The following is a 60,948-nucleotide window of genomic DNA, read 5'->3' as shown; positions in this document are numbered from 1 at the left end:
GGTTAATGAGGGCAAAACAAAGTACATGCTGTCGTCTAGAAAGGACATACAACACCGACGTTTTGGACAAAACGTCACAATCGACAGACGTACCTTTGAGGTAGTCAAGGACTTTGTCTACCTAGGCTCCGCTGTAAACGCAGAAAACAACACCAGCGCTGAGATCAAACGCAGAATAACTCTTGCTAACCGCTGTTTCTTTGGACTAAGAAAGCAATTGAGTGGTAAAGTCTTCTCTCGAGGGACCAAAGTGTTGCTATATAAGACCCTTATCATCCCCGTCCTGCTATACGGTGCAGAAGCATGGACCATGACAAAAGCGGATGAAAGCACCTTGGGTCGCTTCGAGAGAAAAGTTCTTCGTGTGATCTACGGTCCCGTATGCATCGAAGGGGAGTGGAGGAGAAGATGGAACGACGAACTGTACGGGCTGTACAGCGACGTAGACTTAGCAAGAAGAGTAAAAGTCCAACGACTAAGATGGCTGGGTCACGTAGAGCGCATGGAAACCAATGCTCCGGCCCGGAAAGTCTTCGAATCCGCACCCACAGGACAGCGCAGTAGAGGAAGGCCGCGGATCAGGTGGCGCGCACAAGTGGAAGGTGACCTCACCCAACTTGGAGCGCGAAACTGGAGACATCTAGCTAGGGACCGAGCTAGATGGAGAAGTTTGTTGGGTGAGGCCCTAGTTCACACAGGACTGTAGCGCCACCTTAAGTAAGTAAGTAAGTAAGTAATTTACAATACTTTCAAGCTAGTAGTATCAGATACAAATTCAAAAATGGGAATATAATTAAAACGGATAACCAAAACTATAAAGTGATATCATCGAAAAAAATCAAAATTTATGGTTTCCGATGTACAGTGCTCCACCCACTTCTTACCAGTTCGATTCCTACCATTTCAGTATCATTTGAATAAATTAAATGCTAATTTCAAAAACCAGCTGTTGCGAAAAAAGGCAACTTTTGAAGTTATATTACTTTGATCTATTAATAAGTATAATAATCGTCTACCCTTCCTCTTTTATTTTTTTCTTGAACCAAGCTAATCTAAATTTCGAAAACAAATCCTCTGTCTACACGGTTCATCCAAATATTTGCAATTACATTATACCTCCTCAAATATCAACATAAGAACAGTATTTACACGGATTTTCATTATCCTATCTAACTATCTTTTATCTGCAATATACATAGATACGGCGGCGGCAGCGGTTGGTGTGATTACAATTTGTAATAATAAAAACAAAATACATACTTGCGCACATCGTCGTCATCCTCAACTACCATATAATGTAATGTTGGTCTTACTGTCCTTTATAAAAGTCTATTAAAGTGGGTGTCAGACATCAGACACAGAACGGTTGAGAATGTCTTCACTTCAAATAAAAAGAACATTCACTGGCTTATATTAATCAGTTTAGTTTGAATTAGACCTAGAAACGGTTATCGGTCATGGTCTTCTAGGAATAGATATTTTTGTATCCTTGTTTATTTTTTCCGTAAAAGTGAAACTTTAACATGTGTTTTCGAAATGTGGTCGTTTTTATGGTATCAATATTGTTGATCTCCTTAATTGATGGATTTAAATTAAATGCTCCGCTGGATAAATATTTCTTAGTTGCACTCAAGGATTATTCTAGTTTTGTGGATGCGTTGCAAGTTGCAAGACACAATCATTATAAATTCGTTAAAAAAGTATGTATTCAAGACGAACAATATTGAAAATTAAAAAGTATCTAAGTGTTTTTTGATCGTGGTCTTGTCGGATCATCTTAAATTAACAGATCATTTTATACAAAAGAAAGTTTAAAACCGAAGATGGTGGGAGATAAATAAAATTTTGTTTTTCATTTAAAAAAATAGTTTCGTCAAAATAAATAAGTTTAGTTTTGATTCAAAATAATATTTCTTAGATGAAATTAAATCTTGCACGAGTTTATAGATAGTTGAAAAAAAAACTGTTCAGTTGTTGAAAAATGCGCCAACTCTCTGAAAAATCCTTAGGAATTTTTTTAGCTACAAGTCTAAAGTCAGCTTAAACCGATTTATAAACAAATAATTGTGATTTTACAATATAATAAGTTAAAATCTTCTTAAACTTTGCAAAATCGAATTCGTTTTGTGGTTTTTTTAGTCCAAATTTGTGTAAATCTCACGCATTGTTCACCGAAATTAATGGAAACTGCTGGTCAATTCTCAACCTGTGAAATAATGAACTGATAAAAAAATATCATTTCAATTTTTAAAGGAATTTTTATTTTGTTTTTGTTTGTGAACTCTTTTCTCAAACACATTTGTAATTATAGTCTGTACTAAAAAGTACTAATTGATACAATCTCAGTTTTTTGTCGGTATTTAATTTACTTGTTTGAAAAGGAAAACTAAATAATATCAGGACAAAATCCATTCCGGTAATTTCAACGAGCCAAGATGCACTATTATCGTTTTTTTTTTAGAGTTCGGTTAATCGTTGTGTAAATCAGAAAACCGCACAGCTCTGAAGAAGATTGGATTTGTGAAATTTCCTGAAAATTATGAATTTCCAACAAATCAAATCAAATGGGGTGGCGCAACAGTCCGTTGTGAACCAGGGCTTAGTGACTTACAACTCTCAACCATTCCTGTGTGCGAGTAATGTTGTCAGGAATGGAGGGGACCTACAATTTTATGCCGAATCCGAACGGCTATTTTGAGAAAGCACTTTTTCATGACAAGAATTGAAGGATTTGTCAATTCCTCGCAAGAGGCAGTACCCGCGGAAATTAATTTTTTTAAATTAAGGAGGCACGGGCCGGGATTGAACCCAAGACCCCTTGCATGACAGTCCAACGCACAAACCATCATGCCACGTTTGGTAACGAAGGTCTTAAGTTAAGACAACGTTAAATGAAATAAAAGAAACTTTTAGATAACTGTGAGAAAGTATTTTTTTTGTAGATGTAACGGTATATTAAGATAACTGTTTAATCAATTTATCTCAACTAAAACTCTCATTTACTTAAATTTACAAGTTCCATTTTTGTATATCAACTTATCGGCGGCATACATTTTAAAACTGTTTGCTAATTAAACAACAGCAGTTTCTGATCTTCAAAAAGAACTATCTACTCTTAACACAAATTGCTTAAAACTGAAAATCTTCTAGTGCACTATCCTTTCGTACAGGAGAAACTTTCAGTGTAAAAACAATCGCAAAAAAAGCCCAAAAGTGCATCGTGATGTTGGCGAACACTCGTTTAATCTTCCGATTAATGCATAAAAAAAAACACGAGGCACACAATTAGCTGCTGTGCCCAACTAACATCTTTTTTTACATTGAACTCGTTAATGAATATAAGTTCCTTTCGAGTTTCTTATACTCTAGTATAATATTAGGCAGCGCAACTAGGGCCTAGTGACTTACAGTTACAACACTCAACCATTTCTGTATGAGAGTAATGGTGTCAGGGATGGAGGGGACCAACAGTTTTAAGCTGATTTCGAACGGCTTATTTGAAAATGCACTTCTTCATGACAAGAATTACCTTTGGAGGATTTGTCAATTCTTCGGAAGAGGCAGTAACCGAACCCAAGACCTCTGGAATGACACTCCAACGTACTTTTTTTTAATTCATTTTTATTAACTCAATCTTAAACTTATCTTAAAGCTTGACAAAAATTCATAAAACAAGCCTAATTAACCATAACTTACAACTGACTAATTGGTCCCATACGGACACTCTAAGTTAAACTGTAACACTTAATACTAATGCCTTTCGGCCCTAAGATCTATTTTACTTCAATTCAATTTTATTTATTTTTGTACTCATTAATATCAATATCCTTTTTTTATTTTTATTTAAAAACTACTTAAAATTAGGTTCTTAAATAAAACTTAAAGCCAACTTAAACTACCTATTCTACCTATAAACTATAAGACTAGAACAAGCACAGCAGAAAATCTAGTTATCTAACATTTGTTGGTTTTCATTTTGTATTTTCCTTTTTTTTTCTTATTCCATGTTTTTTTAACTATTTTTTTTTTTATTTTTTTTTGTGAAACCATGCCTATTCTACTTAAAACTAAACCCTTAAACTATAAAACAAGTATGTAAGCAAGCCAAGGCTTAAAACCCCATCCCGACTACCCAATATCAAGTGCTGATTGAAGCCACCAAAACTGGCTCTCCTTCAACGAGTTTTATCACGAAATTGTCAATTCTGTTGATTCGAGACCCGTTGTTTAGAACCTTGTTGGAATAGTAATGCACGTAAAAAGATTCGGCTGTTGGATATAAACTGGTACAGCGTGTTAAACACTGGCGCTCGAACACCCGAAACTTCTCCATCTGAGAAGGGGCAACGTTGAACCACACAGGACAACCATAAACGATCATCGGCCGTATGAGGACCATGTAGAAAATTACCTTCAATATAGGTTCAAGTCGACTGCTGTTAAACACCCGTTTCGTCAGAGCGAAGGCTACTCTGGCCCTGTTCAGAGCAGTATTTATATGTCTGCCGAAATATAAATACTAATCTAACCAGATACCGAGGTACTTTACTACACTTTTGCTCGCTAATGGCTGCCCGTGAAGATCAACGATGACCTCATGGACCTAGCCAACAGTGCAACGCATTAAAAGAGAATTATAAAAAGAGGCTGGGATGCGACCCACACGGATAACTTCCCATCCCGTCTGTCGATTTGTCTTGCTTAAAAGTTTGTCTATATGCACTCGTATCAATTTTTATCAAATTTGCGTACTATTTTTTGTAGATTTTATTTTTTATGCAAAAACGGACTGTTGGATTCTTTTACAAAAATTACTGCATATCGGAAACAATATTTTTTGTGAAATAAAAAAAGTTTAAAGACAATATTTTTAATTTTTGAAAAGCTATTTGAGTCGTATATGTAAATTTTTACCAAGTTTTAGTATGGTTTTTTTTTTAGAGTATCGTCAATTCGATTTTTTAAAAAATTTTAATAAATGTTGAAAACAATATTTCTTATAAGATAAAATTAGTTTGAAGCCAATATTTAAAATTTTTGAAGTGATATTTGAGTCGAAAATCATTTTTTACCAACTTTTGTCAATTTGTTTTCGGTTTTTATTTTTTTGTAAAAAAACTGTCAGTTCGATTTTTTTCAAACTTTAACTGAATGTTGACAATAATATTTTTTGAAAGACAAAAGTAAATTAAAGCCAATATCTCAAAGTTTTGAAAAGATATTTGAGTCGAAAATCAATTTTTACCAACTTTTATACATTTTTTTTAGGTTTTTTATTTTTCTCAATATTTTTCAAAATGTTGAAAACAGTATGTCTTATAAAATAAAATAAGATAGAAGCCCAAACTTTAAGTTTTTGAAAAGATATTTGAATCGATATTCAATTTTTACGAACTTTAAGTAATGTTTTTGTTTAGATTTTTATTTTTTATAAAAAAAACCGTCAATTAGATTTTTCTATCAGATGTCAAAAACATTATTCTTCGTTGCACAAAATTGTTTTAGAGATGAAATCGTATATTTCAGTCGTAAAATTTTAGAGGTGACAATTTTTTTTTTCAGTTTTATTGATTTATAAAAAAAAACGTTATATTGATTTTTTTTTTAAAAAATATACCTGTTTTGTATCACGTTACAATATATTATATAAAATTTAATTCAAGTTTCTAGCGTTTTTGGTTCGTAAGATATTTAGGGTTAACCAAAAATTTCACCTTTTTTTCAAACTGCTATGGTAAAAAAACCACCCACGCAATTTTCTTGAGAGACCTTTCTGCATCTTTCTGACTTATTATCTGTATAACAAAATTTATTTGAAGTCGATATCTTTTCTGGTTCTTGAGCTATGGAGGACGAAAAAAACGTCGAGAACGTACGGACTTACGGACGTACAAACGTAGGTACTTACACACGCACGCACAGACATCTTTCTAAAAATCTTTTATTTCGACTCTAGTGACCTTGAAACGTCGAGAAATGTCAAAATTTTCAATTTGACAAATCGGACCCATTACAATAACTTCCTATGAGAAGTTAAAAATAGTCATATCAATGTTCTACAGAGTACGGTTTTAGATCTTCTGTCCAAATGATGATTGCTCCACGACCGTTCCCGATGGTATTCCCTCGATAGTATAAAAAGTTTATAGAAATTCTTTTGTTGAACCCCTTATGTTCATATTCCAACTTTCACTTAAAATAGGCAAATTTCTCAGTACTGGAAGAAGTTATTTTTTACACACTGACACTGACTTTTCTAATCTTTTTGACTAACTTAGATACGGACTTATTTTATTTAAACTTAGAGCTTTTGCTTTTCCAAGATTTTTCTTAGCTTGGATCAAATCTTACCGTGAAAAAAGATCTTATGATGCAAAATCTACAAATTGTCATTCAGAAATTTGTTTGTTTATAAAACTGGGCAAAATTATTTTAATGTTGGGAACGGTCTTTTAAAAGGCCGTTTCTGAACCCAGTGGACAAATTGTGAGCCACGCCTGGCATCTTGAAATGAACCTCAAAAAAACTTGAACGAGTCCTAAATACTTAGCAGCACTTACATTACACTGGCACTGGTTTGAACTGAAAGCTATTAAGTCTCCTCGAAGCAATCATCACCCATGGACATTAACTTTGGGAAGGTTTAATTTATTTCGACTGTAGATAGCATTAAGCTTTCGAAGCATTTAATTCTACTCGCAGGTTTTGATTCCCCATTGGACAATGCTGCCATGATCAAAAAGAAAGGTAGTTTCTAATCCAACGAAGAAGATATTCATCACTTCCAAAAGCACGCATTTTTGATAAAAGTGCTTGGTGCAAACTTTATGAAATGCTTTTGAAATAGCAAGTGCAATAATCTTACTTTCTTCAAAGAGATGTGGGCTAAGATCGAATTTTCTGTCTGTATACACCCACATTAATTCTAACAGACCAGCTGTTTTGGCATTGAGTGAAACCCAAGTAAGTGAAGATTCCGATTCTGCTGAATTTTTTATTCATGGGTATTGCTTAGTGCCATTATTCTTCTCACACCATGGTCTCGCCATATATATTAGGAATGATGTTGCATATCAACTTTTACCAGAATACGGTCATTGTACCAATTCCCTTTTTAATTTCATGTTGTTAAAACTTTCTGTGAATAAGCACATCATTCACTTTATCGGAGCCCAAACCTGGACAGAGTTTCAACTTCTCAGGAATTTGATGCTCTGTCTGACTCCATACAAAGAATTGTCTCCCTGTATCCTCACACTGAAATCGTTATTACGGGCGATTTCAATGTTCACAATCCTTCGTGGCTTCGCCATTCGTGCCAGACAACGCCCGAAGGAATGTTTGCTGAGATTTTTGCTGAGTTTAACCATCTTACTCAGCTTATCAATGAGCCTACTCGTATATCAGACGTTAACGGCCGAGCAGAAAATACCCTTGACTTGTTTCTCACTTCTGATCCTGATAAGTACACAATCAGTGTATTGACGCCTCTAGGCACATCGGACCATAGTGTTATATCTGATAATTTCTCGTGTCAAACAAATCCAGTTAAAGAAAGAGCTCCAAAGAGAACCGTTTGGCAGTACGAGAAAGCCAACTGGGACGGTCTCAATAATTTCTTCAGGATCTTTAACTGGTCGCTATGCTTCCTCGGTAGCGACGTAGACTCCAGTGCAGATATGATTTCTATATGATTCATTTGGGAATGGAAACGTTTATCCAGAATAGGGTTAAAAGTATTAAACCCAAGGTTAAATCATGGTTCGATTCGAGCTGCAAGGAGGTTATCAAGGACAAAGTGGTGAGCTTCCAGTGTTTTAAAGCCAACCCAACTGAGGAAAACCGGAAAAAGTTTAAGCAAGCCAGGAAGGCCTGCAACGCCGTTATTCGAAGGACCAAATTTTTACATGACCAAAAATATATACAGCGAAAAATACTGCAATGTCCCAAAGGCAGTAAGAATTTTTCGTCATTTGTAAAAAACATGAGGAATTCTTCCTCTTCCTCGGTTCCTACGCTTGTTGTCAATGACACTCCTTTAGTTAGCTCTATTGACAAAGCCAACTTATTTGCAAGGCAGTTCGCCGAAAATTCCACCTTACCAGATAGTGGCGTGACTCCCCCAGTTCTTGAACGTGTAAATGATTCAATGGGACCAATCTTTTTTCGTACTCGAACTGTGGCGAGAGTTCTTAAAGATCTCAACATTCATAAGTCCGCTGGCCCAGATGGTATCCCCGCTATTATTCTGAAGAGGTGTTCTTCCACGCCAGCAAAACCACTGCGTAAGCTTTTCCATCTATCCTATTCTTCTGGGCTCGTTCCGAGTAGTTCAAAAACTGCATTTGTTCAGCTAATCCCAAAAAAGGCGATTTTTCTTCTTCTACGAATTACTGACCGATAGCACTAACGTCCCTTCTTTCTTAGGTCATGGATACGCTGATTAATTATCAGCTTAAGAAATATCTTGAGGAACGGAAGCTTCTTAATGACCGGCAGTACGGCTTTCGTAGCAATAGGTCCACTCTTTCATGGTTCATCTCACCGAACAGTGGAATAAATCTTTACATCGTTTTGGAGAAAGTAAGATTATTGCACTTGATATTTCAAAGGCATTTGATAAAGTTTGGCATCTTGCTCTCTTATCGAAAATGCGTGCTTTCGGTATCGACGAATCTCTTCTTCGTTGGATTAGAAATGTTCTTTCCAACCGTTCAATACAAGTTGTTTTGGACGGATTCAAGTCTGAAACTCATAAAATAAACGCTGGTGTGCCCCAGGGCTCCGTTTTGTCTACGACCTTCTTCCTCATATTTATAAATGATCTCCTGTCTGATACTTCTAATCCAATACATTGTTTCGCTGACGATAGCACTCTTAGCTTTTCATATTCGTTTCCAGACTTACAACCCTCCTCTTCGGAAGTGGAACTGCAACGGCAAAATATGATTAGCTCATTAAATTCCGACCTACACAGCATTGTACAATGGGGAATAAAAAATCGTGTGGAATTTAATGCTTCGAAAACGCCATGCTGTCGTGCATCGTTAAAGTGAGATAAACCGTCTTTGCCACTATCTATGAGTGTCACTTGCATCACAAAACGGAAAATCTTGACATCCTCGGAATGTGCATCAGCACCACCTTTTGTGGAGCGATCACATATGCGATGTTGCCAAAAATGCCGCAAAATGTCTAGGTTTTTTGAGATGTTGCAAGAAATTTTTCTCTCCGTCTGATCTGGCTACAATCTACAAAACCTATATACGTCCGAAACTTGAATAAAACTCTCATCTCTGGGCTGGTGCTCTAGTAACTTATTTAAACCTCTTGGATAGTATTCAAAAAAAGAGCTTTTAAAATGATTGGTGACATTAACATCATCAACTCGTTTACATAACTCGAACATCGACGCAAGGTTTCTTGCCTCACCCTTTTTTACCGTTATTTTAACGGACTATGCTCTAGTGAAATAGCCAGTTGCATTCCTCCCCTTAAACAATTTAACCGTAATACCCGCGCTTCTAGGAATGCCCATCAGTTTACCCTTCAGCCCAACTTCAGCCGTACTATGAAGTACAGAGATTCTTTTTTTAACCGTACTACGCGAATGTGAAACGCCTTGCCACGCTCTATCTTTCGCTGTCATTGCAATGTTCAGAAATTTAAAACCAATGTACACCGACACCTCCTATCCAACCCTTCCCTCTTTTCCTAATGCTCACACTGTGTCTTAAGGTATAAAAACCATTTTAGTGTTTGCTAATTATAAAAAAAAAATACCCTTTTTCTATCTGGCGAAAACTCATTTTTCTGAACAGACTATTCTTTTTTTCATATTTTCATAGATTAACTATTTAAGAATATGTCAACGAGAGGATTTTCCCAAATTCAAATTATTTTCGGAGAAACAAGTATTTTGCTGAGCAGCCATCCAAATCGGTTGGGCTGCAACTAATCGAACAAAAGATATAATGGGGTACTTTAAACGCGTTTTTCTCAGAACTGTCTTTTTGAATCTGATACCCACGATTTCTCAGGTTCTGCCGAACCGATTTACTTGAAATTTTAAGAGAGTCTTCTTTAGGGACTTGTCTATGTCCGGAACTACAGCCATCCCCAAATTTTCATTTTTACTATTTTTAACAAATCGAAGAATGTTCAAAAGAGTGGTAATTTTTTTTAGGCAGTCGCCATTTTGTAAAAAAAGGAGGCTGGGATGCGACCCACACTGATAACTTCCCATCGCGTCTGTCGATTTGTCTTGCTTCAAAGTTTGTCTATATGTAAACGTATCAATTTTAACAAATTTGTGTAGGTACTATTTTTTGTAGATTTTGTTTTTTATGAAAAAACGGACTGTTGGATTTTTATATAAAAATCACTGAATATCGAAAACAATATTTTCTGTAAAATAAAATAATTTTGTAGACAGAATTTTTTTTTTATACAAAAACTATCAATTCGAATTTTTTCAAAATTTTACTTAATGTTAACAACAATATTTTTTGAAAGATAAAAGTAGTTAAAAGCCAATATCTACAATTTTTGAAAAGACATTTGAGTCGAAAATCAATTTTTACCAACTTTTGTTAATTTTTTTCGGTTTTTAATTTTTTGTAAAAAAAACTGTCATTTCGATTTTTTTCAAAATTGTATCGAATGTTGCAAACAATATTTCTTATAAGATAAAATTAGTTTAAAGCCAATATTTCAAAGTTTTGAAAAGATATTTGAGTCGAAAATCAATTTTTACCAACTTTTGTTAATTTTTTTCGGTTTTTAATTTTTTGTGAAAAAAACTGTCAATTCGATTTTGTTCAAAATTTTACTGAATGTTGATAACAAAGTGTTTTGAAAGATGAAAGTAAATTAAAGCCAATATCTCAAAGTTTCGAAAAGTTATTTGAGTAGAAAATGAATTTTTACCAACTTTTATACATTTTTTTAAGGTTTTTATTTTTTGTAAAAACACTGTCAATTCGATTTTTCTCAATATTTTTCAGAATGTTGAAAACAATATTTTTTATTAGATAAAATAAGTTTGAAGCCTAAATTTCAAGTTTTTAAAAAGATATTTGAATCGATATTCAATTTTTACCAACTTCGAGTAATGCTTTTTTAGATTTTTATTTGTTATAAAAAAAACTGTCAATTCGATTTTTCTCAAAATTTTATCAGATGTCAAAAACATTATTCTTCGTTGCAAAAAATTGTTTTGGAGATGAAATCATATTTTAGTCGTTAAATTTTGGAGGTGACAAATTTTTTTTTCAGTTTTTTTGATTTATAAAAAAACCGTTAGATAGATTTGTTTCAAAAAATATACTTCTTTGATATCACGTTACAGTTTGTTATATAAAATTTAATTCAAGTCTCAAGCGTTTTTGGTTCGTAAGATATTTGGGGTTAACCAAAATTTGCACCTTTTTTTCAAACTGCTATGGTAAAAAAACCATCTCAATTTTCTTGAAAGCCCATTCTGCCTTATTATCTGTATAACAAAATTTATTTGAAATCGATATCTCTTCTGGTTCTTCAGCTATGGAGGACGAAAATACGTCGCGAACACAGACATCTTTTATTTCGACTCTAGGGACTTTAAAACGTCGAGAAATGTCAAAATTTTCAATTTGACAAATCGCACCCATTACAATAACTTCCTATGGGAAGTTAATAAAATTAATAATAGAAAAGCGCCACAACATTATATTTAAATGTTTCTCTGCTTTTTGTGAACAGCTGAAAGTTGTTTTTCTTTTTTGACAGCTATCTAACTCGTTAAACAAGGTATCTAAAAATCCACTTATCCAAGATACCCTATCCAACGCGAGATTAAACGCAGCCAATCACACAATTGAAATGTCAATAATGACATAAGACCAAGTGTCTCCTATTTGTACCAGCAATGTATGAATTGATGTGTTTGGAGCGTAATATTCTTATCGAACTTATCTAATTTTCTAAGAAACATAATCTCTTGCAAATCCAACACTGACAAATGTTCAACGAATTGAATAATACAAACAATGGCGCAAAATTTTACTTATTTAAATTTTATTTATTATGCTAAAAAGGTGATTTAGATAATTTTAAACGTTTTTAACATCTTACTATCTCTTAACAATATGTCATCTGTATAATTATTCCAGTCCAGTCAATAGTTGGGAATTCCAATTAATAGGTCCGTTTAAGCGTAGTTGCTTTGTTTATTTTCACGAACTGTCACTTTTTTGACATGTTTGAAAGCTCGTTTCTTAATAAAAGGCAATTAACAATCTACTGTGTAAAATTTTGGATGGCCTTAGTAAATTGCTTAATATTTAACAAATTGCTAACAAGTAAAATTTTAAGCCCTTTACAATTGGTCGTTTAAAATTTTGCGCTAAGAGATTCAAATGGAGACAAAAATATAGCTAAAGCATTAGTTGTCATTGCCACTAAGTTCACGAAAGTATTTCAGAAGCACTCAATAACGATAAAGGGCGTATTAAACGAACCCAAACATTTAAAAGTTGCCGTCGCCTCCATTATGGCTGAAACACAAACACGCTTCGGCTTCGCCTGACGTTTAAGAGTTCAGCCATAGGAATTCAATGCATGCTGCCACAACGAAGCTTTGACCTCACGTTTCGTTGAACTTGATTGAAATCAAGCATGTCCTCATTAAAATCAAGCATTTGAGGTTAGGGAGCAATTGTAACGCTCTCAGAGGAATGACAATGTTCCAAAATGTATTGAAAACTATTCAGCTATACATTGAAAACCTATTTACCATTGAAAAACCAAATTAAAAATTATTTGTATTTTTTTAGTAAAACTAATTCTTAAACTTCATTTTAATACCAATATTATACTCGTAAATATGACACTCTTATATTCACTTTTGAACCCCGAATCAAAATGTTCAATGATGAAAACCAATGATAGTTATAATAACTTGCCCTTAACTTTTATTTAAAAATTAATCGATTGTATTAAATTCCAAGCGTTTTCCTTTAAGAACAGAAACAAATTGAAGAAAGGGGCCCTTCTATTGTCTACAAACTGTTTAATCATAACCTTTATACCCTTAAGATTAAAGAAGCAATAATTAGAGAACTATTTTATACCACCGCCAATACCAAAATCATTGTTTTCCCCTCATTTAAATTCTCAAGAATGTAATAGCATTATTATTGATTTTTTGTTTTCAAATAGGATAACTTCTGAAAATCTTCGATAACCCTTAAATTCTTAGATACCCATTCCCATGGACTTCTGCACACAAAAACGATACTAAAATAATGCTCTATAATTGCCATCCGGTCCAGATCCATTGACCCTTAACATTCCATCAGTTCGGAGTATAGAGAATGCCTCCAGACGAACTCAGATCCAGCCATAACACAACAAGTTGCGTCTGGTTTCGTCCCCACGCCATCACAGATTAGATAAAATAATATAAATAATGTTCTCCTTGGTGATTGATTAGGATTATCGATGTTATTTTCGTATGTTTATGGTTTGCCAAGAAGTCGATAAGTCCCACAATTTTGATCTACCCACAGCCTTAAATAAGGGTCTAATTATTATATATCAACCATAGCCTACTGTTTTATTTTGTTTTGCGGTTAAATGCGTCATTAAACTTTTTGTTTATTTATCACTTGAATTGTTTTCGATTATTTTTAGTTCCAGTTAAAAGGCAGTAAATTGTGTTTATTTATCTACGAGCAAACATTGTTGACAGTGACATCTGTCGGTAGTGTAGTTTACATTGGAAAGGGATAAAGGCGGATAATAAAATACATACGTACCACTCAAACGGAATAATGGAATGAATCAATTTGGTTTGGTGATTCTAATACGTTCTTTGCTTTTCAGATCGACGGTTTTCAAAATATATTTCTCTTCGAAAAGCTTCCTGAATGGAAAATTGGATACGGCAACAAACGGTCTGGTCACAAGCCCCTTCAGGAAGATAGCCGAGTTTTATGGGCCTCGCAACAGAAAATTCTTCAACGTGATAAGAGGGATCTGATAAACTACGACGAGGACGACTACAATGAGATCGAAGACCACAATTCAAACTATAAACAAACCCATCAACCGACTTTTAATGACGAACTTTGGGAACATCAATGGTATATGGTATAATAAAGCTAATTTTGAACAGTTTAAATATTTGTTTTTGAAAAACAGTCTACAAATTCTAGTTTGCCAAAAGCCCTAAATTTAAATGTCTTACCGGTTTATGCTAAGGGTATCACTGGGAGGAACGTTCGAGTGGCAGTTCTGGACGATGGAATCGAGTATGACCATGAGGACCTTATACAGAATTATGTAAGATTAAAGCTTTATTATACATCATCGAATATAGATTTTGTGGGGTTTACTGTTGTAGGATCCTCAAATAAGTTGGAATTATAACGAAGACAATGCTGATCCTTATCCAAAGCCTGACGATGACGACAGTTCTCATGGGACAAGATGTGCTGGTGAAATAGCCATGATGGCTAATAACAAGAAATGTGGAGTTGGAATAGCCTTTAATAGTCGTATTGGATGTATAAAAATGCTCGGAGGCTTGGTGTACGATTTATTAGAGGGTTCTTCTTTGGGATTTGGTTTGGATAAAGTCGATATCTATAGTTCGTCGTGGGGTCCAATGGATAATGGCCAAACGATGGAAGCACCAGGAATATTTGCTAAAGAAGCTCTAGAAAGAGGTGTTGCATTGGTAATAGAATTAAGTCAAACGTGTTTCATTTTTATTAATAGGACGATTATTATTTCTGCAAAAAGGGACGAAGAGGACTTGGAAGTATTTATGTTTGGGCTTCAGGAAATGGACGAAAAAAAGGTGATAATTGCAATTGTGATGGCTATGCAGCAAGCATATATACAATAACAGTTGGTAGTGCTGACGATAAGGGTCGTGGTGCTTGGTATAGTGAAAAGTGTGCTTCGGTTATGACGGTAACATATTCTTCGGGAAATGATTCAGACCAAATGATTGTAGGTTTAATCTTTCGAAAGGTTGAATTTTTATAAATCGTTTGTTTTGTAAACTTATCGACTTACAGACAACAACGGATGTCGGGAATTCATGTACGGTGCAACATACTGGCACATCTGCATCAGCTCCTTTGGCTGCTGGTATTATTGCCTTGGGATTAGAAGCAAAGTAAGTTAGAAGATTTTAATCAATTTTCGTTCACTATCTCACAATCTTTAATTATTTTCCAAAAATAGAAGACTTTGCATTTGATTTTTGTACTGCATTCCTTCCTATTGATGGGTGTTCCTAAATTTCAGTGAGTGACTAAGGCAATCAAACTTTTCATCAGTTAGCGAAAGCTCTTCCCTTTTTATCAATGATCTTACCAAAGAACAATATTGCCTTCGTTTTTCCTGAACTATAAGTATGTTGCTTTATTGCATTGAGTTACTTTGCCTTGAGTTGTCGTTGGTCAGTGAACATCTTTTTCATACGATGATTCCTTATTAGCTTCTTTATTGAAATTATGGATAGTTCCCTGTTAATCTCGAAGGAGGACAAGCTTAAAAGATGGAAGAAACATTTTGCTTTGGTTGTATTTCACTGCAACGTGCAACTGACATCTTCTGCGTTTCCCGTTTCAACAAATCCCCGAATACGAACCACAGCCCCCAGTAAAGAAGCGTTCAAGGCACTCAAAAAGTATCTAAGCGTAAGAACTAGAGGCCAGTATCGCAGAACTGTTTCAAGCAGCGCCAAGTTCATCAGGCAAATTGTTGTAACTGCTCATAGAAGCAATATGAGTCTCTGAACGTTTCTCCAAAGGGTGGAAAAAGGAAACCTGATCAAGAACATTTTTGCCGTAATTTTGTTTCGCCTACAGTCATCAAAATAGTACTGAAGATTATCTTAAAACGTGTGAACACCTCGAAGCAAAACTTGACGCTGAACAAGCAGGATTCCTTGCTGGATCCTCCAGAATTGATCACATCAACCTCTGGAGGATCGTCAAAGAACATTGCCTGGAATATCGATCATCACTTCACCTTTTGTTCATCGACTTTAAGAAGGCTTTCGACAACGTCAAGAGGAAGTTTATCTGGCTTTCTTTTCGAAGAAGGGTATCCCGGATAAGATCATCTCTATTACCAAGGTGACTTATGAACTAATGAAGGGTCTAAATGTAATGTCTTACATGGATGTAGGTTGTCGGAGGAGTTTGAAGTCTAAAGTTGGGTCAGACAGTGGCACCAATTCGTTTTTTATTGGCGAAGGGCGTGCAGGTTTGACATGAAGCGGAGAAATAAAACGGGCGCTTACCTAAAACATCTTGATTATGTAGAATATGTATGCTTGCTATCGCACAGGAAAATATATCTCCATGAAATCGTAATGAGTGTGGAGACGGAAGCTGAAATCGTGGGGCTAAAAATCAACATGGGGAAAACTAATATGCTTAGCCCCCGGACCTCCCACTAATCATCTCTGGTAAACATCGCGTACCAACCAGTAGAAAATGTAGAGTTTTAAGTATCTTGGAAACATTGTCTCTACCGAAGATACAACCGAACAAGACATCGGTAGCCTTATCCAAGAATCTAAGGCTGCGTTCGGCTGTTCGGTTGTCCAAAATCTGCATTTCCTCTTAGTAACAGGAAAGTGCAGACCTTCATTAACCCATTGACACTATACGAAGTCGAAGTGGATGAAGTTTCCTGCTCCTCAGCTAAAGTGCCACAAGAGCGTTCGTTGAAAGAAAATAACACAATTGATTTGTGTTTCAGCGGTTTAGTTTACTTTCAAAAAATATTATTCAAATTGTAATCTTAACAAAAAATGTCCCTGAAATTAACCGTCGTTGTGGCACTCCTTTGTGTTTTTGCATCGGTAAACAGCGCTGAAGAAGATGTTCTAGAACTTACTGATGACACCTTTGATTCAAAATTGGCACAACACGAAACAACGTTGGTCATGTTCTATGCACCATGGTGTGGCCACAGTAAAAGACTGAAACCCTAATATGCCAAAGCTGCTGAGCTTCTTCGTGCTAAAGTCGATTGTACCGAAAATGTGGAAAGGAATCTTGTAATAAGTTCTCGGTCAGTGGATATCCAACTCTGAAGATACTTCGCAATGGAGAAGGTTCTCAAAACTATAATGGTCCACGTGAAGCAGCTGGTATTGCTAAGTTCATGCTAACACAAGTTGGCCCAGCATCAAAGGAAATCATTAGCGTTGAAGAATTCGACAAATTGTTGGCCGCAAAGTAAGCCGCGATATATGGTTTCTTCGAAACAGACTTAAAGGTGAAGAACGTTTTCACTAAATTTGCTGACAAAATGAGGGAGAAGTACCGTTTTAGACATTCCAGTGCTGAGACTGTTCTAGAGAAACAAAGGGAAACTGATGCCATCATTTTATTCCGTGCACTACACTTGGCAAACAAATTTGAACCATCTTCTGTTAAATTTGATGGATCTTCTGAATTGGACCTAACAAACTTTATCAAAGCTTACTTGAACGGTTTGGTTGGCCACAAGATTCAAGATGTTGCCAGTGACTTCAAGAACTCCATTATCACTATCTACTATTCTGTCGACTATGCCAAGAACCCCAAGGTAACCAACTACTGGAGGAATCGTGTTCTCAAGGTTGCCAAGTAGTATGTTGGACAGGATAAATTCCAACACGAATTGAACGTGTTGTAAAATTAACAAACCCGAATTATATAATAATATTACTTTATTACTTATGTTGGCGGTAAAATGATCCGCAAATTAAACAAAACAAAACACAAGAAAACAAAGCGATATTATTTAAAATAACAATGGGTAGGTAGCCGGCGCGCACGAGTGGATACCTACTTATTGAAAACAATTGACAAATGTCAAATTCCAAAAAGGTTGGTTTGTTAATTTAACAACCGACAGCAAAAACAGTGCTGTCACCCAGTAGCTCAGTTTGGGGGTGGGTTTGGAAAAGGTGGATTTTATTAATCGAACTCGATTAATAAAATCGAAATTAATTATTTAATTAATAAAAGGCACTACACAGGGGCGTAGCAAAAAAAAATGATGAAAATGGGCGCCAGGAAGTATTATGGTACTTACCATCACCAATCAAGATAAATAATTAAAAAAAAAGCGAAAATTTACTTCCCAAAAAAAATAAAAAAACTTCAAGATTAATTCTTCACCTAGAAAGGTTAAGATATTTTATTTTGTATCTGGGAAACCTTTATTAATATAGGGATAAAACCCAGAATTTTTTCAAAAAAATTTGTACAATTTAAAATTAAAGAACAGAAGAAAAAAAAAGAACAATTGGTTGTGTACAAAGGACACAAAGAAAAGGTCACCTTGGGAACAAAAGAACAAACGTCGCGAGTCCCGCAATCTCGGGAGACAAAGAAATCGACCGAAAGTCTATGGGTCTAAATGTTGGCTCTTTATAGCCAACCACAAATCAACAATAAAGGTAGAAAAAAACACAAAACTCACTCAACAAAAAAATACTTAGCTTTCTGTATTAAACAAAATCGATCCTGCCTCTTGTTTTCCTCTCTTCTCAATCACGCCTTCCTCACAAATTTTATGTCTGTTTTTTTTTTTTTTTTTTTAATTTTTAATTTTAATTTGGTTATTTTCCAACACGACTTTTTCTTCTTTTATTTTTGTCTTCTCAAACATTTTTTCACTACTTCTTATCTTTTGCAACCTCACTCTCTTAGCTTCTATCAAAAAAGTGCCATATTCATGGCGAACTTTCCTCATCCAATAGCCACGACAAGTTTGCCATCCTACTCTGACCTTTTGTTATGATCTGGTTTTCTCTTTCGGTCTAACTGCGACACCCGGCTTTTTCGCTGGGGTGCATGCCGATTCAAAAACCAGTCAAACCTTTGTGGTCTCTTTCACATTGGTGATTTGAACACCAACCTTGGCTTAATGAACGAGTTCAGTTCAATTGGTCTAAAAAGTAAACGAAAAATTTTTGAAAGTTCACGAATAAAATTCCCCAGCCCAAACCGGCCCAGTTTAATAACTTGAGGAAAGTGTTTTCAACCAAGATTAAGAGGCAGAGTCCGATAGTTTGAAATTTAGACTATAAACCCTTAGACTTTCGAGCAGACAATTTTAGGGAAAGGGAAAAACACATCGCAAGGTGACCTTACTTAGTATTCCGACACTTTACGTTGGGCATTAAGCCATACTAATTTTAGGTTGGTGTGCCAATTATACAAAGGATGCACACTTTGGTTTTTTTCCTTGTGTGAACCACCTGTCACCTACTCAATAGGCCGTAACCGTGACTCATCCGTCACACAATTGTGTATTTTGTGACCGCCCGTCACAAATTTCTAAGTGAATATGTGGACCCTCTGTCACACAACCGCATTAAAATTGAAAAGTATTTTGTTTGCTTTTCCAAAATACAATAAGAGCAGGTCACTGACTGATGGAGAGCAGGATTCTACTGAACTCTTAAAATATTTTGGAGCCGCAACGACGGAAGGAAGGTTAAAAAAAAGGAAAAAGGATATGAGATAGGCTAGTGAAACTTGTTGTGGTAAATTTTACCGCAACAAACGAGATAAGCTAGTGTTTTTGGCTCGTGACGAAAAGGGCTTGAAATACACCATGAAGGATGAGTTATCTATTAAAAACTTGCAAACGTTTGCCCGAAAATCGATTGACGGAGAGTTGGAACCCTACATTAAGTCAGAGCCAATCCCAGAGAGCAATGATGCCCCAGTTAAGGTTGCCGTAGCAAATAACTTTGACGAACTCGTTATCAATAACAACAAAGGTACAGTCATTGAGTTCTATGTACAATGGTGTGGCCACTGCAAGAAGCTCACTGCCCCCCATCTACGAAGAACTTGCCGATAAACTGCACGGCGAAGAAGTCGCCATTGTAAAGATGGATGCCTCTGCTAACGATGTCCCACCAACATTCAATGTCCGTGGTTTTCCAACTCTGTTCTGGCTGCCCAAAGACGCCAAAGACAAACCAGTTTCATACAATGAAGGCCGAGAAGTCAATGACTTCATTAAATACATTGCCAAGCACGCCATCACAGAATTGAAAGCCTACGATGATTGTAGCCTACGTGGTAGACTAATGTCTTTCCGTTTTGTAAAAATCTGCGCTATTCTTTTCATCGATGGCTGTGGAAGTAGGTTCATAGAAGAAGCCTTATTATACAGATTATTTGAGAATTAGGAAAGAAAAAAAAAAGTGTTTAAAAGGAGCTGTGAATGCACATTGGATATAAATTCTTGAGTATAGCAATGACTGGGAAAGACAGAGTATGGAAAGGCTAAAGGACAAATTTCTGTACTTGAAAGTACGGCCAAAGATGAATACACTGATTAACATTCCTAGAAACAAGAGTATTACGGATGAACTGTTTAAGACGAGTTCTGCAACTGGCTATTTCTCTAGAGCATAGACCATTATAATAACGGTAAAAAAGGTAGAGACAAGAAACTTTACGACAATGTTCAAGCAACGTAAGGGAACCAACGATGATTTCAACACTAATCATATTTAAATGCTCTACGTACAATACTATCCAGAGGTGGGAGTTATACTGAAGCTTTAAACGTAAATAACATCCAGATCGGATCTTGAATCCCATTAGGTAACCCAAGCATCTTGCGCCATTTTTGGTGACATCGCGTATATGGTCATTCCACAAGCACGTTTCGTCAGGGAGTTAAAGAACAATGTTTCTATGGCAACTTCTTGAACAAATTTGATTTTTAATTCGGATGTTCTTGTAGAATTCACAAACCAAATTTCTGAAATTTTAGGGTTGATATTACGGTCTCTTTAGAACGTTCTGGTAGTTCAATTACCATACATCTTCTTCTGGTGTAGATGTATACAGAAGTTTAGAGGTTATTTTTTAAGCGTGTTTAATTAAAGTCTCCAATATTTTATTATTTTAGGCCTGAATACAATGTTTATAGATTTTTTTTAAAAAAGACAAACTTTAGGTACAAATACCTATTTTTCTTATTAACTTCTTTTGTGACATAATTTCAAGGCATTACATTTCTTCGTGTTCGTGGTGACTTACGTTTTTGGTTTTACTTTTTCAGCCCAAACCTATCTTGGCGTGATGTTCAGCACATCATAGTTCGATCAGCCACACGGGAACCCCTAACCAAAGGAGACGATTGGCAAAAAAATGGAGCTGGCCTTATGTACAGCACAAAACTTGGTTTTGGTCTAATGGACGCCGATGCTTTTGTCAATTTAGCCCAAAGATGGAGAACGGTACCAAAGCAAAAAATAGCCAAAGTAAATGGTAAGAACTGACATACCAAAATATATAATCGAATAATACAAACGAACACTTTTCTTTAAACAGGTTCATTAATTGAAAACCCAGCGGACGCCCTTTCAAATACCAAACGTATCATCTTCGCCTACACTGCCAAGACAATACGACACCTGGAACACGTTCAAGTTATTTTCACAGCTACTTGTCAATGCCGTGGTGCATTAGAAATGTATCTGTCATCACCATCAGGAACTCAAACAACTATTCTCGATAGAAGACCTCGTGACTTCTATGCTGATAACTGCTTTGATAGTTGGCCATTTATGTCGGTGGCAACATGGTCGGAGAATCCATACGGTCAATGGCAGTTAGAAATTCGCGATAGCTCATCAATGGGCAATAACATCCGAAGTATTGGCCCGGTACAGTTAGTTTTATACGGAACCACGCATGCACCATCAACAACTTAACTTCTTATTTATTTTCTAAACTAATAAAAACTCGCACAAATTATGAATAAATTAAAATTTATTATAATTAAAGTGAATATACTTATTGGAAAATGGGAATGAAAAAATAAGAACAACAAAAACTAAGCCGCACCTCATCCTCCTGTCAAAATGTTATGATGAATGGTGTTTATACGTAGCTTCCATTTGCACAGAAGTTCACTGAAGTGCAGTGCAATATGAGTGTTAAGTATGTTCATAGAATTTATAATTAGCATTGTGTAGGGTCGACTTAGGTACTATGGAAATTCGTATCTTTTGCAAAGAACACAATAAATAAAAACGAGCATGAAGAAAGCAAATAATAAAATCTGAATGACCGAAGCCGGAATACGGAAGCAGTTACATTGATATTTTGCAAGTTTAGTTTGTGCTAGAAATAATTACATACATAAAATTAGTTGAACTTAAAATGATTTATTGTAATTGACTTACATTTTTATTTCCCAATTTAGAGATTTATATCTTGTTTTTTGATCAACCGAAAAATAACTTATTACATTTAGGATAGGATTTAAATCGCAAATCCCGATCCGAAAAGGGATTTCTACGTTAACTTATCACCGTAATAAAGTGACTACTCTTATAAGATGGCCTTAGGTCTTTTCGCCCAAAACAATAACGCCGGAATCCTAAAAAATCGTATAGCCCAAAAAAAATAGCAGACGCCAAATTATATATTAATAATAAATGCCCAAAATGTTAGTTGTAATTTAACGTGCGTGTGTACGTATTTACGTTCGTACGTTCGTACGTACGAGCGTACGTACGTTCGCGACGTTTTTTTCGTCGTCCATAGCTCAAGAACCAGAAGAGATATCGACTCCAAATAAATGTTATTATACAGACAAAAATGCAGAAAAATGCATAAAGGGCTCTCAAGAAAATTGCGTTGTTGGTTTTTGTTACCATAGAAGTTTTGAAAAAAGGTGAACATTTTGGTTAACCCTAAATATGTATCTCACGAACCTATGACGCTAGAGACTGGAATTAAATTATATATTATATTTTGTGATACCAAACCAATATATTTTTGGGAAAAAATCCAATTAACAGTTTTTTTATAAATAAAAAAAAAATTGTCACCTCGAAAATCTTATAAATAAAAAATGATTTTATCTCCAAAACAATTTTGTGCAATGAAAACTAAAGTTTTCAATACCTAATGCCATTACGGGTAAAATCGAATTAACAGTTTTTTTAATAAAAAATAAAAACCTTAAAAATAATATTACTAATATTACTCAAAGTTGGTAAAAAAAGATTTTAGATTCAAATATATTTTCAAACATTTTATTATTAACTTATTTTATCTTATAAGAAATATTGTTTTCAACATTCTGACAATTGTTGTAAAAATCGAATTGACAATTCTTAAACAATAAAAACCTAAAAAAAATTAATAAAAGTAAATAAAAAAAGTTGTCTGTTTCCTGCAGCGCTATTAGGCTGAAGGAATAAAACAGCTGGTTATCAAAACCTTATGGTCACAGCAACACAACGAAATTGATTCCCTCCGATATTATCTCGGTAGACACTAACTACTGCACTCCTACTTTGAGCCTTAGTAAGGGTTCGTGTCGATAGGTTTCGACACAACCATCTTTACTGACGGCTCAAAGATGGAGTGCGGAGTTGGTTCTGGGATCTTTTCTGAGTCCCTAAATGTAGCCAAATCCTTTAGGCTTCCTGACTTTGCTAGCGTTTTCAAGGCTGAACTGCTGGCAATAAGGGAGGCATGTAAGATAATTAAACAAAACCCAAACCAAAACCGAAATGCGGCTATCTTTACAAACAGTCAGGCAGCTGTCAAAGCCATTAACTCGGCCACATCCTCATCTAAATTGGTCCAGCAAAGTCGCGATGAGTTTGCGAGCCTGAATATTAACCTCGGTGTCACCCTGCTCTGGGTTTCAGGCCATAGTGGTATCGTGGGAAATGAACGGGCTGACGAGCTAGCCAGGCAAGGATCGGCCCTTCATAAATCACCTACGGAAATGGTTAACATTCCCCTTGGTGCTATGAAGGGTAAAATCTTTTCTATCTTCCAAACTGAACTGCAATTTACCCAACTGCATTATATCTAGGAAGATATGGCCCACCTATAATAAAACCCGTACAAACGATCTTCAATGCAGGCCAAGGCAAGACATAGCCAGGATTGTTGCGGTTTGTACCGGACATTGGCCTATAGGACTTCATGCAGAGAAGTTAGGTATCTCTTACAACACCTTTTGCCGTAGCTGTAGTGACCAAAGAGAAAGTGAAACCATAATCCATTTCCTCTGCAAATGTCCTGCTTTGGCAAAGACCAGAATGAAATGCTTTGGAAAAGCATTCTTTCAAGAACTCGATGAGCTATCTGAGACAAAGATTAGAGACCTAATCTTTTTTCTCAATGCGACAAAATGGTCCTAACATAATCGCTATGAAGCTTCTCTATCAATCTATCCCTTTCAATCAATGTCAAACGAGTTTCTGGTTTCAAAACGGCGCACTACAGCGCTAATTGGATCTCAGGCTAGGTTGCCTTGAGATCGCCATTTCTACTTACTAAATTAAAAAGGTGCTAACATTTGTAAAAAACTCGATAGCAAAAATCGATTTCGAAATAAAACTATTTCATTACATGCAAAATATTGTTGGTAATTTAAAAATTCTTAAGAATAATTCAACTTACTTACTTACTTAAGGTGGCGATACGGTCCGGGCGGACCTGGGCCTCAACCAACATGCGTCTCAATTGCTTTCTAAGTCCAAAGAAGCAGCGATTTGCAAGAGTTATACTTCGTTTGATTTCAGCGCTGGTGTCGTTGTCTGTATTAATAGCGGTGCCAAGGTAGACAAAGTCCTTAACCACCTCGAAGTTATGGCTGTCCATGGTGACGTTTTGTCCAAGACGTCGTCGTTCAGTGTCCTTTTATTGATGACAGCATATACTTGGTCTTCCCCTCATTGACCACTAAACCCATCTTCTTCGCTTCCGTCGCAATGCTCAAAAACGATCCACTGACATCACGCTTTGATCTTCCAATTATGTCAATATCATCTGCGTGTCCGAGTAATTGGATGGACCTTTGGAAGATGGTGCCTCTAGTGTTGACGGTTGAGTTTTGCACAATTCTTTTCAGAACGATGTTGAAGAAGTCGCATGACAGTGCATCGCCTTGTCTAAAACCTTTTTTGATAGAGCAGCGTGCATTCTCCATCGTCATTCTGCACAAACTTATAAGTTTGACAGGGATGCCAAAACTAGACATTACTCGGTAGAGCTCTTCCCTATAGATGCTGTCATACGCGGCTTTAAAATCCATAAAGAGATGGTGGGTATCAATTTGAAGTTAATGGGTTTTCAAGATCTGAGGTAGTGTGAATATGTGGTCGATAGTGGGCTTACCTGGTCTGAAGCCACACTGATAAGGACCAATCAGGTTGTTGACGAATGGCTTCAGACGTTAACATAATACGAAAGAGAGGATCTTATACGCAATGTTAAGGAGACTGATGCCTCTGTAGTTGGCGCAGTTTAGAGGGTCTCCTTTCTTATGTATCGGGCACACTATGCCGAGATTCCACTCATCGGGCATGCTTTCTTCCGACCATATTTGGCAGATGAGTTGGTACATGCTCTTTACCAAGCCATCGCCTGCTGCTTTGAATAGTTCGGCAGCGATGCCGTCAGCTACAGCAGCTTTATTTGACTTAAGTTTAGATATAGCTTTCTTCACTTCGTCAAGGCCAGGTAGGTGGTATTGTTGATATTCGTGGCCTAGGTTGAGTGGTTTTATCTCCCTTACATCGAAATTCGGTTCGTCATCGCCGTTATACAATTTGAAGAGTAATTTTCTCAACATAGACTGCGGTTCTAAAACGATGTTCCCCTGATCGTCTTTACATCCTTCGGTTCGTGGCTGGTACCCTTGGGACCTTTTTTTTACCTTTTGGTAAAATTGACGAACCTCATTTCTGCCGTGAATTCCCTCTATCTACTCGATCGCGCGCTTCTCACGCTTTTTTTGTCCATCTAAGAAGCCGGTGTTCCTCTCTACTCTTCTGCTCGTAGAGCTCGAGAGCAGCTGTAGTCCTTCTGTGCAGCGCCGTTTTGTATGCCTTTTGTTTCGCTGCGTGCGCTTGCCGGCATTCGTCGTCAAACCAGGGGTTTCGCTGTGGTGGCAGTGTGAAACCTAGCACTTCAGAGGCGGCATCTCTGATGGCTGCAAGGCAATGTTGCCATTGGTTTTCAATGCTTAATGCAGGCAGCATAGTACTCCTTAAGAGATTATAAGAGACTCGATCGGAAAAGGACATGGCAGTCTCTTGCGATTGTAGCCATCTTACGTCGAATCTTCTCACAGTACTTCCTTATTTTGGCTTGGATCGGGATATCCATAGCCGTACCTTGGCTTTGGTGTCTTCATCTTTCTCCTCTGTTGCGGCATGCGCGCATATTAGGCTCATGTTGGCAAATTTAGCCTTGATGCGGATTGTCGTGATGCGCTCGCTCCCACTGTTGAAACTTAAGACTTTTTGCCTGAGCCTAGTTCCAACAACAAATCCAAACCCAAATAGACGCTGTCTTTGTTCTCGGTATCAGTCGCCGTAATATAAATCTCAGTCTTTTAGTTTGCGTTTGCCCGGTCCATCCCATCGCACTTCTTGGATGGCGGTAATATCTGCCTTGCAGCAGTTTAGGGCTTCCGATAGTTGTTTGGCTGCACGTGGTCTGTTAAGGGATCTAACATTCCACGCACATTTTCGAAGTTCGTTGTCCTTATTTCGTTTGCGTGGGTTGTCAACATTAAATCCATCCGTATCCGAGGCTTGTTGGTGCTTCGAAACTTAAGGTATTTTTTACGTGGCCAGAAAGTCACCCCGACGGCACAACCCCCAACCTGGAGGGCCAGATCCTAAGTATAACTCCAAGGAAGAGGAGCCGGATAAACCGCTCCTTACAGGCCTGGGCTCCGAATATGTCGACGAAGCCCTATAAGGTGTTCACTAAGTAGTTCAACCTTACTGGAACTGTAGACGCCACCGTTGATTCCTTCTCGAGAATTCGTCCGCTGCCGTTTTCGAGGATTCGTCGTTATATTTCCCAAGATTAACTTAAACTTTCACTAAACAGCGAAAATCAGAGTTGCTAATTAATAACGACTATCAACAACGCGACAGTTAACAATCGCGGTAGCCGATTCCACACCTGTATCATCAAAAGCAGCTCTAACTGATCCTACACCTCTTTCGCATTTCTTGCGTCCTTGACATGGATAAAATTTATTAGCTCGATTAATAAAATTACTTTCTTTTTCGCTTTCATAATCTTCTTAGCATCTTTTTCTGTTCCCAACATTCTTTCCCATACAGATCTTCATGTTCCAGAAAATTCTAAACAGAGAACTTCCATTCTTCGAAATACAAATTTTCAAAATTTTAATTTTTAAGCCGCTGGAATCGACGACATGATTCCACGAACAAATTATTTACTTTTTTCAGTATAATATTTTATAGACCAGCGATTGTTGTCTCAAACCTATTGGAAAGCTATCAAAAGAAAAAAGTTTGTTCTAGATTGTAAACAATTTATTTTGTTCAAGAATAATAAGAACGTTTTGCAAAAAACTTATGAACAGTAACTTGCTGACTCAATATGTATGCACATAAATGTAAATAAGTACAAAACATACTTCCACAATTAAATGAAATCAAAACAATACGAAATACAAAACTACCGATTAACAAAATGAGTACAAAAAATATCTAAGATCATTCAAATATGCTAAACGAAAAATCTCTTCAAATAGTCTTGAAAAAAAAGAAGTTAAAAAAATTGACATACAATTTCGGCCAATTAAGAATTTCCAGGAATTAAGGTTGAGAAAATCTCTCTCAAAGTCTTTGCCCACCAATCTTTGACATTATTCTTGTCATCATTTAATATATACACAAAAGAGGTGTGTGATCCGAACTAAGGGACAAATGTGTGAGCCTTCTACTCGTCTTTTGCATTTATAGAAGCTCCTGCTCCATCATAATTCATCAAATCCAAATTTAATTGGCAAGATTTGTGAGTAGATTCAGAGAGTTTGCTTCACATGAAACTAAAAATGCTGATCCCTGAATAAATATTATGCGATCTTACAGGCGCATACTCTTAGGAGGGTGACATCTGCAACTAATCTCTCCTAAGGCTCTGATTTTATAAGTTGAAAATTAAGATACAAATTTTGATAATTTCAGTCTTCTGGAGAGCTGATTATCTAACTTCTTTTTCATTTTGGGAAACTTTAGATGTCAGCTGTCACCTCATGTCAATGGGCAGGTTCAGATAAAATATGAGACTTCATTTACAGTCAACTGCATTCTTTGAACGTAGATTTTTACCAAGGCACCTAGTTAATTTTTCAATGTCATAAACTTCAAACTCGTAACTTAACTTCATCATCCTTAACCTTCAGTTATCTTGCAAAAACTACTAAAATCATATTTGTCTACAAAACACTTCTTAGGCAAGCCACAATTCCATCTCGACTTGTATTTTATATTTTTTAAAAATATAACTTATTTCTTTTTCAATTTGACCATTTTACATAAAACATAAAAAAGAATCATCCAGAAAATAAACAAATCACCAAGTAATAAAGTTCAGCTTTCACTTGAGAACGAAATTATGATAACCTGTCATTTTGACATATAATACATAGGAAGATTTTTCTTGACTTACTTTCCATTCAACTTTCCAATAAATTTGCGTTAATTGGAATTCAATTTTTTGAAAGCTGGCCAATCAGATTCTAGAAACTTGCCTTAATTTCAAGTCCTTTATGTGTCGTCTGAATCTGAACCTGCCAAAACTTCTTTTATCGGTTTGTTAAATGTTTTTAACGTGGAATGCAAAGTAAAATGGTAGTTATCTGAAGGAAGGGATTTAAGATTTTTTAAATAAGAATCTTAACGAATCTGTCATTCCTTAGAATTGCAGTTTAAATCTCGCTAAGCTGACAGATGATGGGATTGAATTAAGAACTTGCAACTTGATAGGTTTTTGATAATCTCAGTAGACTAGAAGAAGTCCCCCTTGGAAGCAAAATTAAAAAGCGTTCCTGTTATTTGCGCGCAATCCCAAAAAACTTGGATGCACAAAGAGAAAGTCAAAATTTCAAATGACATTTTGTGAATGAAAACAAACAATCTAAAAATTCAGTGAAGAAATCAAGTCACTGTTCCGTATCATCATTGACAAAATGCAATACAGATCCAGATGCACATATCCGTTATAACCACTAGAGTCGCTGGCAGACAGAGTGTGGACGGGAATTAGAAGTCATTGAAAGTCTTGCACTCATAAAAGGAACAACTGCATCAAGGCTACATAGCAGATCTTTTCAACGACCACGACGTAGGCATCGAAGACGACGACCGACGACGTAAAGACTGCAATAGCTCATAAAGATCATAAACCTACTTGTTTTTGTTGATTTACCAAAAGACTAGATTAAGATCAAAATGACGAAATTAAAAACGAAAAATAAGAATCTTTTTTAAAAAAAAACTGCAAAATGAAAACGAATGCTCGCAAGTGGGAGCAGATGACGGATAAAAATACCCATATCATCTGACAAAAAGCCTTTTAAATCATAAAATCTAAAACGGGGGCGCATTGAAATAAATTAAACAATTTTTTGCGTATAATTCTGATTCTTCAAAGGTCAGGAGTTGAGAGTAGAGTGGGTGTGTACTTTACTTTTTTTAATTATTATTTTTTGTTTTTATTAAAATGTTTAAAAATTACACACAAGAGATACAAGCTCTTCAAGGCATCACTCAAAAAACTTTTTCAATTTGACAGAATATGTGAAGCAGATGGTTTTTTGGCGGGCCGTCAAATTGTTATGGGAGTCAGATTCAGTAAAGGCACGCATTGGACGTGTATTTTACACTTGGATCTACTTAGGGAAAACCTTGGATTCTGTGTATTGTATGGTTGCAGTTTAAATTCATGAAAATGTTTAGGGTGAAGATTGACTTCGGATTGGCCATTTACATCATCAGTTCATGCTCAATGTTCCAAAACCTTAATTAAAAAACAAAATCACAGTACTCGAATTTTAATGTTAAAGTTTATTCCAAAAAAAACCAATAAATCAAACACACCTACCATAATCTACATTTTTCGCTAGGATTCAATCGACTGCCAATGGGACATTCAAAGGCTTCAGAGAATTTGTCGAAATTCATCAATGCCCCCAGTATGCGATACTTTTCCGGACTGTGTGCCTCGTAGCTTTTGGACTCAATCAATGCCTCTGGTCTTGTTGCTGCGCAAAAAGTCTGTGCGAAACTTAAGAAAAACAATTGATCCTCATTAAGTTTCATATTGGAAAAGGCTTCATCTTTCACCAAATGACCATTCGATTGCTTCCACTTGGAGTACGCCTTATAAGCCAATCTAATCCCACCATTATCCGCCAGATTCTCACTCAACGTTGCAATACTCTTGAAGCTCTGATCCTGTTTGGAAAGATCATCATATTGATTGAGAAAACATTTCTTCTTTTCGTCAAAGTGGGACATAGCTTTCGGAGTCCACCAATCCAAAGGATTCCCTTCTAAATCAAACTGGCGACCTATGTCATCAAAACCATGGATTATCTCGTGACCCATGAACATTCCCATTGCACCGTAGTTCAATGATTGCGGGTAGTACTGATGGTAAATTGGAGGTTGTAATATGCTGGCAAGTACAAGAATTCGATTAGCTACGAAATCATAGAGGGCATTCACAATTGTTGGAGGCATTTGCCATTGATTCTTGTCGTAGGGCTTGAATAGTCGATCACGACTCTTTCGCCAATTGTGTTTCGTCACAGATAAACAATTTTCGAAGTGTGTTCCTTCCGTAATGTTGATATCCTTGTAGAGTATATTCAGTGATTCTTCAGAGCGAATGTAGTCGGGATAACCAGCGGCAACCCTCATTGCGTTGGCTTTCTTACTGGCATAAGATTTAGTATCAGCATCGAGCCAATCTAATTCTAGAAGATTCTCATCGAAAGTCTCCTTGAGCGAGTTGATTATTTTAATAGTTTCATTTTTGCTAGTCTCATCAAAGTACTTTCTTATGAACATACCAGACGTTGCCATTCCCATTCCCGTATTAACTTGGTTAACACAGATCTTCCACAATGGCGTTGGTTCCACTTGACCCGTTACAGTTTTGGCAAACTCATTCAAGGGAGCTCTGAAGTCGTTGCCAAGATTTATAAGAACGTAAAGTACACACCTCCAGATCATGTAATTCGCTAAGGTATCATTTCTGGTTTTCCTAAGTAAGTGGTAGAGATTTTCGAAATACTTTACACCAAGTTGTATCAGAACAGTTTGGTTCATCTTAACATCGGCGCCTTGAACATTCGTTATATATTTCTTCCAGTCAATGTATCCAAAAGCTTTGGAAAGTTGCGTTACATTTAATTGGTAGTAATGTTCAGTTTTCGTGGCTTCCAAGGGAAGTGTGGCATTTGCTAATAATACTTCGAAATTTACGATTTCTGTGGAGACATTGTGAGCTCTTTCTTCATCAACATTCAGCAATCGAAGGACTTTTTCAACGAATAATCTAAAAAAAAAGAGATTAGTTGATAGTTATGATAATGATAAGCTTAACCTTAAATATAAAATTTATGTAAAACAACTTGTGATATTTTCCAAAATTGTGGACCAGAAATAAATAATTCGTGAAAATAGGGCGTGTGTCAAAGTTTTCTAACATGATACATTTTTGACGTTTTTTTTGATTATTCCATTTATTTAAAGGACATTTCTCAAAGCAAAATTATGGGTAAAATCCATCAAGATTAAAAAAATGTGTATGAAAAAAATATTATTTATTCAATTTAATTATTTTGCATACAAAATCAAATTCGAAAGATGAAAAAATTAAATAGACTAGGTGGCGCAACAGTCCGTTCAGAAGAAGGGCTGAGTGACTTAGAACTATGAGTTCAGGTTTTATTCTTTATTTATTAATTTAATTGAATTAAAAGAAATAAACTGCTAGTTAAAATGCAATGCGTATCCACTGTCTCTAAGAAGCTTTCTTTTAACGTTATCTTACGAAGGATGACAACTCCATGGGTATTTTCTACGAACTCAAACTCTCTGGTCTATTTTAATAACCGTATTATTTTTTGGCTTTACATGTTCAAATGGTAGACATGTGCAGTCAAGAGGACACAAGCGTCCACAGGTTTTTCTTAAAACCCACCTCTGTCTATCAACTCCTACTCTCACCTCCCCGCGGTGAACATCGGGTGCCTTGTAATTCAACTGGAGATTGGGTTCCAACCCCAGTGGAAAGTTGTTGGGGACAGCAAACGAGAGAGGGGGGGAGAGGTGTTTCCACTACGGCACCTCTCCTTATCCCGACGGCAGCGGACGAATTCTCGAGATGGAATCAACGGTGGCGTCTACAGTTCCAGTAGATAAGGTGAACACCGTATAGACCTTCTTCAACATATTTGGAGGCCAGGCTTGTAAGCAGCGGTTTATGCGGCTCCCCTTCCTTGGAGTTATACTAAGGATATGGTCCTCCAGGTAGGGGGTTGTGCCGTGGGGGTGACTTCCTGGCCAAGTAAAAAATACCTTTAGTTGCGAATCACCGACAAGCCTCAGATACGGGCGGATTTACTGTCGACAACCCGCGCAAACGAAATAAGAACAACGAACTTCGGATATGTACGTGGAATGTTAGGTCCCTTAACAGACCACGTGCAGCCGAACAATTAGCGGAAGCCCTAAACTGCTGCAAGGCAGATATTACCGCCATCCAAGAAGTGCGATGGGATGGACCGGGAAAACGCAAACTAAAAGACTGAGATTTATATTACGGCGACTGCTACTGAGAACAAAGACAGCGTCTATTTTGGTGTGGATTTGTTGTTGGAACTAGGCACAGGCAGAAGTCTTAGGAGATTTTAATGCCAAGCTAGGAAGAGAAGACATCTTCGGTGGCATAATCGGGAGATACAGCCTGCACAACACCACCTCCGAAAACAGATTCAGGCTGATCGATTTCGCTGCGGGCGAGACGCTCTGGTAGCTAAGCTAGTACGCAGTTCGTACATCTCATTATCCACAAGGTGACATGGAAATCTCCTGATCAATCAACTGTCAACCAGATTGACCACATTAGTCACTTTCCGAGGGGCCAACAATGACATCGGGCCACTACCTCGTTGTAGCCAAGATAAGGCTTCTGATATCCCGGTCCAAGCCAAAACAAGGAAGTACTGTGAGAAATTTCGACGTTAGACGGCTACAATCGAAAGAGACTGCCATATCCTTTTCCAATCGAGTCTCTAGTAACCTCTTAAGGAGTCCTATGCTTCCTGCATAAAGCATTGAAAACCAGTGGCAACATTACCTTGCAGCCATCAGAGATGCTGCCTCTAGGTGTGCTAGGCTTCACACGGCCACCACAGCGAAACCCCTTGTTTGACGACGAATGCCAACAAGCGCACGCAGCGAAACAACAGACATACAAAACGGCGCTGCATAGAAGGACTAGACCTGCTCGCTAGCTCTACGAGCAGAAGAGGAGATAGGAATACTGGAGTCTTAGATGAAAAAAAAGAGAGCATTAGAAGAGTGCAATCGATAAGATAGAGGGATGTCACAACAGAAATGAAGTGCGTCAGTTTTACCATAAGGTAAAAAAACCTTCCAAGGGTACCAGCCACGAACCGAAACCTGTAACGACGATCAGGGGAACATTGTAGCAGAGCCGCAGTCTATGTTGAGAACATGGAAAGACCACTTCTCCAAATTATATAACGGCGATGACGAACCAAATTCCGCTGTGAGCGAGATATAACCACGCAACCTCGGCGACGCAGGTCAACAATTTCGCCTACCCAACCTTGACGAAGTGAAGATAGCTATATCTAAACTGAAGTCAAACAAAGGTGCTGGGGCTGACGGCATCGCTGCCAAACTATTTAAATCAGAAGACGACGACTTCGTAGGGAGCATGCACCAACTCATCTGCAAAATATGGTCGGAAGAAAGCATGCCCGATGAGTGGAATCTCAGCGTAGTGTGCCCGATACATAAGAAAGGAGACCCTCTAAACTGCGCCAACTACAGAGGCATCAGTCTCCTTAACATTGCGTATAAGATCCTCTCTGCCGTATTATGTGAACGTCTGAAGCCATTCGTCAACAACCTGATTGGTCCTTATCAATGTGGCTTCAAACCAGGAAAGTCCACTATCGTCCAAATATTCACACTACGGCAGATCTAGGAAAAAACCCAGGAGCTTCAAATCGATACCTACCATCTGTTTATCGATTTTAAAGCCGCTTGTGACAGCATCCATAGGGAAGAGCTCTACAGAGCAATGTCTAGTTTTGGCATATCTGTCAGACTTATTCGTTTGTGCAGAATGATGATGGAGAATACACTCTGCTCTATCAAGGTCGGAAAAGATCTCACCGATGCATTTGATGTGAAAAAAGGTTTTAGGCAAGGTGATGCACTGTCGTGCGACTTCTTCGATATCGATCTGCAAAGAATTGTGCAAAACTCAACCGTCAACACTAGAGGCACAATCTTCCAAACATCCATCCAATTACTCGGATACGCAGATTATATTGACATAATTGGTAGATCAAAGCGTGATGTCAGTGGAGCGTTTTTGAGCATTGCGACGGAAGCGAAGAAGATGGGTTTAGTGGTCAATGAGGGCAAGACCAAGTATATGCTGTCATCAAAAAAGGACACTGAACGACGACGTCTTGGACAAAACGTCACCATGGACAGCTATAACTTTGAGGTAGTTAAGGACTTTGTCTACCTAGGCACCGCTAACACAGACAATGACAACAGCGCTGAAATCAAACGATGAATAACTCTTGCAAATCGCTGCTTCTTTGGACTTAGAAGGCAATTGAGAAGTAATCCTCTCTCCAGCATCTTAAATCACCATCTATGAGACACTCATCATCCCGCTTCTCATTTATGGCGCTGAGGCCTGAACCCTTTCAAAAAACGATGAGAACGTCTTAAAATCCTCCGAGGGAAAAATTCTTCTGGTGATTTTTGGTCCATTACGCATAGATGGAGAATTGAGTAGAAGATATAACGACGAACTGTACGGGCTGTACAGCGACACTGACCTAGTTAGCAGAATTAAAGTCCAACGGCTTAGATGGCTAGGTCATGTAGAGCGAATGGACATCAACGCTCCAGCCCGGAAGGTTTTCGAATCCAATAATGAGGGACGGCGCAGTAGAGGAAGACCGCGACTCATGTGGCGAATCCAGGTGGGAGAGGACGTCAACCAACTTGGCGTGCGAATCTGGAGACAGCTAGCTAGGGACCGAGCTGGCTGGAGACGATGTTAGTTTAGGCCCAGGTCTACCGCGGACTGTAGTGCCACCTTAAGTAAGTAAGTAAATAGTATAGAAGAACATTCCCAAGAAAAAGCATCGGCAGCAGCCAGATTTTTGTGCAACCGAAAGAAGACCTGTCAAAATAACAATAAATAAAACACAAATAGAAAAAAGTGTGACGAAAAACCTGCTTGGAGGAGTTGGTTTTACAGAAATGCATTATGGTCTGTTTACAAGAAATATAGTTTTCTTTTAATTAAATTAAAAAATTTAAAACTCATTGTTTAACATCAAACTATCTCACTTGCACTTCATAAAAAACACCAAAAAGATTTATTTAATCTAAATTGAGATAAACCTTTGGTTGAAACATAGCGAAACTTAATTATCTTTTCTTCTGTTTTCTCTTGCAAAATAACCCCAGTTAGTCCATTTTCACTAACAAAACTAAATAATATCAACGATAATAGATTGATTTTCCCCCCCAATGGAAAACAAATGATTCCAAATGCACAATTACTCAACGAACACAGCCATCGAGATACAAATACAATATTAATCGTACTCAAATTTGAGAACGAAATCCCATAAGATCCATTCGAAACTCTTATAAATGTCAAAACCCCTTTCGTAATAAGATTCTACTTTAACTTTTTTCGGTAGTATTCATACTTCGGATATTGTAATGCCAAGCGAGGAGTGGAAGATATGTTTGGTGGAATAATCGGGAAAAACAGCCTGCACGACAGCACTTCCGAAAACGAATTCAGGCTCATCGATTTTGCTGCGGAGTGAAACGACATGGTAACCAGTACGCGTTTTCCACACTTCAGCATCCACAAAGGAACTTGGAGTTCTCTAGACCAATCTACCTTCAACCAGATTGACAACATTGCGATCGACGGCAACCACGCTTCCAGCATCATAGATGTCCGAACTTTTCGAGGAGCTAACATTGACTCGGGCCACTACCTTGTTATAGCCAAGGTAGCACTTCGGATTTCCACACTCAATGCAAAACAGGAAGATGATGTCGAACGGCAACAATCCTAAGAGATCCTTTTCTGACCGAGTTAAAAGAAACCTCTCTCGAAGTTCTCTGCCGTCACAACAATGTATCGCGAAGCATTGACAACATTTTTAAGATGTAATCCAGCCTGCTGGGTCTTAAGTAGCCACCAACAAGAAACTGCATAGAAGAACGAGAGCTGCTCACGAGCTCTATGAGCAGAAAAGGAGAAAAGGAAAAAGAGAGAGCATGAGAAAAATGCGGTCGAAAATTTTGATAGGTTCAAAAGCATGAATGAAATTCCAAAGTTTTGTGGGGCAACGGCCTAGTCACTGATAATGGTTAGTAGACAGATGGGGACCCGCCGTTTCAAAAGCTACCGCGTGCTGTTGTCATGTGTTCTTTCTATCTTTTGTTCTTTCTCTTCTGTACTTTTGTCTTGTATTAATGTCTTGTGTTGTTATCACCTTACATAGTCAAGTCACTCAAGGTGTGTACTGTGTTCTATGCAAAATTATGTGCTGAGTAGTTTGTAATGTAAAAGTTTTGTGAGCTCCTGAAATATAATTCACAAGTACATAAACCTCGAACCGAAGGCTGCAAAGAAACACCGTGGAACCACAGTCAATGCTGAGGATATAAAATGACTGCTTCTGCAGACTGTGTAACGGCGACGAAGAAACAAATTTCGTTGTTAGGCAGGATGACGACAACAGCCAACGATCCCGTCTTCCTAACACAGGCGAAGTAAAGAAGATTGCCATATCTAGGCTGAAGTCTAAAAAAGCCGCTGGAGCAGATGGCTTAAATGATGAAAATAATTTAGTTAGGAGCATGCACCAACTTTTCTGTATGATATCGTGGGAGAAAGCATGCCCGATGAATGGAACCACAGTATTGTTTGCCCGATCCTGAAAAAAGGAGACCCTCTAAGCTGCACTAACTATAGAGGAATCAGTGTACTCAAAATCGCTTACAAAATCTTCTCTGCCGTAATATGTGAACATCTAAAGCCCATCGTCAACAATCTGATAGGTCGTTATCAGTGTGGTTTTGGACCAGAAAAGTCCACAGTCGATCAAATATTCACATTAAGGCAGATCCTGGAAAAAACCCAAGAACACAAAATCGACACTTACCTTCTTTTCATTGATTTCAAGGCCGCATATGACAGCATCTACAGGGACGAGCTGAATAGAGCCATGTTTAGTTTTGGCATTACTGCCTAACTCGTCCGTTTGTGCAGGATGACCATTGAGAATTCACGCTGCTCCATAAAGGTTGGAACCAACTTAACAGAACCTTTCGATGTCAAAAAAGGCTTTAGGCAAGGAGATGCGCTATCATGCGATTTCTCTTAACATCGTGTAAAGAATCGTAAAGAATATGCAGAGCTTTTCTGTCAACACTAACGCACTATCTTTCAAAAGCTGAGGAAATTGACATAGTAAGAAGAATTCAGTGTAATGCCGATAGGGCTTTTGTTAGTATTGGGGCAGAGGCGGAAAAAATGGGTTTAAAGGTTAATGAGGGCAAAACAAAGTACATGCGGTCATCGAGAAAAACTCTTACAACACCGTACGTTTCGTTCAAAACGTCAAAATCGATCATATTGCTGCTCATGATCCCCGAACCGCTCTGCGGTGCAGAAGTATGGACTATGACAAGCGGTCGAGAAAAGTTTTTCAGGGGTCTATTTTTTTTTTTTTTTTTTATATACATTGTACGCGCACTCAAGGGGATATGAATACCCTTATAATGGTTATACACAGTGCGAGTAATTGGGAAGGAATGCCTTCACAATGTAATGAGTGGGAAATATTGAGCCTGGTAAAGCATTCCACATTCGTGTAGTGCGACTAAAAAAAGAATCTCTGTACTTTACAAATCGGGCTCAAGTATAATCTGATGGGCATTCCTAAAAGAACGAGTATTACGGTTGAATTGTTTGAGGGGAGGAATGCAACTGGCTATTTCATTAGAGCATTGCTTATGGAAGTAGCGATAAAATAATGAGAGACATGAAACCTTACGACGGTGCTCGAGAGATGCAAAAGTTTCAGTTAGACAACGGTCACCTATCATTTTTAGAGCTCTCTTTTGAATTCTGTTCAAGAGACTCAAGTGGGTTATAGGAGCACCTGCCCAAATATGGGAATTGTACTCAAGTTTTGGACGAATGTGGGCTTTATAAATTATAGCCAGATCAGAAGGGGTAAAAAACTTCTTGCATCGTCGGAGAAAACCTAAACACTTAGGAGCAGTTTTGGTGATGTCAAATATGTGATCACTCCACAACAAGTGGTTTGTAATGCACATACCTAGGACTGATAGCTGTTCAGTCTCCTCGATGCAAGTACCACTCATGGATAGTAGCATTGGAGGAGGGTTACGCTTTTGCGACAGTAGACAGCATTGAGTTTTCGAAGCATTAAATTCTACACGGTTTTTGATTCCCCATTGAACAATGCTGTCAAGATCGGAATTTAATAGCTTATCATACGCTGCAGTTGGTAATCCACATCCGAAGAACAAGGATGAGAATCTAAAAACGAATATGAAAAGCTGAGGATACTGTCATCCGCGAAACAATTTAGTGGGTTAGAAGTTTCAGAAAAAGATCATTAATAAAAATTAAGAAGAGCGTCGGAGACAAAACAGAGCCCTGGGGTACACCAGCGTTTATTTTGTGAATATCAGATTTGAACCCGTCCAATACTACTTGAATTGAACGGTCCGAAAGGTAATTTCTAACCCAACGAAGAAGGGATTCATCAATACCAAATGCACGCATTTTCGGTAAGAGAGCTTGATGCCAAACCCTATCACATGCTTTTGAAATATCAAGTGCAATAATCTTACTTTCTCCAAAACAATGTAAAGATTTGTTCCACTGTTCCATTAGATGAACCATGAGATCACCAGTGGACCTATTGCAACGAAAGCCATACTGCCGGCCATTAAGAAGCTTCCGTTCTTCAAGATATTTCTTAAGCTGAAAATTTATCAGCGTTTCCATAACCTTGGAAAGAAGAGTTAGATGGTGAGGAGGATTCACCTTTTTTAGGGACAGGCTGGACAAATGTAGTTTTCCATCCACTTGGAAAGAGACCTGTAGAATAGGACAGATGGAAAAGCTTACGCAGTGGTTTTGCCAGCGTTGAAGACCACCTCTTCAGAACAATAGCGGGGATACTGTCCGGGCCAGCGGATTTGTGAATGTCAAGACTTTTAAGTACTCTAGTAACTGAACGAGTGCGAAAGTCTCAATTTCAACCAATTTCATTCACCACGTAGTTAAAAAACCACTATCATGCTTCGTTAGTGCCGACTTTGACATATGAAATAGAAACTATGGGCTCTAATGAGGCAATCTGAAATTTTAGATCAAGCTTTGTGCTCGCTTTGTTTTATTTCAGAACCTGTGTATAGCAGCAATGTCTTCCCTTCTGTTGTTTGATTTATACAAAAAAAAAAGTAAGCAAACTTGCAAATGTTCTTCTCAACGCCAAAGATTTAAGGCTTTATAACTTTGTGAAAAATAATATCGTAAATTTCTGTATAAAGCTCTCAGAAGCCTAATCGACATAACGCGTGGTTGTGGTTTAGCTACAAAAAAAGTATTTTTTTACATCGTAAACGATGCATAATTATAATGTATCCAACAATATATATCTTTTCGACTTACCTGTAGGCTTCAAGATTCTTTGAATTTTCTTCCTTCAAATAATTGTCCCTATTGACCATTCCTAACGTTGTTTGTTTCAAAAATATCGTATACTCTGTCGAAATGGTTGGATTTTTCACCACATCAAACCCAATTAATATACCATTTCCTACAAAGGTGGTATTGGCTGCAAGTTCCTCCCAATCAAATTTTTTATGACGTTGCCAATAGTTCTTATCCAAAACCGGCCATCCGCCGAGTTCGTTGATGAATTTCAAAAGAGGCTCTGCTTTAACCTCCGTAATTTTTGCCTCTTGATTCAGACAGTTCTTGTAATACAATTTAGCTTTATCCATGGCACTTCGAGGATGATCATTGTCGAGCTTATTCTCATCGTCAATAGGTTCGGATAAGAGTTCCTTAAGTTTAAGCTGAAGATTACTTTGCAGTAATTGTGTTGTAGAGTATTTCCACTTATCTTTGGGTATTGGATTATATTTTTCCCAATTACCACAGGCGTAGTCATAGAAGTTCTCACATGGATCTACTGACGTATTCATAAAACTCTGCATAAGTTCTGATTGTTTTGTCCTGATGGCATTTCGAGAGGCATTTGAATTCAAATCATATGATAATATAAAATTTGACAGATCTTTATCAACTTCTGTATCGACGGATTGTGCAGGTGGAAGAGGTGACGATAAAACAGAGCTCAAAAGCGATACTGCTAGAATAAGTTCACACCCAGAACATTTTAAACTTGACATTTTTTAAACTATTTTAATTGTTTAATTAAATTTTAAGAACATTGTTTAAAAAACAAAAAAAACTGAATTCAAAAAGATAAAGAAAAGACCTTGTAAGTGCTCTCTGCTCAAAAACTCACGGTATACTATTTCTATCGTCGCTTCATCTCGGTACCTCCTTTAAGTAATATTTTAAAATTTTGTCCGTTGTTGTTGGATTGTATATATATTAATCGTTGTGCTATACTTATGTATGTAGTTCAGTGAGCTGCTTATCAGCTGAATTTTTTGAGATTTATAAATGGGAGCATGTAGGAATAGATTTAAATTTTTGGAAAAGAAAATTCTGACTTATAGGTATAATTTTAAGGTCAGTTCAGAAAGAATCGTTTAATTTCCAAAGATTTCGAATATATTCAATATGAATGAATTTTTATGTATGACGTTTTCGTTTAGTGTTTGGGATGAACTTTTTAAAACTGTTTGTTGAGAAATGACTCTCAACATCATCTTTCATCCAAAAAGATTTATCGATATTTTTAACTTTACCATTAAATATATGCTTTCAAAAAAAATACGCAAAACGAGTTCAGATCAACAAAGTCCACTGAATTTTCAGTGCTTTCCTGAAAACATAATAAAAAGGAAATTTGGAAATACAAGAAACACAAAACGAATTTAAGGATACAGGATCAGGTAGGTATAGTAAATTTGGATTTCTTGTAAATTTTATTGTACTACGGTACTAACAACACAAATTCCTTATGGATTTAACAACATTAATTGTTTCTTTTTACCGAAAAACAATATTTTTTATTCTAAAAGGAAATTCCCAACGACTTAACCATAATCATGGCAATTCAAATTTTGGTGGCAGTAAAATTTAAGGCTGGAGCAAGTTTATAAGTTATTGGTTTTTTCGAAATAAAAATTCAGGTAGACTTTCTTTTGATATACAGTGGTGGGGACGAATTTAGCACTATGAAAAGAGTAGAAGTATTTTTCTACTTTAAATTCATTCAGGAAGCTGGTTTAATGCCTTTCAAAAAGTTTGGAGTGATTGAAAACGTTAAACAAAACCCCCGGGCAAAAAGACAACTACTAATGAAGATAGAATTATTTATAGGTTATCGACCAAAGATACGTTTAAGACCTCCAGTGCCATTCGAAGAAAACTTTCGACGAACTATGGAGTAAATGTTTCCTCAAGGACCATAAGACGCAGGCTGAGTAAATGACAACAATCTACGTGAGTTCAAATGGTAGACATGCGCATTCAAGAGGACACAAGCGTTCAAAGGTTTTTCTCAAAACCCACCTCTATCTATCTTCCTACTCTCAACTCCCCGCGGTGTACATCGGGTGCCTAGTACCTTAAGTGGAGATTGGGTACCAACCCCAGTGGAAAGTTGTTGGGGCAGCAAACGAGAGAGGGGGAGGGGTAATTTCCCTAAGGCACCTCACCTTATCCAGACGGCAGCAAAGGAATTCCCGAGATGGAATCAACGGTGGCGTCTACAGTTCCAGTAAGGTTGAACTACTTAGTGAACACCTTATAGGGCTTCTTCGACTTATTCGGAGCCCAGACCTATAAGGAGCGGTTTTAACCGGCTCCCCATCCTTGGAGTTATACTTAGGATATGGCCCTCCAGGTTGGGACTTGTGTCGTCGGGGTGACTTTCTGGCCACGTAAGAACATCATAGTTAACAGACCACGTGCGGCAAAAGAATTAGCGGAGGCCCTACACTGCTATAAAGCAGACATCACAGCCATCTAGGAAATAAGATGGGAGGGGCCGGGCAAAAAGAGGATGAAAAACTGCGATATTTATTATGGTCACTGCTGCCACGAAAACCAACAGCGCTTATTTGGATGCGTCTTTGTCATTGGAGCCAGACTTAGGCAAGAGTCGTGAGCTATAGGTGCATCAATGAGCGCCTCATGACCATACGCATCAAGGTTGAATTCAGCAACATTAGCCTTATATGCACTTACGCCCCTACAGAAGAGAAAGATGACAACACCAAAGATATGTTCTTCGAGCTCCTAGACAAAACATATGAGCAGTGTCCTAGCTACGATATTAAAATAGTCCTGGGCGATTTTAATGCAAAGCTAGGAAGGGAAGACATTTTTGGTGGAATAATCGGGAAAAAAAGCCTGCATGACAACACTTCCGACAATGGGTTCAGGCTCATAGATTTTGCTGCGTGGCGAAACGTCATGGTAGCCAGTACGCGTTTTCCACACCTCAACATCCACAAAGGAACTTGGACTTCTCCAGATCAATCTACCTTCAACCAGATTGACCATATTGCGATCGACGCCAGACACGCTTCCAGCATTATGGATGTACTAACTTTCCGAGGAGCTAACATCGACTCGGACCACTACCTCGTTGTAGCCAAGGTAGCACTTCTGATTTCCAGAACCAAGGCAAACAGGGAGGTCCTGGGAGATGGTACCACGTCAAAGGGATACCGAGTTACAAATAACCTCTCTCGAAGTTCTCTGCCGCCAACACAATGTATCGAAAACCAGTGGCAATATTGCCAAGATGCAATCAGAGAAGCCGCCTCTGACGTGCTGGGTTTCAAACAACCACCAACAAGGAACCCCTGGTTTGATGTGCGCCGCTGCATAAAAAGACTTGAGCTGCTTGTGAGCTCTATGAGCAGAAGATCGAGAGGAACACCGACTTCTCAGAAGGAAAAAGAGAGGGCAGGAGAAGCGTGCAGTCGAAAATGTTCAAAGCTTTAAAAGCAGGAATGAAGTTCGAACGTTTTATGAACAGGTGAAACGAAATCCACAGGTACATAAACCTAGAACCGAAGGCCTTAAAGACGAAAGTGGAACCGAATTCAATGCTGCGGATATGGAAGGACCACTTCTGCAGACTGTATAACGGGGACGACGAACCGAATTCCGCTTTCAGGCAGGATGATGATCCATTCAACATAAACTATGAAATCCAAAAATCCGAACTCTTTAAAGCACCTGGAGATAAGTTGGTTAGGAGCATGCACCAACTTATCCGTACCTAAAATATGGTCGGAAGAAAGCATGCTCGATGAATGAAACCTCAGTATTGTTTGCCCGATCCTGAAAAAAGGAGACCCTCTAAACTGCACCAACTATAGAGGAATCAGTCTACTTAACATCGCCTATAAAATATTCTCTGCCGTTATGAGAACGTCTAAAGTTTTCGCATCCCTGCCAAACTAGTTCGTTCGTACAGGATTTCCATGAAGAATTCAAGCTGCTCCATAAAGGTTGGAAACAACTTAACAGAACTTTTCGATTTCAAAAAAGGTTTTAGACAAGATGATGCGCTATCATGTGATTTTTTTAACATCGTGCTTGAAGGAATAGTGCAGAGCTCACACGTCAACACTAGAGGCACTATCTTTCAAAAGTCCGTCCAATAACTAGCATGTTATGCTGATGACATCGACATAATCGGAAGAACTCAGCGTTGATGTCAATGGGGCTTTGTGAGTATTGAGGCAGAGGCGGAAAAATGGGTTTAACGGTTAATGAGGGCAAAACAAAGTACATGCTTTCGTCAAGAAAGGACATACAACACCGACGTCTTCGTCAAAACGTCACCATCGACAGACGTAACTCTGAGGTAGTCAAGGTCTTCGCCTACCTAGGCTCCGCTGTAAAGGCAGAAAACAACACCAGCGCTGAGACCAAACGAAGAATAACTCTTGCTAACTGCTGTTTCTTTGGGCTAAGAAAGCAATTTTGTGGTAAAGTCCCCTCTCGAGGGACCAAAGTGTCGCTATATGAGACCTTTATCATCCCCATCCATGGGGGCTATGGATGGACTATGACAAAAGTGGATGAAAGCACCTTGGGTCGGTTCCAGAGAAAAGTTATTCGTGTGATCTACGGTCCCGTATGCATCGAAAGGGAGTGGAGGAGAAGGTGATACGACGAGCTGTACGGGCTGTACAGCGACGTAGATTTAGCCAGAAGGGTAAAATTCCAACGGCTAAGATAGCTGGGTCACGTAGAGTGCATGGAACCCAATGCTCCGGCCTGGAAAGTCTTCGAATCCACCCCCACAGGACAGCGCAATAGAGGAAGACTACGGATCAGGTGGCGCGCACAGGTTGAAAGTGACCTCACCCAACTTGGAGCTCGAAACTAGAGACATCTAGCTAGGGACCGAGCTAGATGGAGAAGTTTGTTATGTGAGGCCCTAGTTCACACAGGACTGTAGCGCTACCTCAAGTAAGTAAGTAAGATATGTTTTTGTTGCAATAAGAGAAACCACGTCTGACTTCTTTCACTTATTACAAAGATCTGTAATGTATTTTATTTAGAGTAAGCTTACAATGATGTATACTAAGATCGTAATTAAGCAAGTTTAAGTTTACATATTATAAGAGAAGAGAAAGTGGGAGATAAAAGAAACAAGGAAATAAGCAAAGTAATTATTCAACATAGGGTTTACTTATTAATTATTTAAAACATACAATAAAAACTAATATTTTAACAGTTTTAATAAATTTCTATTTAACATCTTATCCATCGAATAATTGCACCCCCCCTCAAACCATTCTTCCTCAATATTCGAACACTCAGAAATGCAATACAATGTAGTGTCAGAAATAAAGATATACTTTATGAGCTGGACATCAAGAATGTAGAATTATTTAACTAGCTTTGTTTCTCCCTTACAATTTGATACTCAAGTTTTTGAGACATTGAGTAATATTATCCCTTTCAAATGTTACCCTATTTTATCCTTAAAACCTATATTTTAACCATTTAAACCTTTAACATCCTAAGAGTATTCATAACCCCTCTCGAAATATTAAATAAATTTAATATACTCCCCTGTTGAGAATCAAAAGTTAAACATTGTAAACAAACAAAACTACTTTAATAATAACTCCCATGGAATCTCATTATTTATAATTAATTATACTAGTTAGTAATTTAATTATAGTTTAATATATTAATAATCATATATTTTAGTTTGGGGCGTTCAAGTATTCATGAAAAATATACATAAGTTCAGATTTAAGGTTCATTATTGTCTTTCGTATTGATGACACTTATAGTATTAGACTTCCAATTGACATTACAAATTTTAATCAATAAAAGTGTTAATTTGTGGTTTTGACAGATGTCAAAATAAATCTCCCAATTAAACACAATTAAACATTTACTATTTCACCACAGACATCACGATATCAATTTAACAAACATTGTACAAATCTAACCACAAACAATAGAACATCATACATAATACGAATACATTATTATTATTCAAGAGACCCAACCAACAACCAACAGCCTTGACGTGTGTCAGAAAACCACAAACAATCAAAAGTTAAAAATAATGTATGTTCGTTCACAATGGGTAAATTTAATTGCATTCCATTTGATTACTAATAACAATAAAATAAATATTAAATTCTTTTGTTCTAAATAAAAGAAATCTAAATCTATATTTTATGACAAGGACTCTCATAAAAACCTTCACGGGGGATCTTTTGATGTGAATCAATAAATGACGTTTTGATATAGAATCACAATTGTGACAAATTTCAATGCCGCTACCTACCGCAGGAGTTCTGTTGAAATAGCAAAAAGATACAAAAAAAAAACGAAGAAAACTTTACCTCATCGAAGAGTGTTTACACGCACGCATATGCCAAGCCGATGCTCAGCTCAGCTTATGCCTCATGTTTATTAAAAGTGTGCATGAGATCAAGTCTTAACTCTGGATGCTTCCAAACGTTATAACGTCTCGGTCTCGGGTGTAATATGCAAATCGATTTGTTGCTAATCAATTCGGTTCTTATGGTGGGTGAGGACGTAAAATGACAGTTTGTGAATACAAATCGCCAATGAAAAATGTCAACAAGGATCAAAAACTCTTTTAAAGTTGTAAAGTTTTTGAAAGTGTAGGCGATTCGCAAAGGATTGAGAATAAATTGAGTTGATGGTTATTATAACAATAACAACAAACAACCTGATTTAAAAGTTGAAAAATACATTATGATGACGTTCCGATGTAGGTTTTTCTTTGTTATGTCACTTTGACAATCATGAGGTAAAATTTTTTAAGGAATCAATAGGGTAAATGTTCATCTAAATAAATATGGAAACTAATTTTCACTTCAATCTCAATTAAATCATGAGCCGTTTTATTAACTGCCTTAAGTTCTTCTCCGCCACTGCATAATAATTTTACATCAATTCATCTTCCAAATCTATGTTTTGATAAAATTATAATAATAATAATTATTTAAACTTGTTTCGGTGTTATAAGGCGATGATAACACTTCGTGTTTATTAATCATTTTATCGTTTTATTTTTAATAACTTCCTGCAATACAACTTGTGTGTTTCTGACACTTTGCAATAACATTTTATGATTGATATTAATTAGTGGAATATACAAGTTATTGGGCATCCCCCTACTTAACCAGTTAACTTTTTTTGTATATCTTAACGTAATGATGTAATAAGTTTTTAAAAATTTTCCATGAAGGTATTTGCAACTTTTTTCGTCAGTTTGGTTTTAATTAAAATCAAACAAAATTATTATAATTCCGGGAAATTCCATCTGTCAAAAATGACTAATACTGCCTTATCGACTTTTATTTCCTGATGCTATAGCTAAACAATTAAAAGAAGAAGATTCAAATCTTATGTTTGTTTTTCTTTAAAATCGTGTCCCGTCAAAAATATTGTAAGGCAAGTGAACATACGTAATCAAAACTAAAAGTAATAACAATCTCGACTCATAACAGTTTTTATTTATATTTCTAAATTCTATTACTAATAGCACGTTTATATTACACAAGATGAATAAATGGATTTACCCAATTCGAATATAATAATATTATTGTTTATTATTGAATCTTTCAAAAAACTTTAATTTAGTACAAAAAAGAAACCATTAAATGTTCATTGCCACGAAACTAGACAATTGTTATTTCATTAGTTTTTTTTAGAAGACGCCCCTGTGTTTATTTAATGTTTAACAATAGCTAACCCATTTATCTTCTTTATGTATTATCAGGGCAATGTCATCACAAATTGTCAACATAAAAACAACAACATTAACAAAAGCTATCACACCCACAAAGTGCATCTTCAGTAGTTGCTGGTGATTTATCAATTTGAAGAACTATAAACAAAAAACACGTTTGAATCAAACAATTTATAATATACTCGTATCTATAGACCCAAAGCTTATTTTTGCATATGCACTCTGACTGTAAGCGATGCCAGCAGAAGCAAGCATCATTAGCAGTCAGACCAATAGGTTTTGAATGTAAGATTGAATAAAGCTCCCGAGTAGGTTTCATTCACTTGAATTTAAAGTTTTCGCTAGAAACTCATGGAAAGGCGTTCACATTATGAAATTTCATTTTGAATAGGCGGCAATGTGGATAGCTGTCATCTTTTGACATTTGACAAGTTAAAATTACGCCATTACTAAAAATAGAACGATAAACGCTTTAACAACGTGGAAAAATTGATAATTTTTATAACAAAATTGGTGAATATTTTATGGCCACAATTTGCAAGAAAATTATTTCTGACAGTGTTATTTTTCGAAGAGTTCATCTAAGAATATACGATAGGAAGACATTCTAATTTTGGCCAAACTGTCAAAAGTATTTCAAAAACATCCAATTAGATGACAATTTCCAATTTTCTATCAAGTGAAAGTTATCCGTTTATATATTTTAATTGTCTGTTTACGCGGTTGGAAGACAAAACAATAAAATTAGAAGACTCATTAGAAGACAATTGTCACGACAGATGACAGTTGAAGTGAGAACAACAGGTTGTACAAAAACATTTAAAAAGGTATACAATATAAAACCAGTGAAACAATAATGAAGCAGAATCCCAAATTTGTTCAGACTTTTTTTTCTATAACTGCTTCTTCGTTATGTTGTCAAACGGCGACTTCTTATTTGTTTCGATTTTCAAATTCTGAAAAATACAAATTGAATAATGTTGTTTGGGAAGAACATCATCCAATATCCAATTAGTGGACAATTACAATTACAAACGATTGCAAGAAGTCAAACAATATTTTGATAGAAAATTTGCGAACTGACATTTTTTTTCTGTCACTTTTGACAGATAAAATTCGGTGTTAACATTGTGGATCTGTCCCAGACATTTCTCGCACTTAAAGTTGTGCAAATTATAAATTTGAGGAGTCGGGATGAAATGCTATCAGAGAGAGAGCAAACTGTCAAAATGTCTTGAACGATTTTCAATTTGCTCGAATTTGGACCACTTTTTTATCGTCAAAAATATACTCCGTCACCGGAGATCACTGATAAATTTTAATCAACTTAATCATGAACAAGAATCCAATAAAATTAATTTCAACAACATATATTTACAGTTATTTTTTTTTTTACTACAAATTTCTTTTTCAGTAACAGTTTTATAAAAAGGTTACAATTTAATGAAAATTATTTGATTAATTAAAGGAAATAGAAAATATGAAGAATAGTCACATTTAATAGAACTAAAATGAAAAGAAAAGAATTACTTAGACAATAGTTTTTTTTTCTGTCATTGCTTGAAGTGAACTTCAAATCGAATTTGACAGATAGCCCATAAATCGCCAGAACTAATTCCTCGGACTATCTATCTATGTTACTGGCGCGCTCTCTTTTGTAAAAATTAGCACAACTTTTGAAGTATGGAACGACTTCTAAAACTGTTTGAAACTAGGTCTGGAACACAGCTATGTTCTGGGAAAAAGCTGCCAATATTGGAAGACCTTCCAATCGTGTATAAAAATAAATAAATAAAAATAAATTGGGTGGCGCAACAGTCCGTTGTGAACCAGGGCCTATTGACTTACAACTCGCACCATTCCTGTGTGCGAGTACTGTTGTCAGGAATGGGAGGGACCTAAAATTTTAGGCCGAATCCGAACGGCTAATTTGAGAAAGCACTTTTTCATGACAAGAATTACTCTTGAAGAAATTGTCAATTCCTTGCAAGAGGCAGTACCAGCGAAATTTTTTTTTTTAAATTGAGGTGGCACAAGCAGGGATTGAACCCAAGACCTCTTGGATGACAGTCCATGCACTAACCATCATGCTACGTGTTCCAATCGTGTATACTTAGCTTTAATAAGAGTTATTGACTACCGTTCTTCCGAAATGGTGAGTTGTAAGGCACTAGACCCTGGTTCTCTACCAGCTGTTCTCTTAATTTAAACTTTATAAAAGTTAATGGCTGAATCACAAACACGCTTCAGCTTCGCCTTTCGTTTACGAGTTCGACCTCATATTTCGTTCTACAATCGTAACGTAATGTTACGTAATGTACCTCAAAAGGAAGCTCTAGTTCAATTTTCTGAACATTTGCTTTGTTTGACAGCTTAACAAAAAAAAAGCTGAAAAAAATGTCAACAAACAAAATATTTGCTGTTTGGAGGGATGTAATTACAGAAGTGTCATTCAAAGCAACCTCGAAGCAGGCCCATCGTAACGCAGACGAAGCCGAAGCTGAAGCGTGTTTGTGATTTAATTAATTTCATCTTTAAGTCGCAGCGTAATTGTATATTTGTTCATTGGGGTTTAAAAAATTTAAAATAAATAATAATACCGACTATAAAATTGTATGCCTTGGAACTTCTTAAAATTAGATAAATTTAGTGGCGCAACATTTCGAGAAGAAATAAGGCCTTTAGACTTACAGCTATTAACCATTCCTGTGTGCTAGTAATGTCAGTAATGGCTAAAACACGCTTCGTCTTCGGCTTCGTTTGCGTTACGATGGACCTGCTTCGAGGTTGCTTAGGATTACATTTCTATAATAACCAATGAGAATCCCTCCAAAAGAAAATGTATTATTGTTTGTTGACTTCTACTTCTATGAAGCCGTCAGACAAAGCAAATGTTCAGCTAATTTGAACTGGAGCTTCCGTTTGGAGTCACATTACGTAACATTACGTTCTTTTCCTTACGATTGTCAAACGAAACGTGAGGTCAAAGCTTCGTTTTGGTAGCATGCATTGAATTCCTATGGCTGAACTCTTAAACGTCAGGCGAAGCCAAAGCGTGTTTGTGTTTCAGCCATAATGGAGGAGACGTCAAGTTTAAATGTTTGGGTTCGTTTAATATGCGCTCCATCGTTATGGAGTACTTATAAAATACTATCGTGAACTTAGTGGTAATGGCAACTAATGCTTCAGCGATGGTTTTCTTATGCATTTGAATCTCTTGGCGCAAAATTTTAAACGACCTATTGCTTAAAATTGTACTTGTTAGCAATTTTTTTAAATATTTAGCAAATTACTAAGGGCGCCGAAAATTTTAAACGGTAGATGGTTAATTGTCTTTTATTAAGAAACGAGTTTTCAAACATGTCTTAAAAGTGACAGTTCGTGAAAATAAACAAAGCAACTACGCTTAAACGGACCTATTAATTGGAATTCCCAACTATTGACTGGACTGGAATAATTATACAGATGACATATGGATAAAGTTAATATAGCTATTTCAACTTTAGCAAAACGTAAAGAGATAGTAAGATGTTAAAAACGTTTAAAATTATCTAAATCACCTTTTTAGCCTAATAAATAACATTTAAATAAGTAAAATGTTGCGCCATTGTTTGTATTAGTCAATTCGTTGAACATTTGTCAGTGTTGGATTTGCAAGAGATTATGTTTCTTAGAAAATTAGATAAGTTCGATAAGAATATTACGCTCCAAACAGATCAATTCATACATTGCTGGTACCAATAGGAGACACTTGGTTTTATGTCATTATTGACATTTCAATTGTGTGATTGGCTGCGTTCAATCTCGCATTGGATAAAAGTCCATAGAGTCGACATAAGAGATTTTTAGAAAGATGTCTGTGGGTGCCAGAAGAGAACCAGAAGAGATATCGACTTCAAATAAATTTTGTTATACAGAAAATAAGGCAGAAAGATGCAGAAAGGGCTCTCAACAAAATTGCGTGGGTGGTTTTTTTACCATAGCAGTTTGAAAAAAAGGTGAACATTTTGGTTAACCCTAAATATCTAAAGAACCAAAACCGCTTAAGACTTGAATTAAATGTTATGTAATATATTGTAACGTGAAGTAATTTTTTTTTTAAATCCATATAACGGTTTTTTTTTATAAATCAAAAAAAAACTAAAAAAAAGTTGTCACCTCCAAAATTTTACGACTAAAATATCATTTCATCTTCAAAACAATTTTGTGCAACGAAGAATAATGTTTTTGACAGCTGATTAAATTTTGAGAAAAACCAATTGACAGTTTTTTTTATAAAAAATAAAAATCTAAAAAAACAATACAATTTGGTAAAAATTGAATATCGATTCAAATATCTTTTCAAAAACTTGAAATTAAAGGTTTTAACTTATTTTATCTAATAAAAAATATTGTTTTCAACATTCTGAAAAATTTTGAGAAAAATCGAATTGACAGTTTTTTTGACAAAAAATGAAAACCTAAAAAATATGTATAAAAGTTGGTAAAAATTGATTTTCGACACAAATATCTTTTTAAAAATTTGTAGATATTGGCTTTAAACTACTTTTATCTTTCAAAAAATATTGTTGTTAACATTCGATAAAATTTTGAAAAAAATCGAGTTGACAGTATTTTTACAAAAAATAAAACTCGAAAAAAAAACAATACTAAAACTGGTTAAAAATTTACTTTGGACTCAAATAGCTTTTCAAAAATTAAAATATCGGCTTCAAACTTATTCTATTTCACAGAAAATAGTGTTTTCGATATTCAGTAATTTTTTATAAAAATCCAACAGTCCGTTTTTCATAAAAAATTAAATCTACATAAAATAGTACGCAAATTTGGTAAAAATTGATACGAGTACATATAGACAAACTTTTAAGCAAGACAAATCGACAGACGGGATGGGAAGTTATCAGTGTGGGTCGCATCCCAGCGTCTTTTTTCCAATTCCTTTTCATCAAAAATTGACTTGTGTTCTTCAAGAACTTTTGCAATTTCTTGAAAAATTGTTTCTCGCCGTGTTTTGGGGTCTTCTTTCTCTTTATGCACTCCTCCAAGAAGAGCAGAATGGATTTATGTTCCCAACCTTTAAAAAAAGAGAATTTGGGGTTTTGAATCATCTGAAACAAAAACTTACCTTTCCTTTCAGCGACCTCATTTGCTTATAGCTCCACAAGGTTTCCGCCTCTGTCTGCTTTTATACATAAAAACAAAAAAGTTAGATTTATTTATTTCCACAAGATTAATCTATATTTACCTGTATTTTGTTTTCACTCTGTAACAGGATGAGGTTCTTCAACAACACCCAGCAAATTGGTCATCTACAAAACGAGAACAAAATAAGTCAATTTTGAAGTTTAAAAAAATAGATCATAATTACCTTCTAAAGTTCGGAGGGAAATAGCTTCTTCATCGTCTATAATGTACAGAACATCCTCAAAAACTACTTCAACTTATATTTTGTATCTTTTTGTTTAACAAATACAAAAAGCTGAAATAAATGTTCAAGTTTCTTGAGATTTAGCCATATGTTGAATCTGCTGTTCTGTCAGATACCTACATACCCCAGAAATTCTTGGATACCTTTTACATCTCAGCTGTTTTTGATCAGCTGTTATTTACACGTAAAACACTAACAAAGAACGTAGTCATTGTGATTGGACTGAATTTAAATCCAGAAACTCTTCTCTCAATGCGAAAGAGGAACAGTGGAGTTTAAAAGGCTTTTAAACTACAAGTTAAAATAGATTAATTTCTATAAAATATTTAACTACGTGTTTCGACTTACACTTGACTGTTTTTGTGGTACAACATTATTTGGATTTTTATGTTTTGATTTGGTGTAACGGCCTTGTTTTTGTCTCTTTTTTAAATACTAACAACTGGAGTCTTAAACAACTGCTAAATATCGATTTAATTAATATTAGTCTTTTGACAATAAGATACAAAAAATTCATATTTCTCTTGATATTAAAGTCTTAAGTACATTGAGTCTGTGTGACTAGTTTCTGACGTAAGCCCTTTTTGTCTTAAACCGAAGAGGCAATGCAACTATTTCAACAAGCTAAAGCTATATTTTTTTTGTCGAATCCCAAACGTACCTTTAAAGTGTCTACCTATCACCATGTAAAAATAAAAACAAACATGTAAGGCAAAACAAAATTTGCTAGATCCGATGCCTCCTTTATCGTGTAGATAGATCTTCTTCACAGAAATCTTTAATTGATTAGAATTGCGAAAAGAAAACTAGGTACAGACAGATAATTTCAAATCCGCTGCGCCGGAGTCGAGGAACAATTTAAAAAGCTTCTTCTAGCAATGATAGTCAATTGCGGCGCCTCGAACAGAGAAGATCAGAACTCCATTAGATACTTGAAATTAGTTTAACGAATAACACAATTTAACCAAAAATAAAAAAACAATAACAAAAACAAAAACAATGTGCTATAAGAGTTTCATTGTTTTAATAATATAATTACACGAATTAAACTCAAGTTCGCGTCTTAATTATAAGTATCTTCTAATTAGCACCCACGATCAAAGAAAATAAATTTATCTGCCTTCAGATGATTTCGGCCAAGAAAAAAATTATATTTCTCACGGCGGCTGTGGTGCTGGTTTTAGTTTTAGTTATTTTGACAACCGTGATATTAATTTCGAAAAAATCCGAACGATCTTCGAAAGACAATGTCCTCGGCGTCGGCGGGATCCAAATTATGTCCGATGCCCCGAGTGCAGTGACCTCGAGCAGCTCGAAAAGGCACAACATTAGTCGAGATGCTGTTCGTGCCATGCAATCCGAAGTAATGCAAAGCTTTATTAACGAATCCGTAGATCCATGTGATGATTTCTATGAATACGCGTGTGGTAACTGGGAGAAGCATAATCCCATTCCAAATGACAAGTGGCAATATTCAACAATCCAATTACTCCATCACAATCTTGAAAATGAACTTAGGGAACTTTTGTCCGAACCAATTAGTCATGCAAAGCCGCCAAGTGCCATGGACAAAACAAAGATGTACTACAAAAATTGTATGGATAAAGCGACAACTGTCAAACGCGGAGTAGAACCGCTTTTGAAGTATATCAAAGATCTAGGTGGTTGGCCAGTGCTGGATGATGACTGGAAGGAGGAAAATTTCGATTGGCTGCAGTTGGCAATTAATTCTTCGTATGTTGGAAATGGTGTGATAATTTCTTATGAAGTCGAAAAGAATCCCACTGTCCCGACGGAATACACAATTTTCTTGGAACAAACCAGTTTGGGAATGACAAATCGGGATAATTTTTTGAATCCAGAAAATTCGAAGAATCTTGAAGCTTACAGGTATGACGATTTATTTCTTTTCGAATCTAAATACCAAAAAAGCTGAAATCAATAAAATCAAGATTTACTAAAATTCAGATCATAAGCTGTTCCTAAATTATTAGTCACGCAAAATTGTAAATAACACAAATCTTCGCTTTAAACAAATAAATAAGTGAATATGTGCTTAGCATAGATGATGAGAAAATGCGTTGACAGTTTTAAAACGTGTAGAATAATATTTTCATAAATGTGAATATTTTTCCTATTCTTTGGAATTTCCTAAAAAGAAAAAAGTGTAAATGCATCAAAAGATCCTGGTCATCAATTGTGATGAACGTAATGAAAATTATAAATGTTTAGGAAATTATTTGACAAAATTGCTTCTGTTTTTAACAAATGCTTTACACTTAATTTGTAGCAGATGCGTTTCAATCTAAATTTAAAGTTTATGCCATCAATAGAGATTCCATCAAAGCTTTTGATCGAATATGTCACCAAATATTAATCTTAAAACTTGAGTCAATTACTTTAGAAACAAAATACAATGTATACAATTACGGACTTTATTATTCCCGGATTTTCAAAGTATTAATTGGTGTCCCACAAAGTATCCATCTTGGGCCTCTACTTTTTATTATTTCACTTATTTATGCAGATGATGAAACAATGTGTACGTGCTTACAAAATTTATGAGATTTTCTTAAATTTCAGATGATTTTAATATGTTTGCTGATTGGTATCGAAACAATTTACTTCTTTTAAATATAAAAATATTTTATGTTTTCGCTGCTTATCGAATTCTAATTCAAAAACTTGAACGTAAAACGAGAATTCGTGATCTGTCATCTGTCATTTTTGACCTTAAATTGTCTTTTTCTCGACCTTTTTTTAAGTGGATTTTAATAGAATCCATCCCTGACAACAGTACTCGCACAAAGGAATGGTTAAGAGTTGTCAGTCTCTAGGCCCTAGTTCTCAAAGGGACTGTTGTGCCACCCAATTTATTTATTTTATTAACTTCCCGTAGGAAGTTATTGTAATGGGTCCGATTTGTCAAAGTGAACATTTTGACATTTCTCCACGTTTCAAGGTTTCTAGAGTCGAAATAAAAGATTTTTAGAAAGATGTCTGTGCGTGCGTGTGTACGTACGTTCGTACGTCCGTACGTTCGCGACGTTTTTTCGTCGTCCATAGGTCAAGAACCAGAAGAGATATCGATTTCAAATAAATTTTGTTATACAGATAATAAGGCAGAAAGATGCAAAAAGGGCTCTTAAGAAAATTGCGTTTGAAAAAAAAGGGAACATTTTGGTTAACCCTGAATATCTTACGAACCAAAAACGGTAGAGACTTGAATTACATTTTATATAATATATTGTAACGTGATATCAAAAAAGTATATTTTTTGAGAAAAATCCATTTAACGGTTTTTTTATAAATCAAAAACACTGAAAAAAAAAATTGTCACCTCTAAAATTTTACAACTAAAATATGATTTCCAAAACAATTTTGTGCAACGAAGAATAATGTTTTTGACATCCGATAAAATTTTGAAAAAATCTAATTGACAGTTTTTTTTTATAAAAAATAAAAATCTAAAAAAAAACATTACTCAAAGTTGGTGAAAATTGAATATCGATTCAGATATCTTTTCAAAACCTTAAAATTTAGGCTTCAAACTTAATTTATCTTATAAGAAATTTTTTTTTTAACGTTCTGAAAAATGTTAAGAAAAATCGAACTGACAGTTTTTCTTACAAAAAATAAAAACAAACAAAAAAGTTAATAAAAGTTGTTAAAAATTGATTTCCGACTCAAATATCTTTTCAAAAATTGTAGATATTGGCTTTAAACTACTTTTATCCTTCAAAAAATATTTTTGTTAACAATTTTGAAAAAAAAATCTAATTGACAGTTTTTGTAAAAAAAATTAACAAAACTTTGGTAAAAATTGTTTTTCGACACAAATATCTTTTCAAAAATTTGAGATAATAGCTTCTAACTAATTTTTAGTTATAAAAAATATTGTTTTCAATATTAAGACAAATTTTGAGAAAAATCGAATTGACAGTTTTTATACAAAAAATAAAAACCTAAAAAAAATTAATAAAAGTTGATAAAAATTGATTTTCGACTCAAATATCTTTTCAAAAATTGTAAATTTTGTGTTTAAACTATTTTAACCTTTCAAAAACTACTGTTGTGAATTTTCAGTAAAATTTTGAAAAAAATCGAATTGACAATTTTTGTACAAAAAATTAAAAATTAAAAAAAAAATTAACAAAAATTGGTAAAATCTGATTTTCGACTCAAAAATCTTTTCAAAACTTTGAAATATTGGCTTCAAACTAATATTATCTTATCAGAAATATTGTTTTCAACATTCGATAAAAATAAATAAAAAAAATTTACTTGGTAAAAATTTACTTTCGACTCAAATAGCTTTTCAAAAATTACAAATATATAAACTATATGGAACTATATATAAAAGGTACTACATTGCAGAGGGCTTTTTACAAAAGTATTAAATTTGAATTGAAAGTATTAAATTTTAATTGAAACAATAGTTTTTAATCGTTATAAAATAGTACACAAATTTATATACATATATGTATGTACATACATATTTACAAATTTGAGTTAAATGATTCATTTGTTGTTCTTCTCATTTCAACTAATTAGATATATGTATGTATAAAATTACGATCTTGACAAATATTTTTTGATTTTGAGTTTTGCCTTGACAGCATCACGTATTTCCCTTATTGATCTTGGCAAGGCATTCCAAAGCCGAATGCTATTAACATAAAATTGACGTTCAGAAGTAAGAGAAGAGTAACGTGGGTTGATAAGTTCTAATGATCTGACAGATGAAGTTCGTCGTATTCTGTCGAAGAGATAGCGAGGTGTCTGTGAAAGTAGGATATCAGCAAGCAAGGTCAATGTCCGAAAATTGAGCATGTTTTCAAATGACATGTTTAGAATATGATTTGAAATTTCTGAGATGTGATCATATCTTCGAAGTCCAAAAATATAGCGGGCAGTATTGTTGAATGCAACTGTAAGTTTTCGTTTACTTTGGTAACTACAAGAAGAAAAAATTTCGCATCCATAAGTAAGAATTGGTATTATTAAGGTTTTGGCAAGTAAAAGACGCGTTTTTATGGGAGTATAATGCTGGGCCGCAAACAATGGACGCAGGGCTCCATAAGTCTTACCAACTATGGTGTTAATGTGGTTGTCCCATGTTAAAAAACGATTAAATATTATTCCTAAATTTTTGGCCGTCTCAACGAATTCTATCGGGATATGGTTCATGACAATACGAGGAAAGTAAGACAGATCAAGAGGTGTTCGGGAAATAACTATACATTTAGTCTTTAAAGGATTAAGTTGAAGCCTATTTGCTGTGGACCAATTCTGAATCCTTTCAAGATCCTCATTTAAGCATTCAATGTAGTGTTCAATTAAACCGAGAGGACAATTTAAGTAAAGCTGCACATCATCGGCGTACAAAGCTAAGGAACAAAATTTCATTGAGTTTGGAATTGAATTAATGTACATTGAAAACAACAATGGACCAAGAATGGAGCCTTGCGGAACACCATTTAAATTCGGTAGGAAATTTGATAGCGATCCATTTATTTCCACAGCTTGTGATCTACCTGTAAGGTATGAAAAAATTAAGTTTGCTGCCGCAGAAGAAAAATTAAATTCATTAATAAGTTTACTGCGTAATAAAGTGTGATCAACTGAATCGAAAGCTTTCGAAAAGTCTAAGAGGACTAAAAATGACACATGATCTTTATCCATTGACATCCTCAAGTCTTCAATAACATTGATTAGGGCAGTGATACAACTATGTTTCTTCCGAAAACCAGATTGCATAGGAGTAATTAGATTGTTGGCATTAAGAAAATTATTCAATTGTTTTTGAATGAGTCTTTCAAAGACTTTAGACAAAAAGGACAAAATAGCAATTGGCCTGAACTCTATCCCTTTGGAATTCTTTGGTATAGGTAAGATTTTTGCTAGCTTCCATTGCATAGGATAGTGACCAGACATGATGATGAAGTTAAAAATATGGGTTAAGTATGGTAGAAGAATAGGCAGTAAAATTTTGAGAAATGATGGATGTATATCGTCAATGCCAACGGCTTTTGATTTAATTGAGAGAATTGATTCAACAACATCAGCAGATTCAACGGAGGAAAAACCGAAACCAGAGATGGCAATTGGTTCTATTGACGCAGGCCCAGCAACTTCATGGTAATGAGAATTTGAAGCACTTGAGGTTTCAACAGAAGAACTAACAAATCTTTCGTTCAGCATATTTTTATCTATTTCAGAGCTGAGGCACAATTTACTCTTGCATAAACCAAAGTTTCGCAGACTTGCCCATAATTTTCGACCTCCTTGTGAATGGCTTAGGTAATTTGAAAAACTACGCCTTTTGGCATTTCTTATTTCGGTTACCACCTTGTTACGTAGCGAGCAGTAAGTGCGCCTTAGTTCTAATAGTCGATATCGTACCCAAACCTTATATGCAAGATCGCGCTTTATCATAAGGGAACGGATATACAACATTAACCAAGGTTGATTTGCCGCTTCTACGACTTTTGATCGTACCTGAACAAAGTTATCATATAACCTCTTAAGATTTTTGTTGAGAAAATCGACTTGAAGATCTGACGAGGGCAGGTTAAAGATGGTATCCCAATTTATGTTTCTAGCATTTACCTCTAACGCTTCAATATCAATATTTCGAAAATCCCTGAATTGGAAACTTTGAGTAACGACCTGTAAGTCGAAGTCATAAGTTAAGTAGATTAAATCATGTCTAGAAAAGGCTGGGGCAGATAATTGATCGTAATGTATAACCTTTCTTAAATCACTCACCCAGAATAGGTCTAAAAGAGTAGAACTTGTATTAGAAAAATGAGTAGGTAGGATAGAGTTAACGGGGTGTAAACTGAAGGTGCGTAAGCTATCCAGCAGATCGTTTTGGGTTAGCAAATTACTATTAAAGTCGCCACATATTAATATATCAGGACATGATAGAGTCAGAACTTCGAGTAATGTCATAAGCGGCAGAAAATTTATATTATTGTTTGGTCTATAAACCGACCCAACCAGAATTTTACTTTGAGCGCCTGCAATTTCTATAAACAGATATTCAATTTCACTTCCTTGTTCTGAGCTGCAACGGAGTTTACATTGTATGTCACAACGAACAAATATTGCAACACCCCCTCCGCGGTTAGCTCTGTCATATCTAAACGGCTTTTGATAGCCTTTCAATGAGCACATATTATCATTTATGCTTTCAGATAGCCAAGTTTCTGAGACACAAACTACCTCGACACCAGAACCCTCAAAAACATCTCGAAACTCATCAATCTTAGGCAATAGGCTTTGTGCATTTCATAGAAAATATTGTTTTTGATATTCAGTAATTTTTATATAAAAATCCAACAGTATAGACAATCTTTTAAGCAAGACAAATCGACAGTCGGGATGGGAAGTTATCAGTGTGGGTCGCATCCCGGTCTTAGTTTTGAATATCTGTCATATTTTTATTTCAAGTTGATTGTTATCTGATAAATTTATGTTTTACTTAATAGAATCAAATCTGCTCCTTCTCATACTCTTTCTAACCAGTTCAATTCCTTTATCCTCATCTTTAGACCAACAAAGTTTAGTCCCAGGTAATGTATCATACCCCGAAAAAATAAGTATACCAAAAAATCGCTTTAGGCTAGTTTTGTCAATTGTAAATGAATGACGATTTTTATCATTAGCATATTATTTTGTATAAAAAAATATTTTTCCCCAAACATCATCACTGAAAAACAATGAAAAAAGTTCAATCGGCGTTTTACCACCAATTCTATTTTCAATATCCTCTAAACTTTTTTTTCTTCATTCTGTGGTTCTGTTGTATAAGCTGAAACCTCTTTTTTCCATTTTGGATGAGCTGTCTTTGACTTATTTATTATTTTTTACTTACTTTTGCTTTTTTTGAA

The 60,948-nt window shown here is 36.0% G+C and overlaps 3 protein-coding genes and 1 pseudogene across 5 annotated transcripts in view; 3 read left to right on the top strand and 1 right to left on the bottom strand.

Annotated features, from left to right (window-relative positions):
• Window positions 1-1,382: 1,382 nt before the first annotated feature.
• On the top strand, window positions 1,383-21,779 carry LOC129942790 (neuroendocrine convertase 1-like). Of its 3 annotated transcripts, XM_056051860.1 has the most exons (8): window positions 1,383-1,700; window positions 13,867-14,133; window positions 14,185-14,325; window positions 14,387-14,722; window positions 14,788-15,000; window positions 15,069-15,169; window positions 21,094-21,302; window positions 21,366-21,779. In XM_056051860.1, exons 1-8 carry the CDS (start codon window positions 1,524-1,526, stop codon window positions 21,746-21,748), a joined length of 1,827 nt encoding a protein of 608 aa, XP_055907835.1. In that variant the 5' UTR covers window positions 1,383-1,523; the 3' UTR covers window positions 21,749-21,779. The 3 variants fall into 3 exon arrangements, with proteins under 3 accessions (XP_055907835.1, XP_055907836.1, XP_055907837.1); XM_056051861.1 differs by lacking the exon at window positions 1,383-1,700 and having other exon boundaries at window positions 13,771-14,133; window positions 14,199-14,325; XM_056051862.1 differs by lacking the exon at window positions 1,383-1,700 and having other exon boundaries at window positions 14,038-14,126.
• On the top strand, window positions 16,820-20,209 carry LOC129941007 (protein disulfide-isomerase A3-like; annotated as a pseudogene).
• An 8,106-nt stretch (window positions 21,780-29,885) lies between the features above and the next one.
• LOC129939899 (neprilysin-4-like) lies at window positions 29,886-40,673 on the bottom strand. The gene is made up of 2 exons (XM_056048083.1): window positions 39,876-40,673; window positions 29,886-31,403 (listed from the first exon to the last, which is right to left on the bottom strand). The coding sequence occupies exons 1-2, from the start codon at window positions 40,619-40,621 to the stop codon at window positions 29,939-29,941; spliced, it is 2,211 nt and encodes a 736-aa protein (XP_055904058.1). The 5' UTR covers window positions 40,622-40,673; the 3' UTR covers window positions 29,886-29,938.
• Window positions 40,674-53,915: 13,242 nt separating this feature from the next.
• Window positions 53,916-60,948, top strand: part of LOC129939265 (neprilysin-4-like) — a 15,751-nt gene continuing 8,718 nt past the window's right edge. The window contains exon 1 of the mRNA XM_056047228.1: window positions 53,916-54,940. Coding sequence (XP_055903203.1) covers window positions 54,177-54,940 — 764 coding nt within the window. The 5' untranslated portion in view covers window positions 53,916-54,176. The remainder of the gene's footprint in view (window positions 54,941-60,948) is intronic.

The sequence above is a fragment of the Eupeodes corollae genome, chromosome 1 (genome assembly GCF_945859685.1).
Source record: "Eupeodes corollae chromosome 1, idEupCoro1.1, whole genome shotgun sequence".
Taxonomy (NCBI): Eukaryota; Metazoa; Arthropoda; class Insecta; order Diptera; family Syrphidae; genus Eupeodes; species Eupeodes corollae.
Note: the sequence above shows the minus strand (reverse complement) of the source record. Positions and strands in the feature narration are given on the sequence as shown.

Coding starts and splice junctions, on each gene's coding strand:
- LOC129942790 (XM_056051860.1), top strand. CDS start 1,524: ATGTGTTTTCGAAATGTGGTCGTTTTTATGGTATCAATATTGTTGATC. Junction 14,134..14,184: donor GGGAACATCAATGGTATATG/GTATAATAAAGC, acceptor TTTGAAAAACAG/TCTACAAATTCTAGTTTGCC. Junction 14,723..14,787: donor TAGAAAGAGGTGTTGCATTG/GTAATAGAATTA, acceptor TTCTGCAAAAAG/GGACGAAGAGGACTTGGAAG.
- LOC129939899 (XM_056048083.1), bottom strand. CDS start 40,621: ATGTCAAGTTTAAAATGTTCTGGGTGTGAACTTATTCTAGCAGTATCG. Junction 31,404..39,875: donor AAGAATCTTGAAGCCTACAG/GTAAGTCGAAAA, acceptor CTTTTTTTTTAG/ATTATTCGTTGAAAAAGTCC.